Genomic DNA, 72,089 nt, shown 5'->3' on the forward strand with positions numbered 1-72,089 from the left:
GACCAACAGGCTCAAATCCCATTAAGACAGTCAAGAGCCACGGGAGGAAGTAGGCCGAAGTTGGGACCCAATACCCCCATGGGCTCCAACGGACAAAAGCCTTCCCACCACAAAACGGTCTGCAGGTCACGGCTGAGGGCGCCAGGAGGAAGCCCGAGGAGGAGCAGCCGCGAGGGCCGGCTGTTTTATGGAGTGAAATGAAGGGTTTTGGTAAACAGCACGGCAGCGCCAGATGCATCCAGTTAAACACGGGCTGGCACCAGGCGGCCCGGGGGAGAGAGAGCGCTTCCAGCACACGGCTCGGCGAGCGGTCCCCTGCCTGCTACAGAGCATTCCAGCCCCAGATGGGGCAGGCCCCGTCTCCCGGGGCCTGTGGAGAGCAGGAAGCGGCCGCCCAGCGCCCGGGCATGAGGCGCGGCCCTCCGAGAGGACCCCTGAAGGAAAGGCCTGTGAAGGGAGGCTTGGGAATATCAAAAGCAGGTTTCCGAGTGTCTCCCAGCTAGGGCTAGATTATCTCCGGTGGGCCTTTGAATCTGACTTTCTGCTTATAAAATGTAAGCTGACACTCAGCTTTGAAGCTCCGGGATCTGGGAGCAGGGCTGCCCAATTTATCTGAGCTGCCAAAGCAGTGAGGTCTGGACTCTCTGGCTCCATCCGGCTGCTCCCGGCCGGCCGGCCCAGCCCAGCTCCTCCGGAGGGCCCCGGCTGCAGTTTACAATAGCTCCTTGCGAGGCTGTAACTTCACGGCGAAAGGCAGAGAATCCAAAGCGCCCGTTTAACATGCAGAGCCTGCACAGTTTCATCTTTGTACGAAGAGAGCACAAGTGGCTCACTCTGATTTCCATTACTAATTTTTCCTCACAGAATTCCATTACTGAGTTTGTGGGGGATTGGGTTTTTTTCTTTTTTGGTTTTTTTTTTTTTTTTACCTGAAACCCCTTACATGAAATAAGGAATTCTAGAACAAAGAGCAGCAGGATGCACCAGAAGGAATAACAGTGTGACTAGAAGGAGGGAAGGGGGTAGGAGAAAGAGAGAAGGGGGTGTGGGGAAACTGCAGGGGATGGGGGAGAGCCGGAAGCGGGGGGAAGGGGAGGTCAAGGGGCCTTGGGAAGAGGAGAGGAGCGAGGGAGGGCAACTGCAAGGGGTCTAGAAGCCAAGAACTCAGGCACCAACACACATTCCAGGCCCGTAAGGTCACTGGATGAAGTCAGCGCCCCTCTAGGGGCTGTTTACCTCAGAGTCGCCTCTGTGGAAGATTCTGGAAATTTCCTGGAGAGACATTGCTGGAGACAGGTGCCCCGTGCATGGACACTGTGGTTCCCACCATACTTAGAAATGTCAGAGAGCTGTATTTGTCATCGGTGACGTGTAATCACCCTTGCACTTGGGGACTCGTTCCAGCCCACAGCCAAGAGAACCCTGCCCTGCGCCCCGAGCCCCGAGGCCCGGTCTCTCTCAGTGCCCAGGAAGACCCCCCCGGGGCGGAGGCGGCCAGAGCCACCTTTACCATGGCCACCCTTGCTACACAGGAGAACTTTTTTCCACTTAGAGTCTACGGCTGGGCATAAAATTTTGCTCCCAACCACAAAGCGCTGAGACACACCATTGTGGGATCCACGGAATCCACCAGAACGGGGACACGCAATTTGTTCCTACAAATTGCAAATACCAGGTTAAACTAAGAGCCACTTTTATAACTAAAATAGTCAAAGTTCCTCTTTAAATGGTTAGTGAGGAGGGGGGTTTGTTTGGCTCCCCCGAACTGCACAATTAAAAATATGTCGGGAAAAGGAAAAAAAAGAGAACGGAGCTAATTGTGACACTCAGAAAGTCAGGACATTATCAGTGGCACGCATTTCCTAATTTGATTGATAAGGGAAATGATTTCTATTTTGGCATCAGAAGTATTAATCTCCTAGGAGTACTGGCTGTACCTTGTGTCAATTTAATTTATTTGAATGCCAAAATGCAAAAGCCCACACATGTGAAAAGAAACCTTTTTCCCAGAGAACTTTCTTTTCAAATTAGAATTTATTGCACTTTTTCAAATGTTGACCAAAATATTTCAGCTAATACAATGTTATTTTTATCTACTGAGGCCGTCCTTCGGCAGAATAAGGTGACAGTCAAGTAAGTATGCTGATGGTTAGTGTAGGAAGGACTTTAAAGCATAAGTACTTGCTTGCAGTGCTACAGAGCAAATTTAAACGCTTCCTGAAAAGAAACTTTATTTAGAAGTTAGCCATGTTGCTATTGCAGTTCAGCAGCCAAGCGCCCCTGTATGTAATGTTTAAAACATTTCTAACCAGAATTAAGGGTTTTTTTCCTCTCCTACTTGGCAAGCAACTAAAAAGACTAGTGTGGAGGAGGTGAGAAACGCCGTTTCCAGCCCCAAAGCCAAGCAAGCTGGCCGTGGTGACTTTACCACAATCCCTCACCACGGAGGAGCTGGCGGTGCCAAGTTCTGACTTTAGGGTGCAAAATCGGGGATTCAAAGTGTGGGTGATCAGCATCCATTACAGCAGGGTTCCCCCCTGAATTAAGCCCCCGTGCTGTTTCCTCTCTCTCTGCCCAGAGCCGTTCTGGCCTTCGACAGCATTCTCTCCGACACTGCCCCGCCTCACACCCGAACACGGGCTGCCCAGGCCGGTCGGCTTCTGAGCACCAGGAACAAAAGCACTAGATGGGCGTCAGGCGACCAGGCTCTGCTCCCACAGGCCTCCCGTTAGCTCCTGGGGAGAGGCAGAAGGCCATGCACTTCTCTCCAAACCAAGCCCTTCTGGAACGCCAGTCAGCCTTGCCCAGGCCAGAACACAAAGTCCTTGAGTGTCTCGTGCTATGCTCAAGTAACAGGCAAAGTGAGTCAAACCCATAGGACCGGTACAAACTTTTGGTAGGTATCTCCGACCAGCGACCAGCACTGCCAGGGCAGGGCAGGCGACGGCCCTGGGCGCTTTGGCACTGCCTGTCTATAAATTGCTTTTGCTGGAATTTGAATTTCAGGTATTTCATTCCAGTGTAGAGTTCTTTTATATTTGAACCTCCAAATGAGGTATCCTGGCTAAGTTTGTGCCGTGTGTGAAGGTATTAATTGGGGTAGTAAAAGCGTAATTGCAATTCCCAAGTTGAGAAGGTTGGTGAGTGGAGATAAAGCCTTCCTAAAAGCCTCTCTGCAGGGACTCGAGACAGTCACCAGCAGCCCAGTGTATCTGTGTAAGCTAAACCAGCAAATAGAAGTGCACAACAGCTTGAGCTACAGCTCCTAGTTATACACCTTCAGTTACAGATTTTGAAACAACTGTTCTGTTAAAAGCAGCTGAGAAAATGACTCAGACGTTGCACATTTGCTGATAACCCAAAATTTATTCTCTATTATATATCTACTGTATGACATTCCTATAACTCTGTTTAAGAACTCTAGGATGATGGCACATTAAATGATTAACACAAAATCCCTTTTATTCAAGTTTTAAGCTAAGGGTTTGGCCTCACAGCAAACCTACTCTGTTGGTGGGGTCGGTGGTTACACTGCTCAGCCAAGCAAGCAGGCACCCGGTCCCCAAGACACTGCCCTTGTCCCAGAGGGCGGACTCCAAATGCCACGCGTGTGTCCGATTTGCTTTCTCTAATTTCGAGATTCTCTTCACGTTCACGAGTCAGTTGACATGACATTGATCTATAGCAACATGAGTTATAAAGGTATCCATCAGTATAAAGAATTTAGGAGTCCTGAATTAAAAACCTGCTACATGCTATTTTGTTTTTCTGCTAAATATATTTTCAACAACCAGAATTTAACCCCTGGATTCTCAATTTACCATACTTATTCTATAGAACCTCCAAAAAATTACCTACCTTGCAGAATGTCATACTCTGAACTGTCAGTATGAAATCTAGAGATGTACTCCAATTTCCATTTTCCAGTTTTCTCTAAACTATGAGATTTTAGAAGCCAAAGCAATAGTATAACAGGTAAGGCTCTTGCTTTGCATGAAGCCAACCCATGTTCAATCCCCAGAATTCCATTGGACCCTGAGTTTGCCAGAAGAGAACCCCAAGTGCACAGCCCAGAGTAAGCCCTGAGAACAACCAGGTGTTGACCAAAATAATCAGAATCATAATAAAAATAAACCATAATTTAAAATATTTTTTAATTTTTAATTAGTGAATCACCATGAGGGTACAGTAACAGATTTACACATTTTCATGCTTGTGTTTCCCTCATACAATGTTCAAGCACCCATCCCTCCACCAGTGCTCATTCTCCACCACCAATGAACCCAGTATCCCTCCCATCCCCCAATCCCATACCGCCCCCCTCTATGGCAGGGTATTCCCTTTTGTTCTCTCTCTCCTTTTAGGTGTTGTGGTCTGTAATAGGGGTATTGAGTGGCCATTGTGTTCAATCTATAGTCCACTGTCAGCATGCATCTCCCCTCCAGAGCAGGTCCTCCAACCACAGTTTACTTGATATTCCCTTCTCTATCTTTTTTTAATTCTTTAATTAGTGAGTCACCATGAGAGTAAAGATACAGATTTACACATTTTCGAGCTTGTTTTTCCCTCATACAATGTTCACAAACCCATCCCTCCACCAGTGCTCATTCTCCACCACCAATAAACCCAGTATCCCTCCCACCCCCCAATCCCACTTCCCCCCATCCCACCCTGCCTCTGTGGCAGGGTATTCCCTTTTGATCTCTCTCTCCAATTGGGTGTTGTGGTTTGCAATAGGAGTATTGAGTGGCCACTGTGTTCAGTCTCCAGTCTACTTTCAGCACGCATCTCCCTTCCCACTCGGGATCTCCAACCACATTTCACTTGATGTTCCCTTCTCTATCTGAGCTGCCTTTTTCCCCAGCATGTGAAACCAGCTTCCAAGCCATGGAGCCAACCTATTCTTGGATATTAGTCTTCTACTCTGTTATTTTATATTTCACAGATGAGCGCAATCTTTCTATGTCTGTCTCTCTCTTTCTGACTCATTTCACTTAGCATGATACTTTCCATGTTGATCCACTTATATGCAAAGTTCATGACTTCATCTTTTCTAACAGCTGCATAGTATTCCATTGTATAGATATACCAGAGTTTCTTTAACCAGTCATCTGTTCTCGGGCACTCGGGTTTTTTCCAGATTCTGGCTATTGTAAACAGTGCTGCGATGAACATATTAGTGCAGATGTCATTTCGACTATGCTTTTTTGCTTCTCTGGGATATATTCTCAGCAGTGGTATTGCTGGGTCAAATGGAAGCTCAATTTCTAGTTTTTTGAGAAGCATCCATATTGTTTTCCAAAAGGGCTAAACCAGTCAGCATTCCCACCAGCAGTGTAGAAGGGTCCCTTTCTTCCCACATCCCCTTCAACAGCGGTTGCTTTTGTTCTTTTGGATGTGTGCCAGTCTCTGTGGTGTGAGGTGGTATCTCACTGTTATTTTGATCTGCATCTTTGATAATTAGTGATGAAGAGCACTTTTTCATGTGCCTTTTCACCATTTGTATCTCTTCCTTGGGAAAGTTTCTGTTCATTTCTTTGCCCCATTTTCTGATGGGGCTGGATGTTTTCTTCTTGTAGAGTTCAACCAGTGCCTTATATACCCTTGATATCAACCCCTTATCGTATGGATATTGGGTGAAAATCCTTTCCCATTCTGTAGACTGTCTTTGTATTCTGGTCATTGTCTCTTTTGCGGTGCAGAAGCTTCTTAGTTTAATGTAGTCCCATTTGTTTATCTCTGTTTCCACTTCCTTGATCAGTTGCGTGTCATCTTTGGAGATACCTTTAGCTTCAATATCATGGAGGGTTTTGCCGACCTTGTCTTCAATGTACCTTATGGTTTGTGGTCTGATGTTGAGGTCTTTAATCCATTTTGATCTGACTTTTGTGTATGGTGTCAGGTCGAGGTCTAAGCCCATTCTTTTGCATGTGGTTGCCCAGTTGTGCCAGCACCATTTGTTAAAGAGGCTTTCCTTGCTCCACTTCACATTTCTTGCTCCCTTATCGAAGATTAGATGGTCATACATTTGGGGTTGTGTGTAGGGATATTCCACCCTGTTCCATTGGTCTGAGGCTTTACCTTGTTCCAGTACCATGCTATTTTAATTGTTACCGCTTTGTAGTAAAGTTTAAGGTTGGAGAGGGTGATGCCTCCCATCATCTTTATACTGAAAATTGTTTTAGCTATCCATGGGCATTTGTTGTTTCATATGAATTTCAGGATAGCTTGATCCATTTCTTTGAAGAATGTCATGGGTATCCTTATAGGGATCACGTTGAATCTGTATAATGCTTTGGGGAGTATTGCCATTTTGATAATGTTGATTCTCCCTAACCATGAGCAGGGGATATGTTTCCATTTCCTTATGTCCTCTTTTATTTCATGGAGTAGCGTCTTATGGTTTTCTTTGTAGAGGTCTTTTACTTCCTTAGTTAAGCTTATCTCGAGGTACTTGATTTTCTGGGGCATGATTTTGAACGGGATTGCTTTTTTCATGTCCCTTTCCTCTGTCTCATTGTTTGCATATAGGAAGGCCATGGATTTTTGGGTATTAATTTTATAGCCTGCAACTGCACTGTACAAGTCTACTGTTTCTAAGAGTTTCTTAGAAAAGCCTCTTAGTTGAGGCTTTAGGCTTCTCTAGATATAGTAACATATCATCTGTGAATAGTGAGAGTTTGATTTCTTCCTTTCCTATCTGGATGCCCTTGATATCTTTTTCTTGTCTAACAGCTATCGCAAGTACTTCCAGTACTATATTGAAGAGAAGTGGTGAGAGTGGGCATCCTTGTCTTATCCTGATCTTAGAGGAAAGGCCCTTAGTTTTTCCCCGTTGAGGATAATGCTTGCCATGGGTTTGTGGTAAATGGTTTTGACTATCTTGAGGAAAGTTCCTCCAAAACCCATTTTGGTGAGAGTTTTCATCATGAGCGGATGTTGGATCTTGTCAAATGCTTTCTCTGCATCTGTTGATATGATCATATGGTTTTTATCTTTACTTTTGTTGATATGATGGATTATGTTGTTTGATTATCCTTGCATCCCCGGGATAAATCCCACTTGGTCATGGTGTATGATCTTTTTGATGAGTTGTTGGATACTATTTGCTAATATTTTGTTTAGGATCTTCACATCGGTGTTCATCAGGGATATTGGTCTATAATTTTCTTTCTTAGTGGTGTCTTTGTTTGCTTTTGGTATTAGGGAAATATATGCTTCATAGAAACTGTTTGGGAGAGTTCGTGTTTTTTCAATTTCCTGGAAAAGCTTGAGGAGAACTGGCAACAGGTCCTCTTTAAACATTTGGGAGAATTCGCCAGTGAATCCATCTAGACCTGAGCTCTTGTTTTGGGGGAGACTTTTGATTACAGTTTCGATATCCTTGATATTAATGGATCTATTCAAGTATTCCAGGTCTTCTTGGTTCAGTCTTGGGAGATTGTAGGAATCAAGGAATTCATCCATTTCTTTTAGATTCTCTTGTTTCATGGCATACAGACCTTCAAAGTAGTCTCTGATGATCTTTTGAATCTCATTGGTTTCTGTTGTGATGTCCCCCTTTTCATTTCTGATTGGGTTTATTAGGGTTCTCTCTCTCTTTCTTTGTCAGTCTTGCTAGCAGTTTATCAATCTTGTTTATTTTCTCAAAGAACCAGCTCTTGGTTTCATTGACCTTTCAGATTGTTTTCTTAAACCATAAATTTTTAAAATAAAATTTATTTCACCCCAAAGGAGAGTAACCCAACTCAGTATTAAGATGATGCCATCTAAAATATTATTTAAAATAAAAATACTCCTCTTTGCATTTTTAAGCACTTTTTAATTCGATATCTTGGGGTTTCTATAACAAGACTGTTTCACAAAAGATCTTATTTATTTAGGTGGAGACATAAATATATATATATATATATATATATATATATATATATATATATATATATGCACGTGCTCTACAATGCTGGCAGGGTTGAGGGAACCATGCGTGGTGCTGGGGACCAAACATGTCGACTGAACATGCGAGCATGCTCTCCTACCCGTAGTCCTATAGATTTGCCCCTGGATGTTGGTTCCAGTAGACCAGTCCCCATACATTTATACTCGCAGCCTTATTTGCACTTTTTGGAGCCCAGTCATGACCATCCTCTATTATCACTGTATCACTGTCGTCCCATTGTTCATCAATTTGCTCAAGCAGGCACCAGTAACATCTCCATTGTGAGACTTCTTGTTACTGGTTTTGGCATATCGAATACGCCACGGGGAGCTTGCCAGGCTCTGCCGTGCAGGCGAGATACTCTCAGTAGCTTGCTGGGCTCTCCAAGAGGGAGGGAGGAATCAAACCTGGGTCGGCAGCGTGCAAGGCAAACGCCCTACCCGCTGTGCTATCGCTCCAGTCCAGACTGGACAGAAAAAAATACACTGGACAAATACCTCGTGGGACAGGACATGGTCATCATATACCGGAGGGGACGGGGAAAGACATTGGAGGGACTGGCAAGTGCCTCCCACAGGTGAGAGAGAGAGAAGCCTAGAACTCCGTGAACTGTACAAAAAGCTGTGACTTCATACATATCTGAGGTTGTACAGGCAAGTCTTACCTGTGTTACTAAAGGGCCCACTTACTCAAGAGCAAGTCCAGCTCCCCAGTGACAGAAACCTATGCCTGCAATGCAAAAATTAACGAGATACATGAAAGACAACATCTTTTTCTTCTTGACCTCAGAAACTACTTTCGAAGATTCCCAACTCGGTTCTTCTCCCAATAATCCATAACAGGTTAAAGGGCACAGTATCAGCAATATCCTACACAGGATGAAAAACTGCTTTTGTCTTAAATACTGTTGGAATAAAGCTCTAAATATTTTAGGCCTGACTTTGCTTTGTACTTTCTCCCTTGCTATAAAGAGTTCAGGTTTATCTGGTAATAATCTCTAAACATTTTTAGACAACATTGGTATGTCCTGTTCCCCTTGCTACAAAGAGCTTAGGTATATCAGGTCACACTCATCAAAGTGCTCCCGAGTCACTCCCATTCCTTTGTCTATCTGTAACCACTTCTATGCTCTCTTCCCCAATCAGTTAATCAGCTTTCCCCCTAATCAGACTCTGTTAATTTGTAAGGTCAGACCTTTCTAGGACACTGAACTTGTATTGTAAGTTAATATTGCCTTGCTCCTCTCCTCATGTCTTTTGAATAGTTTACTTTAAAGCAATGTCCTTTTTGTGTGGACAAAGAAAGACAGTTGTTAATATGCTTTGGTAACATGGGATTTAGTTGGCTTCAAATATTATTCAATCCCAGGCATCTGCTTTCTCGACTTAAGCCTCAGCTGCCCTTACTTCCTAGCACCCCCAAAAGCAGGGTCCCAATGAGGGATGGGACGGACCCAGGGCAAGCGGTGAGTTATGTGCTACCCTGGCATCAAGATGATCCTGGCCAAAGCGCCTAATGCTTAACTATAAGTTAAGAGCTTGGTCATGGACAAATGCTATCATGATCCAAAAGCAACGACGAGACTAGGACTCTGCTAGGGATAGGAAAGACTAATCTGGCCTGAGCACTATAGTCTGAGATCAAGATGACCCCAGGAGAGCAATTCTATAAGCTTAATGCATCTCTTGCTATGTCCATACAAAATGATTAATATTATGAATACTTATATGTTAGCTGGACGAGGAGAGGAGAAACACACCCATGGGATTCCGCTCTGGGGTGGGTGTCCTGCTGAAAGAGAATCTGTCCTAGAAGCAGCATCCCCTGAGGAAAAGAACTTTACCCATATTGATGGTGACCACACCTATGTGTAAGCCCCAACCCCTCATGCTGGAGGATTTAAGGAGGCTGTATGAGGGGGTTCAGGGAAGAAGCAGAGAGAGAGACGGGAGTGTGTAGAGAGGAGATTGGAATAAACTGCAACTGAGACCAACCAGCCTGGCCCTCATTCTTCCTTCGCCTCCTCATCATCGCTATCAACCTCCCAGGGGTGGGGGAAGCAGCTGGAGACTATGAACGCGGGCGGCGGGAGAGATAGAGCGCCGCTGCCCTGTGCCCGGTGTGCCCTCTCCCTTCTTTTCATGTATTTACACAAAATATCAAAAGTATTCCACATACTGTTTAGTTAGACACCTTCTAGGGCAAATTTCCTCTGAGACAAATAATATAATTAAAATTTGTCATAATACTAAAACATACTCTACTTTAGAGTAAATAAAGTTATTTACTTTAGAGTAAATAGTTATTTTATTTGGAAAGATTTACCCACTTACTTCTGATTAAGAGAATAAAATATTCATAAGATTAGGAACACAGTACTCAGAAGTAATGAGTTAGTCCCAGTAAAAGTGATCTTTGGCTAAGGACCAACTAAAAGTTATGAAACACAAATTATTCATAACAATTGAGACGAGCCTGCTATCCTAAATCTCATTGTACCCAAGCAAATTTCCTAATAGACACCTGATGACATATTATTCAGGAACATAGAGAGAACCAAAGGGAGGGAAGGAAAAAGAGAGGGAGAGAGAAGGAACAGGAAGAAGAAAAGGAAGAAGGGGGAGGGGAGGAGAGGGGAGGAGAAGGAGCAGGAGGAGGAGAAAGAAGAAAGGGGAATAGGAAGATGAAAAGAAGGAGGAGGAGGTCGAGGAGGAGGAAGGAAGGGAGTGGGTGAAAGGAAGATGATTTAGGAGATAAAGATAAAAGGATGGGAAGAGGAAAAAAGTGGACTCTTAATTTTAGGTCAACCAGAGTAAGAGTCGAATGCATTTAAAGAAATCTAGACAGGTAAATTGACTATGGTAACTATCCATATTAGGCTAGTGATTCAAACATGTCACAGTGAGCCACCAAAACACTGCAGTCCTGAAGATATAAGGTTTCCTGTAGATAAATAATCAAAGGAAATCTTTTTTTCTGTGGCATCTTTCTCCAAGAGCACAGCAAGTTCTTCTGACAGAAGAGAGACCCTAAGTCAGTTATTGACATCGTTAGAAAATCAAAATTTAATGGGGTAAATTTGACTATCTGATTAATTTCATAAAGGAGTCATGAATTGAACATCTGTTAAGTAGAGATTATTTCAAAATTTATATAAGGTTTTTACAGGACGGAGGGTGGAACAAGAAATTGTCAGAGGAAAGGACAAAGACTGTTGGGAGAAAAGCATAGTGAAGGTGAAAATAGCTCCTCAGTGGCTGAGCTATACCATTTTAGTTGGTTGGAATTGTTGCTGGGTCAGAAAATATCTTCCTCCTTACTGCTGGGGGGTTAAAGTAGTTGCTCTGCCTATTTGGGCATGAAGGTGCGTCTCCCACTGGAGGGTCTGTGATGGAGCTTCTTCTTGGAAATGAGTTCTTCCTTCTGGGGTGACGGGACAACTGGCCAAGCAGACCTCCCCAGTCCCCGTCTTGGTTGAGGTTTACTCTACTAATTTGTAGCACATTTATTGCTGAAGACAGACACAAGGACAGGACCTGCACCTGTACAGCATATGTGAGGTCCTTGCTTCCCTGAAGCACTCAGTCATGAGTCTAATGAATTATTGCAGGGCTAAGAGCCTGTGAGCCCTTGGAGAAGCCCCTGGGGAAAAGCAAACCAGGGGCAGAGGGAATGGAGGGGGTCAGCTCACTTGCTTGCACCAACCCTGGCTTGATGCCCAGCACTGCATATGGTCATAACGCACCCCCAGGGGTGGCCCCCTGAGCACAGCGGCAGCAACATCCCTTAAGAAGCACATGGTGGGGCCCAAATGCTCCCCAACAAAAAATAGAACGAGGTTCCATCCAAGAGGGTGCCTTTCCTCACTCAGGTACCAGCCCAGCATGACTGTGAGCGTGTGGGGAACCTTAGAGGGAGGAAAAACTTACAGGATAACGCAGCCTGATCATGACAACCAAGACAACAGAGCGGAGCCCCCCCACCCCCCGCATGTGAAGTTTTGAAGATTCTCTGGGAGAGAGAACATGGAGAATTGGAACTTCTGTTGAATCAAATTAGGAGAAAGCAAAGACTTTGATTTATTTGCACATTTCCTACTGCAGGAGTTAAGAGTTGCCCCAAAATCACATTTATAACTATATGGATTTTACTAAATGACTTGAAAATAGTCCATGAGTATTCGCAAGTTGCTTGAGGACTAGAAAAATGCCTTACGATGAGATGATGGGGGCAACTAGTGAAGGCAACCTATACGAGCTAGGGATGAACCAGGAAGAATACTCTCCTTCGCAGTTAGACACACACACAGGTTCAAGGGCTCGTTCAGCAGAGTTCCTCCACCCAAGAGGAGGTTCCTCAACTGTCAAATACAGGAGACGCCCTGGGGCCAGGAAGTTGGGAGGAAACAACGAGTAGATGCTCCATTCAGGTTGCTCAGCCCTCTCCCAGCTGCTGCTGACAGCCGCAGTCGTATGAATGTCCACTACTTCGCGGATTTATCAGGACATGGCCAGATTGTTAGGAAATAAAAGAAGTGTATGTTGAACTTCAGGTATATGGGAAATATTACTGTACTTATTTTAGATTCAAATTCAGTTCAAATTCTGAACTATTTTAAATACATAACCATTAATTTGTAATTGTAGCAATAGTCTAAGACATAATACAATGGACAGATAAATTTTTAATTTTACATTTTCATACCTCCTGTGCAATACCTGGAAATGTGAAAAATGTCAAAACCTGGTTCCCAAACACTGCAAAGTGATCTGCTGATCAGACAAAGCTGAGTCTATGGCTCAGTCTGGTGCAGGCAGCAGCCCTCAAAGCCCTGTCAGTGTTTCCAGGATAGGTAGATGAGATCAGCAAGGGCCGAAAGCTGGGAGCTTGACTCCGCTGGTCTCTGTAATGTCCAAGACAAGAGGAAGAGAGAAGGGATGGCTATGAAATGAAGATTTATTTTGACTCTTAGGGCATCACTTGTATCACTTGTTATCCTGTTGATCTTCAATTTGCTTGAGCGGGCGCCAGTAATGTCTCCATTCGTCCCTGTCCTGTGCTAGTGCAGCCCAATGATATCTGCTGGCTCCAGGAACACGAAGAGCCTCAAACCTTTCGTTCAGGGTTTTGACGAAGAAGTCTGACCATCTCGTAAGTGGGTGGCCACACAGTCTTTTGATGTCCCATGGAAATCCAGTCCGTAACAGCTCTAGTCCAGCAGTCATCTCTGAATCACATTACATGTCCGGCCCATCTGATTTTTTACACCTTGACAAATGAGACAGCATCCCTGATTCTTGACCTTCGACAGAGGTCGGAATTCCAGATTCCTTCTCTCACTTGAGTGAAACAAGATACACCAAGCATAGCTCTTTCGATTCCTCTTTGGGATACCCGAATAGCATTCTCATCCTGTTTTCGTAGGGCCCGGGTCTCTGGGGTATATGTTAGTGCAGGAAGAACAGTGGAGTTGAAAAGATGTGCCCAGAGCCAGAGGTTCTTTGTCCTCTTAACCACTTCTTCGACACTCTTGAAGGCGTTCCATACTGCTCTCTTCCTCCTACTCAGTTCTGGTGCCAAGTCATTCCTCATGTTGAGTTCTCGACCCAGTTACACATGGCTGCTACATTCGAAGATGTTCGTTCCATTGAGAGCAAATGGAACGTTAGGGACTAGTTCGTTTTTCACGAACAGTGTTTTGGTGAGATTCAACTGCAGTCCGACCTTTCCACACTTGTGGTCAAAGTTGGCCAGCATTTGTGCCACTTGGCTAATGTTTGGTGTTATAAGAACGATGTTATCAGTGAAGTGCAGGTGGTGTAGTTGCCGACCGTCTATCTTCACTCCCATTCCTTCCCACTCCAGTTGTCGCATGATGTTCTCAAGGGTGGCACTGAAGAGTTTCGGTGAAATGGTGTCACTCTGCCGAACCCCTCTCTTTACATAAATGTCACTTCCTTGTAGAATGGTGAAATCCTGGTGGTGAATCCACAATACAGCTTGCGGAGGATCTTGATGTACTGAGTTTGAACGCCCTGTTTGGCTAGGGCTTCAGTGGCTGCGTTAGTCTCAACAGAATCGAAGGCCTTCTTTAAGTCGATGAACATTAGATAGAGCGGCATCTTGAACTCTCGCAAAACTTCAATGCGCTTGGTCATTGTGTGGATATGGTCGATCGTGCTGAATCCTTCTCAGAACTCAGCTTGCTCATATGATTGTCCTTCATCTAGTGTTCTGCCTATTCTGTTCAGGATGACTCGAGTGAACAACTTATAGATGATGATAAGAGGAAGATTGGGCGATAGTTGCTGATATCATGGATGTCTCCCTTCTTGTACAACGAAATGGTCCTGCTGGTTTTCCATTGGGACTTAGGGCATAAACTATTAATATTTTTCACTGAAGAGTAAATATGTCTCTCCAGAATTCATAATAATAAAAAATCAAGCTTTGCTTGATCCGAAGAATTCCATAAAAATCAAGCCATACTCTGCAAAGAGAAGAATAAATAAAGTATGTGAATGCACATAAGTGTTATCCTATTTATCAGTGTTTAGGCTGAGTATTGGGGTGTACAGGCTGGAGCGATAGCACAGCCAGTAGGGCATTTGCCTTGCACGTGCCTGACCCAGTTTCGATTCCTCTGCCCCTCTCAGAGAGCCCAGCAAGCTACCAAGAGTATCTAGCCTGCATGGCAAAGCCTGGCAAGCTACCCACAGTGTATTCATATGCCAAAAACAGTAACAACAAGTCTCACAATGGAGACATTACTGGTGTCCGCTCAAGCAAACCGATGAGCAACAGGATGACAGTGACAGTGACAGATTGGGGTGTACAGCTTGCACCTCAGTTTCTTCCCTGGCTATTCTTCAGCCTGAGGACAGATGATTAACATATAAACATGTGCTCGCTGGTTATCGCTACTGCTTTCGGAATGCATAATCATTTGTGAAGACAGAAACACCCTGACCTTCCCCACGCCGATTCCTATTACCTGTAGAAGTGCCTTATTTTCCAGTTTTTTCAGAAGGAACTTTGTTGACTCCTTTAAGAGAAAGGTGCCTGGTACCAGCGTCTACACTGGAGATCACACTGAGGCCTGCTGCAAGACTCCTGCTCAAAGAAGGGTTTGACTAAGCTGTGCCGTCCGTTTCTTACTCGGGAGCCACGGGGGCTTAGATGGAACTAAATGTATAAATTCATTCTCCAACCTGAAGAGTCCACAGGATCAGAACAAAGACCTACTAGCCTAATTACCTCTTCTACGATTCCTAACATTTGCTTCCTGGGTCTTCAGAATACTCAAGATACTAGAGAGACCCACAGGACCGTGAGGATAACAACATTGCCCTGCCCGTCTGCCACCTCAGGGAGCACACGCCTCCTCAGACGGCCCCTGCTCAACCCCGGGCCTGAGGCGAGTCCATCCTGCACTGCTGCCCCCTTCTACAGACATCTGCTGGAGTAGCTCTGCATCCCCACAGACCCTCGGTGGAATAGTGAGGGACTCTGCCTGCCCTCCTCCCAGTCACCGCACCCAGAAGCTACCTAATAGGTATCTCACAAAGCATAGAAGAAATCTCCAATCGAGAAAAGAAAAAAAATTAAAATCAAGTAGGAAGAGGGGAAGAGTGGAGTGATCTCTAGCACTGTCGCACCGTTTGTTGTTCAGCTCATCGATTTGCTCGAGTGGGCACCAGTAATGTCTCCATTGTGAGACTTGTTACTGGTTTTGGCATATCGAATACACCATGGGGAGCTTGCCAGGCTCTGCCGTGCAGGCGGGATACTCTCGGTAGCTTGCTGGGATCTCCGAGAGGGATGGAGGAATCGAACCCAGGTTGGCCGCATGCAAGGCAGACGCCCTACCAGACGCTGGTGCTATCGCTCCAGCCTGGGGGACTAGAAATAAGACAGGGACAGAGGTGGAGATTCTTGTGCACTTTGGTGGTGATGAGGCTGGGAACTGTGTACATCATAAACATTAATTCTCATAAACATGTCACCTAAGCTACAATATTATTTTAAAAATTAAACAAAAATATTTGAGTTCTTAAGTGAAGACCCAGTTTTTCTCATTATCTACTGAATTATATACCCACCTCTTTTCTTCTAGAATATAAACTAATGACCCTGAGTAATATTTGAGACAATACTGCAAGCAGATACTAGTTTACAAAGGTGCCAAATCTCTGCGCAGCTTTCAGGTACTGGTCTATAGCAATCACTTGGTTGTCTGTTTGGGCAGACAGACACCCAGAATCCTCAAATGAGCTGAATATCAAAACATCACAGCTGGAGGAGGGCTTTGAAATAATGAATTCCTTTGCTGTAGGACATAAAATGTTGGGATTTTCAATGAAAGGATTGGGTTTTTCATGAAATTCCAAAAGTGAACAATCAGACTATTCACCTGGGTAAAGAATGATGGAGAAATTAAATTATTCTAATAAAGAGGAAAGATGCCAAGATCATACTTATATGGCTAGAGCGTGACTTAAGTCCTCATTGTAGGGAGAGTTTGGGATAAGGGTTTTCACATAAGAAAGAAAGCATTGTAAAGAATATAATTAGTAATAATGGTAATGAAATCACTATGGTTTAATAGAAATCCACAAATATACTTCTTTGGGGAGTGCAGAGGGGTCAGTGCTGGAGGCAGTCAGGAAGCCATATGTGGTGTCGGGGTGAAACAGGGGTTAGGTGCAGGCATGGCATCTTGACACCCATACTAACTCTTGGGCCACCTCACAAATAAGCTCCTAAAAAAAACCTGTCCTCAACAATTTACTGAGCTTCTGTTGACCCCTTGCTCAGACTAAAGCAATTTCATAAACATTTCCATTTACTCCCCTCATAGTCACAGACTGTCTCGAGTTTGGTCATCCTCATTTCGGAAATCAGACAGCTGAGCGCCCGAGGTTAAGGCATGCCCTGAACACAGACTTAGAAAATGACAGAAACTCCAGTCACACTGCGGGACTTTTGACTCCAAGCCTACAACCTCTTCCTGATGACACTTCCTCAAAAATCAAGGAGACCTGGAGGTGGAGAGCTAGCTACCCTTGGGAGCAAAACACCACACCACAGGAGGCCTCTGACAGTCACCGCTGATCACATTTCAGTTCAGGATTCTTTCTTCTTGTCCCTGATAGGTTTTCCTTCCCTTGGCCAGGAAGCAATCTCGTGAGAGTGTGCCCCTCTGGGAACCAGTGTGCCAAGTGCTAGGCCTGCCCCTGGCCTGACTGCGTTTGCCAAGCTGCAAAAGCAGGTCAGCCCATTAGATGTGAGTCCCTTCTCTTCCCCAGAGTCTGAGGCCACGGCCAACGGCCCACTTTGCACACTTCTCCCATGATTACGTGCAGTTACAGGCCGTCCATTTTCATTCTGCTTTTGCTTTTTGCTCTGTGGGCATTTTATCTTATTTTCAAAACCCTACCATTTCTGATTATTATCCCTTCATTAGATAAGTAAACCAAGATTCAGTAATATTTGAGAAATAATAAATCTCCACCTGGCTTTTGGTCACTGACCATACAGCTCTTGATGAAGGTAGAAATGTTAATAGATGTCATTCTCAACCGATTCAGTTCTTCACTAGGGTTTGTCTTTCTGTACTACTGGGAACTTCCTGAGATTCCATCGTCTTAGATGTGCCTGTGTTTAATTACCAAAAGGAAAGCTGGTTAGCCAACACCTTTATTTATTCCCTTTCACAGGCTAATTCTTGGGTGAGTTTTCAGTGTTTTCATCTTGACACTTAGGATACTTAGAAAGAGATATTACAATCAATACCTTCCTTATGGAAGATGAGAAATTATTACTGGTTCAGCATCCTGGCACTAATTCTCTTTAACTTTGCTATTTTCTGATATGTTATTTCTGATTTTCCCATATTAGGCAGTATTGCTTTAGTAGTTTCCTGGGCTTGAAGATAAGTCTCTATGTATTATTGAAAGAATAATAAAATATTACAAATAATGAAAATTTCAGTGCTAAATGTTAATACTAGAAAACTTCTCAAACCTGGAGATAAAAAATAAATGTAAAAGTTCATTAAATTAATAGTTCATTAAATTAATAGTTCATTAAATTAAATTAACACCTGGCTATTTAATACAGATACATGCATCAAGACATAGTGGTAAAACTCAAGAGTTAAAGACAGAATATTGAAGGTAGCAATAAAAAGAAGGTAACTTATTAGGGTACTATCATATCAGGTCTATCACACTTGTTAGCAGAAATTACACCTTCCAAGAGATAATGAAATAACATATTCAAAATATTGACTGATTAAAAACTTCTGTCAAGACTACTATATCCTAGTCTTTTGTATGTGAGGGGAAATAACAAAATAAAAATAAAACTAAGTTTGTCAACACTTGACCACTTTCCATAAGAAATTTCAAAAGAACCTACTTATCTAAATAAAAATGCAGAAAGACCACCAAAAAATGAAATAAGAAAATTAAGAAGAACTAGACATATGGAAACCAATGCCAAAGGAAAACACGGCGAGTGTTAAGATCTATGTATACAACATGGCAGCCCGGAGACTGCTAACACTAATAGTAGCAGACCTGAAAGGATTCACCAAACTCTGATAACACTGTAATCGAAGGGACATCAATCAACGTCTCCTTAATAATAGTACCAGATCAATACAGGAAATTACCAAAGAAGCACAAAGACTTATGTGGCAAAATAGATCAGACAGACCTAATAGAGCATTCCACCTCCCAAACACTTTACATTATTTTCAAGTGCTCCTGGATTATTTCTCTAGAATAGAAAATATTATGAAATATGAAACAATCATCAATATGTTTATGAAGATTAAAATCATATCAATCACCTCTTCAGATCATCATAATATGAAATTAGAAATCAACCTAAAGAAAAAATGAAAAAATATGGAGAATAAACAACATGCTACTGGAAAATTACCAATTCAGTGAAATAAAAGTGTCAAAGAATATTCAGAGATGAATAAAAATTAAGACACGACCTATCAGAATATATAAAAGTAAGCAAAATCAGTCTTAAGAAGGAAGTTTATAGTAATACTATCCTACCTCAGGCACCAAGAAGAATTACATATAAGTAAAAGCAAAATTAAACTCAGTATATGGGGAGGAAAGGAAAATAAAATAGAATTTAATGACGTGGTGATTAAAGGACAATTCAAAAGATCAACAAAACCAAAATTTGACTCTTTGAAATAATTAAAAAAAAATACATGAACCTTCAACCACAATCAACGAAATAAGGAAAAGCCCACAAACTCAGGAACAAAAGAGAAATTACATCAGATACTACAGAAGTGCAAAGGATCAAAAGATAATTTATTACAAATAATTACATGGTGACAAACAGGCAACATTAGAAGAAATAATTTCTTAGAAATATTCCAAGGCAGAAGAAAGAAGAGAAAACCTGAATAGATTAGTCACTAGTACTAAAATTAAAACAGCAATTAAAAGTTTCTTTAAAAAAGAAAATCTCAGGGCCACATGGCTTCACTAGAAAATTCTATTCAAACTTTCAAAGAAAAATTTATTTGTGTCCTTCTCAATCTCTCATAAAGTTGAAAACAGGAGAATTTCCAAGTACATTCTAGGATAGCAACCAAGAAGGACATATCACATGCGTGCACACACACACACACACACACTCAGATTCACACACACACTCACACTCAAATTCACACACACACTCAGATTCATACACAAGTATATATTAGTATCTTTGATAAACAGATGTAAAAATTCTTACTTTTTGGCTGAATTTAACAATGCATTAGAAATATTAAATATTATGATCAGGAGAGATTTATTTAAGGGATGCAATGTTAAATAGAATACAGGAAAAACAATAAATGTAGTGAAAGTATAAAGATGATAAGTTATCTCAATAGATGAGTAAAAAGCATTTAACACAATTAAACATCGTTTATGAATAAATACTCAATAATATGTGTATAGATTTTTAAAGTCTCAACAGAACAAAAACATGTTTGACAAACTCACATTTATCATACACAAAGACAAAAAAACTGAAAGTTTTTTCTCTAAGGTCTGGAACAAGGTAAAAATGTCTTTTCTCACTACAACTAATCAATATGGTACTAGATACCCCAGTAAGAGTACTTAAATAATGGAAGGATATAAAACAAATCCAGATCAGAATTGATGTCTTGATGCTAACATACAGAGAAAATTCAAAAAACTCTAAAAAACGTTTTTAGAGTAATTTAAATACAGCAAAGTGGCAGTCTAAAAGACTACACAAAATTCTATTGCATTTATAAATGTAAACAGCAAAATAAAAGAGAGGAAAATTAGGAAATCAGTCCAATTTGTAATTGCATAAAAATAATTAAATTTAAGCGACAAAATGAAAGACCTGTACATGGAAAATTATAAGACACTGTTAAAGGGAATAAGTGACAAGAGATCAAAGAATATTTCCTGTTCATGAATTAAGGAACAAGCAAGCATTGTTTAAAAGGTTATCCCACCCAAACAATTTACATATTCAATGCAGTCCCTATCAGAACTCAATGTCGTTCTTCAAAGAAATGAAACAAACGTGAATGGAAAGAGTATAGGAGCATCTATAGCCACATGGTTCCAGCTCCCAAGGCCCCTGAAGAGACAAAGCAACCCTGATGACGCACAAGTATTAAAATAAAAAGTAAGCACTCAGGTCAATGCAACAAAACGGAAAGCCTAGAAATAAATCTACCCAAATAGGGGCACTTAATTTATGGCAAAGGAGCCAAGAACATACAATGGAGAAAAGAAAGTCTCTTTAACCAATAGCTCTGGGAAACTGGATAGAACCCACTTGCAAAACGCTGAAACTAGATCTCTATTACACATTACACACAAAAGTAACTGCTGCTGGGGGAAAGGGGACTTGAATACAAGACCTGAAACCATTTAATACATAGAGGAAAAACAGAAAAAATACTCCAGGTTACTGACTTCAGTGACGCCTCTGTAGACTGCAACAGCCTTAAATAGACAACCAGGACAGCGTCAGATTCAAGCCCTACCACACAGGCTGGAGTGATAGCACAGGGTGAGAAGGGCATTTGCCCTGTGAGCTGCACACCTGAGCTCGATCCCCGGCATCCCATGATTCCCTGTGCACTGCCGGGAGTAATTCCTGAGTGCAGAGTCCAGAGTAAGCCCTGAGCACTTCTGGGCATGAATTCCCTCCTAAATAAATTTAATTAACTTAAAGATTTCTGCACAAGATGAAAAATATCACTGAAACAAAAGACATTCTTTATAAAAGGAGTATATGTACAGGTATTATACATAGTATATAATACAGTAGTATCTGTATAGCATATATCCTGTATACACAAGTAGTATATCCTGTATGTATAGTATATATAACTATATATACAGTACTCATAGCTGTATATACAGTAATATTCATTCGGGAGATATCCTGTATATAAAAGGCATATAAGGAATTCACATAACTCAACAACAATAATAATATCACTATAACCACATCAAAAATGAGCAAACAGCAGAATAGATGCATCTTCAAAGAAGGCATACAGAGGGCCAGAGAAATAGTACAGGGGTAGGGTACTTGCCTTGCATGAGCAGATCTGGTTCAATCTGGTCACGGCATATGGTCTACAAGCCCTGCCAAGAGCAAGCCCTGTGTACAGAGCCAAAAGTAATCCCTGAGAAAAGCCAGGTGTGGCCCAAAATTCAAACAAGCAGAAGAAGAAGACATACACACATGGGAAAAAAAAAACCCAAAAACCAAAGTTACAGACTGTTATAAGATACAACCTCACTCCTGTAAAACTGGCTACATCAAAAAGACCAGAAAAAAATAAGTGTCAGTGAGATTGTGTAGGAGGTGAAACCTTCTTACTCTGGTGGAAATGGAAACTGTTACAACCCCTTGGGAACCAGCATGGAGGAATTACCTCAAGACTCTAAAATTGGATTTATCACAAGATTTAGCAATTCTATTCTTAGGTATTGAGCTGAAAATTATAAAAATAAAAATTATAGGAGGGATAATAATAGTGTGTCCCTGTGTTCATTACAGTCTATTTACAGTGGCGAGAATGTGGAACCCACGTGCCCAGCAGAAGATGGATGGATAAAGATGTGGCATGTGTGCCCGTCACCATCTCCTCTATCACAAAGATGGAAGCTCGTCACCGTGACAACATGGATAGAGATAAACAGCACAATGCTTACTCATAGAGAAAGACACACACCAGATGATCTCGCACCTCGGTGGAATGAAAAAAATAAAACTAGCCCAGGAAACTCCCCTCTGGAGCCTGACCAGAGACCTGGGCTGCCCGAGCAGGAGGAAGAGACGGGACACAGCCAGGACCACCGGCCGCTGAAGACGGAAAAACACCTCTTGGCCCAAAACATGGCGACACTCTAAGTCACCTCAACAAAAATTGGCCCCAGTAACAATAAGTGGAGCCTGCACATTTGCAATGAATTTCAGTGTTTTGTTTGGGGGCACGCCTGGAGGTGCTCCGAGCCTCCTCCCTGCTCCACAACAGGCTCACTCCTGCGCGGCACGTGCACGGTGAGCACTTTAGCCGCCGTCCCGCCTCTCTGAGCCGTCTTTAATTTCGAATAAACTTTTTAAGGAACAAGGAATTAAAATGTGGATTTTTTTTAAAAGATAAAGCTGTGGCAGTTTTTCATAACAGATGATACAAAATATATTATTTCGGTTGTGCTTTGGGACAGGGGTTGGGGTTGGGATGGAAACATCCCAAATATCGTGGTGGGAAGGTGTCATGGTGGTGGGGTGGGTGCTTGAATATTAAATGTAATCAAATATGGTGAACTACTTTATAAAATTTTAAAAGTTTTTTTTTATTCTTTTTGTGTTACACCCAGGGATGCACAGGGGTTACTCCTGGCTCTACACTCAGGAATTACTGCTGGTGGTGCTCAGGGGACCATACGGGATGCTGAATCAAACCCAGGTCGGCCGTGCATGGCAAACGCCCTACACGCTGTGCTATCGCTCCAGCTCCTAAAATAAAAAAAAAAATTAAAAAGAAAGAAAGCTGTAGGCTGGAAAGCCTCCCTCAAGACAGCACAGGGGTGAAGCGTGCACACCTGGCCTGAGCCAGGCTGGGTCTGATGCCTAGTGCAGGACAGCCCTGCCCGCTGCTCCTCTGTATGTGGGTGGCCTCGAAGGACTCGACCCAGGAGATGGGGGAGCCCTGCTGGGACAGAGCCCCACAGCACCCTTCGGCCCTGGACCACCTGGAGGGAGGCTGAATATGACCTGCAGTGCTCTCCGACCCACTGAGACCTACTGACAAGACCATCCCCCGCGGTGTTAGGCGTGGCGCTGAGAGGTCAGTAAGCATTGACCTCATTGACCTCGTACAACCAATTTCTGAAAAGTCCTTCCTCTGTCCCAGAAGCTGCTCCTTGCTCAATGGCGCTCGTGGGAAAACCAAAGAGCGTGGAGACACCTGGCCCGAGGGCAACACCCCCATCTCTCCGGACTCCTGGGGCCGTCACTCTCCTGGCTCACAGAAAATCCCCCAGGAGTCTCCTCTCTCCGCGTTGAACCCCACGCGAGAGCAGCTGGGCTGAGCAGGCCTGCCCAGGCCCTCGGTGGGCTGCCCACACCAGCCCAACTCAGGCCCTCTTAGCCCCACCCTGCAGACCGCTAACCACACTGGGGGAGAGCCAGCGTGCCAAGCTGGGGCCCAGCTCTTGGCTCACTGTCGGGCAAATTCATCCAAGTGCAGCCTGCGGGAGGCAAGCACAGGGACCTACCCAAGTTTACTTCACCGTCTGCGGGTTCCTGAGGTCCCACCACCATTTGGGTCTAACTCCTTGGAACACTTGGGGGAACCTCGGCAAGAAGCTGGGCTACTGAAATATCCCCGCAGCCCTGAACTCCTCCCACGCAGGCCCGGCTCCTGCTGGCCAGCCTCCACCCTCGGACACGCACATGCGGGTCCTCCTGATTTCCATTTGAAAACTGGGCCCTCCTTGAGGCTTCGAGCAAGTCTGCCAAGCCTGAGGCCGATGCCAACCTGTCAGTTGAGATTTTCGGGACACCACTGTTTCAGTGGTTTGTGACTGGGCTGGAAACGCATCAACATTTCATTTTAATTACTGCTGATGACAACACAAACTCTGCCATCATTTTGTATTTTCCCCCTGTATCATCTACTTCAAAATTATTTTGTCATGGTTTCTAGTGAGCCGGTTTCTACTCCATGAGTGGCCCACGCCCTCACTCTGCGCTGCCAGGGGAGGAAAAAGGAGAAGGAACCAACTCTGTTAAAAGCGACCAAGATAAGGGCCAGGTCAGACCCCCGGAGAGCTGGCCCATGAGGAGGGGCGGGACTCGGTCCCGCAGGGATGTTAGTTTCTCCCCTTTCTGAGAACCCAGGAAGGAAATACCATTTCTGACTGGCGTTCCACGCAGAACGCAATGTTCCTGTCTGAAGCAAAGTCTCAGCAACTGGCCCTTTGGCAGGGGGTCGGGGAGATCCAGGGCGAGGGAAGGAGGGTGCTGTCCCACGTGGGACCTCGGCCTGGGGCCCAGAGATGCCTTTGGCACGGGCAGCAGAAACAGCATCTTGGCTCCAAGTTGGCTGAGATGATGACATGAGTGCCCAAATTACCATCAAGTGGAACAAGAGCTGGGCTTGGGGGTGGGGGTGGGGGGTGGCCCTTCGCCCTGCACGTCGGTGGTTGTGGGCTGCCGGAGCCCAGAGCGCCGCCCCGGGCCGGTGGCACCGGGTGGGCGCTGCCCGGGCGCCGGCCCCCCTGCGCCCCGCGGCCCCTGGCGCTGCGCGCTGACTCCATCCAGATGTGCCGCGGCTCCAGCGTGGCTGCGGCGCCCAGTAAATGGGCATCGGAGGCTCGTCAAGCCGGGCCAGCGCCGCCGCCCGCCCCGCGCCGCGCTCCAGCCGGCCGTGCGCCCAGGGCGCGGGGAGGGCGCGCGCGGCCCTCCCGGGAAGCGGGGGGGGGGGGGGGCCCTCGTAACCAGGGAGGGCACGCGGGGGGTGGCTTGCAAACGAGGCTGCCTGTAGATCCCTGCGGGTCTCCCTGGCTTATAGGGCTTGCAACCAGAGCTCGAGAAACAAAATAACAATAATATTAATAAAGAGGGGGGCCCTGGTGCGGGGTGGGGATGGGAGGGTGGGAGCAGGGAACACTGCCAATTAGTCATTACTGGGAGACTGTGAAAACAAGAGGAGGGGGGGAGGGAGCAGAAGGGGAAAAAAAGAAAATGGGCCAGGAGGGGGATGGGGGGGAGGGAAGACAAGCCACTGGCTGCGTTCTTGTGGTGTTCCCGGAGCCGCGCCGGGAGCCGGGCCGCGGGCGGGCTCTCCATCCCCGGCGACCTGCAGGGGAGCGCGTTCCCAGCGCAGCCCCGGGAGGACGCTGCCACCTCCCAAACTCGGCCCTTCTGGCCTTTTCCCTGGAGCGGGGGCGGTGCCAAGCCCGAGCGGGACGTGGCGTCCGAGCGCTGCGCCCGCGCCCGCCGCTGCCGCGCCGCGGCGAGGGGCCGAGACCCCGCGCCCGCGCCCGCAGCCCCCGCTTCCCGCCGCCGGACCCTGCGCCCGCGGACTGGTTTTAATTTAACGGTGAGTCCGCGGGAACGCCGCCCTGCCCGCCCCCGCGCCCTGCCCGCGGCGGAGACGCGGTGACACGTGGTGCCCCGGGACGCAGGGATGCGGCGAGCGGCCGGCTCCCTCCCCAGGACCGCGCTGGTGCTCCGCGGGACCGCAGGGAGGAGGGGTGGGCTCAGGGGCCGGGGTGTCGGCGGCACGCCCAGACAGCGCTAGGCTCCCACCGAGGAAGAGTGTGAGCGGCAGGAAATGGGGTGGGGGGCGCGGGGCCGAGAGGAAGCTGCGAGCCCGCTCCCCGGGGACCCAGGGACACGTGTTTCTGGCTGGACCAGAGCTGCTGAGCTCAGCAGACTGCGGGGCCAGCTTCAGCCGGACCCCTCCAGCCCTCGGGATTCTGGCCACTCCTCCTCAGAGCCATCGGGCCCCACTGTTCCTCCGATAAGGCCTTGGCAGGGGCGAGTCTTGGCTAATCAACTGGGTCCTTCTTGGTGTCTGGCCACGAACCAGCAGATGCAAAACTCGGCGTTAGCAGCGTAAAATATCTTGCATGAGATCTGCTTCAAAAACAATTATGTGAGCAAATTATCTTGGCTTCAAGAAACAGATTTTTCAAAGTCTAGTAGCAAGAACGCAAAAATAAAACGATTAAACCACAAACACTGTTTTAAAATAACATTAAACCAGTCAAGAGAGGAACTATTCTTTTTTTAGGGTATATTTAATTTTTTTACAGCAATTTTCATCTATGAGGGTCTATTCCACCTATCCCCACTCCCCACAAGAGATGAAGAACTCTTACAGAGTCTGAAAAACATGCTGTACGACCTTAAATGCCCCTGGGGGTCCCCAGCAAGTGCTCCCGAAGAATATTATATCCGCGTCTTCTTCATCAGAATTAAAGGCATAAGATTCCCTTACCTGGAAGAACCCTGTTGTTCATAACTCATAGATTTACAATCTCTCAATAGGAAAGTCACTGAATCAAACTAGGTGGAAAATCCTCGTAACCAAGCCACACGGCCAAGCGGCCTGCACTCATCTGCTAATGGCAGGGCCCTTGATGGATTGACTGTGTTTCCTCTGAACTGAGTAACTCAAAAATAATTTTATGTTTTGCCGGCGAGCTCATTCCAGCGAATAGCCCATGTCTGCGGCTTCTCTGTGTCCAGAGTGGCCACCCCACCTCTGTGCTCCTGTCCTGGAGAATGCCTGTCCCCTTCCCTGCGTTTCTGACCTGTCAGTCTCTGGCTGAGACCCATAACAGAGATCTGAGCCTTCTGCTCTTCTCTACATTCTGGAGCCTCCCGCCTTCGTCTTTATCTCATACGAATGGCCCAGTGCCAGTTCCCAAACCCTGCACACGTAGAGATCTGCCTCTTTGTCTCACCCTCCCCCAAGCCCTGTCAATGATCCCTTCGTCATACTCTCTGTGAACTACCCAAGACGAGAATGCTTTCTGCCAGGAAAACTGCCATCCTCGCCGGCAGACAGAGCTGCGAGTCACAGCCTTATGTCCCAGTACCTCCCAAGCCCGGCTACTGACAGCCCTCAGATGACCGCATGCTGAGCAAATACACACAACACCGTGCCCTAGTGTCCCAGTCGTCATCATTAGACTGTGCGAGTCAGAAGACATCACACAGAACATTTGTACCTCACACACACTGACGAAAATAATCACCATGAAAAGTGAATTCAAAGTGTCATTTAAACAAAGGAGCTTTATTAAAGAGCTTATTGAGAAGCAACTCGAGTGGTGAGGTCTAGAAGACGGTTGGTGAATTTATCTGTCACTAAGTTAGGTCTTAGTGTATACACATAAGTAAAATGCACAGAAAGAGTACCTGGCTCATGTTTGTCACAGAAAAGTAAGATCTTCCATTTCTAACATGTTCAGTCAACTGAAAGACATTGATTTTTCACACCTTTGGTTAATGGTAAAAGAGGAACAGTCTAAAAGTAAAGCTGCGACTTATCTCTTAGCCTTCCAGTTACCCCTATCTGTGGACCACGCACCTGCCAGTTTCTCGTTCTGAAACCCACCGCTGCAGCTGTGAGGGTATCTCACAGGAGATAACAGCTGTTACAGTCATCCCATAGTTTTCATTTCCTGCAAATCACAGACACAGCAAGGCAAGGGATGCTTGAGTGGGCACTCAAGCAGGGGCTTGTTTCTTGCCAGGGACTCCTTCACAGAAAAGGAAAACAAACGTTAGCTTTGCCGGTGCCAGTCTCTGAAGATCTCCGCTCTGCCCTATCCTCAGAGCTGAGACATCTCAAACACACAATAGCATTCATTATTTTTGTCCAAAAACATAATATGAGCCCAGTACTTATGTATTAAATCAAGCTCAGCTCTTGAAAATTTGGGTAGAGTCTGTTTTGCAGAAAGACATTTGGAAACAAGAATAAGCTTTCTTTTAGGAGAAAAAAGGAAAGGGAAAGAAGAGAGGGAGGAGGAGTGTGACTAGGAGTAAGATTCAATGTTTCAGCTGACACTGGGAAGCAGGTGGAGGGTCTTGGACACTTTGGTGGTGGTGAGGTGATGTGACCCCAGGAATTTAGCGTCAACACCAGTGCACACACAGTGCCCTACTACATCAGAATCTTTCTACACATTGCATTTTAATGTGCCCTCTTGCCCTCGGAGATCCCTCCTGCCAGTGTAGTCCTCTGGTAGCTTCAGTGTTGGTGTTTTTGCCGTGTCTCTGGTTTATCAGAACACAGGGTTTGTTGTTCGTTTTGTTTGGAGGCATACCTGGCTGTGTTCGGGGCTTACTCCTGGATTTTCACACAGGGATCACTCCTGGTAGAATTTGGGACACCCTACATGGTGCCAGCCATTAAATACGTGTTGGCCACATGCAAAACCAGTGCCCTCTCTGCTCTAGTATCTACACACATACCCCTCAGAATTTTCAAACTGAGATTCTCATGATAAATTAAGAAAATTTTCTCAGTAAAAGAACCTCATCGCATTTACATGTTATTTTCTCCAACAAAACTTTCCTGGCTCACTTATAGAACCAAGCATCAGAAAATGTGTTGAACATAGAGGTAGTTCCTAAGAAGTCAGGTGTTGTCTAGAAGAGCTCATGGTTGAAAATGTGATATTGAGAAGTGAACATATATATAAACAAGGAACAGAAAGAGGTGAACACTGTAATGAATTAACATAAACTGCACCGTAGGGAGTGGAAAATGTGTGGGAAATGTTCTAAAAACTAAAGCCTGCAGACCCAGTTATCCAGGTGGGTCAGGGAGAGTGAAGGCAAAGTGTCCCTGCACTTGTAGAAAGGAAACGAGAAGATCAAGCTCATCAGACATCTAGACCAAGTCCAAACCAGCGTATGGGACAGATTCCTAAGTAGATCTGCCTTCTCTTTGAATTACAAAGTTCAGTCTGCTACTGTATGATCTTAAACATTTATACTTTACGGTTGTTCTAGAACTAAGTAAGGATGTTTTCTCTAATTTGTAAATACTCAGCATAGGGAATCAGAGGAATATCAATTTTTTTTTTTAAAGAAATATTTTATTGAACCACCGTGAAAACAAAAAAAATACAAAGCTTTCAGGTTTAAGTCACAGTCAAATACTGATTAAACCACCATCCCTTCACCAGTGCACCCGTTCCACCACCAAAAACCCCAATACACCCCCCTCCCACCCCACCCCCCATCTAAGTAGCTGATGATATTCCCATTATTCTCTCTATATATTGAGTACATTTCATATTTCCATACAGAACTCACTATCGTTGATTGGAAATTTTCCCCAACAATCAGGCCTGCTGAATAAGCATCATCTAATAATTTCTCTTCCTTGGTAAAGGTGAAGATTTTGAGTCCGCGCGGCCGCTATCGCGGCCGCGCGGTTTTGGGTTTCTAATATTTTAGCTCAGTTCACAGTCAAAATGGATGGCTGCAAGAATCTGCTCTGTTGCCAAAATGGGTTAGGAGACCTCAGGATCACAGTCAGTAGGCGGGAGGCTCTGCTTCTCGTGCCGCGGCTCTTGGTTCATCTCTGGGCGGAAGGCGCGCCGGGAACACCTCCCCTCCCAGGATCACCTACAGGCTACGTCACTAAAGAAAGTCCTACCTCCTGGTGTAGGGGTCTTAGAGGGTGGCTCTCACCGCGTGGTTGCTGCCGCTGCCGCCATTTTCGCTCAGAAAAATGGGGTGGAGAGGGAAAAAAATCCCTCCCCGGGCTGCACGAGGTTGTAGTTCAGTTCGCAGTCAAAATGCATGGCTCCAAGAATCTGCTCTGGTGCCAAAATGGGTTAGGAGACCTCAGGATCACAGTCAGTAGGCGGGAGGCTCTGCTTCTCGTGCCGCGGCTCTTGGTTCATCGGAATATCAATTTTAATGCAATTCCAAGAAAGTGGTACGGTTCGTATATATGGAGTGCAGTGTGTGTGCTGGGCTGGCTAGAAAGACAAAGCCGGAGGCCAGGGATGTACTTGAGTGATAGAACATTTCCTTCAGGAGTGAGCATGAGCGAGAATGGAGGGCGGGCAGGCCACCACACAATCCACCGAGTGCCACAGATGGAGAAGGGGAAGGCACAGGCCAGCAGTGTCCCTCTGCTTCTTTTGTGTTAGACCATCCACAGTTGTCTAAGGCTCAGAGTGCCAGCCCTTCACTGAACGAGCTATAAGTGGAGCCGCCCCTTGGGGCATCACCATGATAATATTTGCTATTAACATCCAATTCTACCACACAGAGAGGAAGAGAATAAATTCTTCAGTCAGAGGAACTGCACAGCTTGAGGGCCACGAAGGTACCTCCCTTTTGGATTGAAAATGGCATTTTAATGCAATGAATCTTAAAACAACAAGCAGGTCGACAAGATTACTGATAAATTCCTGTCCAACCTACCTCATCTTCTGCCCTGGACGACACTGGGGTCTATACAAAAGAAGCAGAGTCCCTTTTTAATCTAAAAATAAATTGGTGACATGAGTGTAAAGAAATAATAGCTCAAATGGCATGCCCTAGGCACAGGGCTGTTACAATGAAAGAGGGGGTGGAGAGAGAGGAGACAGAGGAGAGAGGAAGGGGGGAGAAAGTGAGAGGGGGAGAGAGAGAGAGGAAATAGAGAGAGGGGAGAGGGAGAGGAAATAGAGAGAGGGGAGAGAGAGGAAATAGAGAGAGGGGAGAGGGAGAGGAAACAGAGAGAGGGGAGAGAGAGAAGGGGAGAGAGAAAAGAGAGAGGAAGAGGGGAGAAAGAGAGAGGGGGAGAGAAGAAATAGAGAGGAGAGAGAGAGAGGAGAGGGGAGGGGGGGAGAGAGAGTCTGGCAGTCGTGTGAAGCTCAGTGAGGCACAGCCCTGAAGTCTTGGCTTGCAAAGCCAAGCAGAGCAGAGAAACACTAGGTTGAGTGGGGGAGTTTCCTGAAGCCTTGAGTAAAATCTGGAAGAAAACATTCTGTGCAGCCTTTTTCCTTTTGGTTCCCGTCCACATGACTTCACAATCTATGAATTTTGCCGTGGTTGGATTTGAATGAACTTGTAGATTCAAAACAAGACCCATTTGAAGTAACCACAAAGCGGCTCTATCCTCCTTCCCAGCAGCACTGAAGTGTGTTTCCTGACCATCCTTTTCTCTCGCACAGGGGGTCGGAATTAATCAGGCCAGTCCAAACCACACACATATACAGAGACACACACATACATATGCATGTTAAAAGTACACACACACAAGAAATAATACATACACATCTATAGAAATAGACTCACACGGAAAGACAGACACACTTAGCGGCGGGACAGACACACCCATAACTGGGCACACAGAGATGCACACACATGCACTCAGAGACAGACACGGACACAACACATACATACATGTGCACACAGAGACACATGGACAAACACACACATGAAGAGATAGACATGCTCGTGTGTGTGTATGCACACACCCTGAGACCGTGGCAGGATCAGGGGAGTCGCAGGACACGGGGCTGTCCCTCTTTCCTTTTCCCTCCCAATGCCGTCTGTGACAGCTCTATCAGTGAGAGGTCCGGGAAGACTTGGACTAACCAACCACATGTGCTGTGGGCTTCAGAGAAGAAAACAGGAAGAAAGAAAGAAACTAAAGGCCTAAGAAATAACGCCACACACACTCATGGTTACTGGATTCTTCCCGTTCCAAATATTTCCTCTTCTCCTGTGGAATTTAATTCCCCAGGAGGTAGGGAATATGTGGAAAGATCCAATGTGTTTACAATAAAAGGGCTTTTGGAAAAAGGGAGACACTAAGGCTCCTATATCTATTATTGCATTAGATCACTATAAAAGAGCTAAATTATTTTTTGAATGCCCGGGTCTGCAATAATGTGAGTAATGAAATGGCAGGTATGGCCATCATATTTATTTAGTATCTGTCTTAGTACACAGATGATTATCTCAGCATGATGCTTGGTCCCTCCCTACTTCACGGGTACCCAGACTGGCTCTACCTTCCCTCTGCCCTAAAGAATCAGGCACTCTGAACTTTAACTCTATTTCCTCATGTGTGGGTATTTTGTTCCCCCACCACCCCTCAACACCCTCACCTCTGCCTTTAGCAATGTCTAGGTGTGTTCTGGGGACTTGAGGGGCAGAAACCAGGGGGACCGCTAAACAGGACAATGTAGAAGGCAGTGCCCTCTCTCAGCCAGGAACGCAGCCCAGCCTCCGATGCTCGGGGGTTGAGGAGTACTAGTGTGATGTGCACGCCTCGTCCGTCCTTGTCCAAGAGAGCCTCCACATCCCTGCTGTTCCTTCTCTCCTTCACAGTCATGAAGACAAGAATGGAATCACAACCAGTAGCCCTGGGGATGACCGTAAGTGACTACACACTACCTCAAGCAAGAAGAGTAGCATGAATCCTCACAGGGACGAGGTAAATGCAAATTAGTGTTACTCTCAGGCTACAGCCACCTCCTGCCAAGCAGTCAGTGAGAATTATTAGCGTATGATTTCAAGAAAAATCGTTTAGCCTGGTGAGTTTTATAAAGGAAAAGTTAGGAAAGCACTTTACCTGTTCCATGGTAGCACTGCGGCCGTGTGGTTGCTATTTGATTTGAGTGAGACACTTCAGAACCGATGCCAGAGCAAATGACGACTATTGAACATGGCACCTGCAGGGTTTGCTGCAAGCCAAACCTTTCCCCTGCCCTACGCGTGCAGAAGTCTTGGCACAGAGGAGCTCTCACTCAGAATGCAAATTCTGCCCTCACCTGATGACAGCCGGCTTTCTGCAGGGTCTCCTCCAATACAGACTCTGCGTGTGAACTAACAGGCTTTGAAGTAGGTCACCGCTAGGAGGAAATCAGTGCTCTGACTGCCTATCTGTGTCTTGGAGTAAGTCACCTCACTTCCCGACCTCAGTTCCCTCGCTTGGAAAGTTGGTTCTCAGGGCCTGGAGAAACTGTCCAGGGGTGAAGGGACTTCCCTGCCATATCACTGTCTCCCGGCCAATTCTCGGCATTGCTGATGGTTCCATGGGAATGACCAGGAGTGATCCCTGGAGCCCGCACACAGCAGGGTGTGTCCCAACCACCCCCGACCCCCTACCTAGCGGGGGAGGCTCTCAGACTAATAGTTGCCCCTGAGTAAGTACTTACTCTGTGCTGGGCATTGTTGGTGTGGCTTTCGTGTCAGTCTCCCTGTAACCTCACTACAGTCTGGGATGACAGGTGACATGGAAGCACTGCAGGAAGAGAAACTGAGGCTTAGGATAATAAAGCAATGCTCCAGATGTTCTCTGTCTCTTAGCCACGGGGGTAGCTCATTAAGTAGGTTCTTAGAGGAAGAATAAAAATAATGCTCAAAGTAGCTTTCAAAGAGAGCAGTTCTACTATAAATCAGTAAGTTTACTTGTCTTGTTTTCCCTTTCTGTAATGCTGCTGAGAGGCCACTCAGAGGAAAGCTGGATTCTAACCCACTCCAAATCCACTGTTGAATCCAGATGCTGTGTTCTCTGAAATCACATATTTGACCTAGAGTTATGAAATTCTGATACCGTAAAAACCCTACAAAGAGAACTCCTCAAAACAAGCCTCCTCCTCCTCCTCCTCCTCTTCCTCCTCCTCCTCCTCCTGCCCCCTCTCTCCCTTCCTCCTCCTCCTCTTGCTCCCTCCCCCCTCCTCCCCCTCCTCTCCGTCCTCTTCCTCCTCCTCCTCCTCTGCCTTCACCTTTGCCTTTTCTTTTGTAGAGGAATCTATCATTCTCATTTTAACTGAGAAAGTGTTAATTGTTTCTTTGTAGCATTGCTTATGATAGAAGGATGGACGACAGATACCAGTTTCTAATTCACCTTGGAACTGACAGCCCTTCTCTAGAAAATATGGGTTCCTCATGGGTTAGTCTGACAATTGATTCCGGGCTTAGAACATGCTTTAAATAAAATAATCCAAGAAAAAACATAAATAACTCTCATATGGATGATGCCTAGAGTTCAAACTTCTCTCTCATCCAACATTTCATTTGATTACACGATTGTTTTATGTTAGAGTCACAGAATGCCTTGCTTTCCCAGTTCATGAATATGCAAACAAAATCCCCTACAGAGTCAGAAACTCTCCATGTGGACACAGTGTAACAGCGTAAATTAAACTACTGTACTAAGTAATTAGTAATCCAATCTAAGATGTTATGACCGACATTGTTTCATATATATTTTTCACACATACATTTGTCTCAATAACTACATATAAAATATAATATATGGGCAGATGTGTACATCTACAACATCCTATTTATTGTGTATTTCATATTCTCATACAAAAAGTAGCTGAAATAGCAACATCTGTGTGAGGGCCAGTCTTGTATACAGAACTAATATTTGTCTCTTTGATGAGACAGTCATATTCCTAATGCAGTTGTTAACAGACGAGAAATAATGTACAAAACCTATTTAGTACAAGTCCGAGTATTAGAAAGCCGTCATCCAGTGAGGCGGTGCAGTGGGCTGGGGTGCTTGTCTTCCATGTGGGGGACCCCGGCTGGATACTCTGGACCCAAGAGCCCTGCCAGGAGTGATCTCTGAGCACAGTCAGGAATAAGCCCTGAGCATCCAGCGCAGCATCCGATAGCAATGCACTGGGACACCGAACTGGGCTACAACTCTGTGCTGCCGGGGGTGGATTTTTTTTCCTCCCCACCCTGTATTCCTGCACGGAAATCGGCGGGCTGGCGGCACCCATGTGGCAGGCGCCATCTTCTGTGACTCCAAACCCACAGGTATTCGGTTTTTACTTTTGGGGCTCCCAGGAACTCATGGGAAGGGGGCGTAACTGGCACCTGAGCGCGAATCGGACCCTCTGCGCCTAAAGACTTTGAATTCAGAGACTTCTTACAGCAATGCACTGGGACTGTGAGCTGGGCTATGTAATTTCTGGCAGAATTTTCTCTGGACTTTATACAGAAATCCAAAACATTTATAATTGTCAGCAATGTGAAACGGTTCCATTTGAACAGGTCTGACTTGGTGGGGGGGAAACTCCAAATAATAACAGTAAGTTTTTGTTGAAATATTGAAGGTTTTTAATGTAGCAGCCACCTCTGGACTGTGAACTAAGCAAAAGCCCCACGCTGGCCAACGCAGTGTGGCGTACACCATACTATGAGGCGCAGGAAGGGGGATGAGGGGGAAAAAGAAAAAAAAAAGGGGGGGAAAGGAAAAAGGAAAAAAAAAGAGAGAGAGAGAGTTATGTACTTGTAGCAGTGGGGCTACATATCTCTTCATTTCCAGCAATGAAAAACTAATTATCAAATGTAGTAGGTCTGTCTCTCTTGGTTGGAAACTCCAACAACTATAGTGAGTTTTGTGTTGAATTATGGAATGTAATCAAGGTAAAGAGAAAATGAAGTGAAATTCATTAGTTATACAGTAGGGGATAGGGGGTGGGGGTGGGGGTATACTGGGGTTTCTGGTGGTGGAATATGGGCACTGGTGAAGGGATGGGTGTTTGAATATTGTATAACTGACATATAAACCTGAGAACTTTGTAACTTTCCACATGGTGATTCAATAAAAATTAAAAAAAAAAAGGAATAAGCCCTGAGCACCATCAGGGGTGACTCAACCTCCCCCACTCCCAGAAATCAAATGAAAACTGCAATTTTTTTTTTAAAAAAAAAGAACTATTGAACTAGAACTTTGAAGGCAATACTATTTTTTTTCTCTTCAGAGAAAAATCAAACTTGTCCCTAAGACAATGTCATGATGACAGCTAAATGACCACCAGAGAAACGAACTCACTTTCCATAGGCGTATAAGAAGGTGCACTGACACCCACAGAAGTTGTAAGTCCTGGGGCTGGAGAGGCAGCACAGGGAGCCAGGTTGACTGTCAGGTTCCCTACACGGCTGTTGCTCCCTGACCTGCCGTCGTCAGACGTGATTCCTGAGCACGTAGGAATAACCCCTGAGCACTGCTGGGTATGGACCAAAAACAAACAAAAAAGTTGAAAATGTAGTTTAAATGATGTGTGTTGTGTATTTAGAGTGATCAATACCTGACTTTAAAGGCTGCTGGAATATTCCAGGTGGGGTGGCAGTAAGTCTCAGGTAATTGGGGGACACTCTGGTTGCTTTGCATAAAGAAGTTAGATATCCAGAGGGTTCTGGTAATTCTCTGTGTGTGTGTGTGTGTGTGTGTGTGTGTGTGTGTGTGTCTGTCTGTCTGTCTGTCTGTCTGTCTATCTGTGTCTCTCTCTCTTTCTCCCTGCCCCCCCGCCCCCGCCCCTGCTATGTAAAGGGGCCAGTAGACCAAATAAGTTTGGAGCTTTGGTTTAGTTGAACTGTATTCCCCTTCGTCTTGGGGTATTTACTTTTATAGCGGGTTTCAAGTCGTTCCGCTAAACAAGGGCCTTCACAGGAAGCCTTGCATGTTTCCAGAACTCTCTGCACTCACTCAGCCCTCGGGGGCTCCAGAGTAGGTGCACCCCTGGAAATGGGCGGTTTCTTCTGCCCCCGCACCACTGTGTATGGCCCTCATAAAAAAATAGCGCTCAGTAGAAGGTCACGACAAGGTCACGAGGGCGAGGTGTGCCTTGAGAGCAGAGGCGGAAGTCAAGGGGGAGCAGACTGCAGGGAGGGTCTAGGGCCTCGGCATTTGCCTGGCACGGGCCTGACACACTGCGTGTGTCCTCTGAGCATCCCCTCTCCGCCATCACCTCTCAGGCTTCCCGGAGGACTCCTGCTTCCACGGAACCGGAGGGGACAGCTACCCATGGAGGTCAGGGCAAGCATGGACACGTACAGGCTGGCGGGTGGAGGCCAGCGGTAGGCCGGCTTGGGGAATATCCTGGCAGCTATTTTTTAAAGATAAATGAGTATGACTGTCCAACGCCAGTCACACTGGCACTTTCTACCGATTGTTTGGGGCAGGGGGCAGGGGTCTGCAGAGAATGAGACAAGCAAACATATACAGGGACAAACTCACATGGACGGCCAAGTTTTAGGGTCGCCTGGACAGCCACGGTGGCCCCACAGGCAGGTTATCATTCAATACGCTGTCGCTCCCCACTGCTCCGGGCTCTCAGCAAGAGACCCTGCAGAGCGAGACCAGCAGGACAGCTCGTGCATCAGTGTGCAACACGCACGAGAAGAACAGGGTCTCTCCGCGGGCGTCTGAGAGGGCCTCAGCTGGCTACACTAGTCTTTCCTCTTACCCATTTCATTCTTTCCTTGGTACTCATTTGCAGATCCTTCCTATTCTAAGACCTAAATATTTTACTCAGGAGAATATCGCAATCTTTGGCTTTTTTTGTTATGTGGACAATTTCCCTTATATAGAATGACAGACAACCAAAGGTAGACTTCTTATCAGAACTCTGTGGAAATATACCCTTTCCACTGATTTTTAATTTATTGTTTGGTGGCAAAAGTAAAGAAATCGAGAATACACAGGATAAATTGCAAACATTTGCATTCATGGTCAAACCTTAAACATGCCGTCTACATGAGAAACAAAACAAAATGAGGAATTTTGGCTCTAACTCCACTCACTGAAATTCTCTGTGGCCTTAGATAAATTCTCCTAATCTTTCACAAACTCATCACTACGTTTACAACAAAACCATAATGATGCATTTCAAAAACTGTGAGGTGAACAACTGAAATAAGGTTGAGCAGTCTCCAAAAGCGTGCTTAAGTATCATATTGTCATTATTATCTTGTGGTTCAAAATGGTATCTCTGAGCACTTTAAAATCATGATAAACCAAGACAGCTCCACCGACCCTGGGAGTAATACATTCATCACCGCCCTTGGGGAGAAGAAAGTAATAGTTTTAATGTGTAACAGAAAGCATACGTATTTATAACTAGCTGGATAGAGAACCCATTATTTTCATTATTAATTGAGAGTAATATGTTAAATCTGAAGTCTAGAATTACATTAAAATATGCTTAATTTTTAGACTCCAAAATAAAAGTATTTAATATGGAAGCATTTTCTTAATGTACTACTAACAAAAACTCCCATATCATGTTATAACTTGGTGATCAGCAGAGATGGAGGCACTCAGTTTCTGTAACTGAAATGTTCGATGTTCTTCCGGTCTTAGAGCTGACGTCTGGGCCAGGAAGGTAATACAAGGGTTAGGCACTCGCCGTGCACACAGGGTATATGCCCACATCTCCCACACTCCCGCCAGCACCACCAGCCCTGAGCACCGCCAGGTTGGCCCCCAAATAAAAGCAAAACCTAGACAGCAGCAGCAACCAAGTACTCCTGACTGGGCCAGAGGGACGACGGATACAGGGGCTAACGTGCTTACTTTGTACTCGGCCAATGCCAGCTGGGTCTGCAGCAGCACCTGGGCAGCACGTGAGTGACCCCTAAGCCCAGAGCCGAGGGAAGCCCTGAGCACCGCTGGGCATGACCCAACCCAAGACCAAGAACACACAATGTTGATGTCTGACCGGAATAAAGTACAGGCTAATGACAGCTCCATGTTCCCGTTAATTCTGGTATTTCCCTTCAATGGAATTAAAGTGGAGAGTGTTGATGTGCCGCTAACTTTTCCTAACTATTCCCTGGCTTATCTATCTCTCAGCTTCCTGACTTTCGCTCGTGTGAGAAAGTCATTCACTCATGAGTTTAGGGTCTCTCTTCCTCCCGAGGGCCACAGAATTGGAGGGTGCTATATTTTAAATCTCCAAACAGATGACACAGTCCACATGTTTCTCTCATTTACAAATTAGTAGATACCTAACAAAGACAGTTTGGGAGCTTAGATTACCAAAAGGGCGCATTTTGAGCAGCTTAAAAATGAAAAAAATTCCACAAGTGTATTAAAGAAATTTTATTTTGAAACTTCACTGGATGGGGACTGCATGATTGTACATGCAGTAAGGAGCTTCCCTCGCACACAGCCCACCTGGGCTAGATCCCTGGCATCCCGTCTGGTCCCCTGAGCCCCTACAGGAGGGGTCCCTGAGTGCAGAGCCAGGAGTAAGCTCCGAGCACAGTGAGATGTGGACCAAAAACAAAGAATTCCTTGGACAACTTAACATGTAGGGATGGTGGGAGGGACAGAGAAAGGGAGAAAATGTGATCAAATCTGTCTTCAGAGTTTTTAATTAAGAAAAAACACATCTGCCCCACACCATTAACAGAAGATTTAAATCTTACTTAACGGTATATTTTATCCTCCATCAACATCACCAGGATGGGCCAACGGCTCTCTGGTCAAAATGACTTAAAAGCTGTTTTTCTGTGAATGATCTCAGGGAAAGAATTAAAGAAAGAAGAAAAGCGTGTAGACCAACCTTGACGTCCCCCCAGAAATAAGAATATTTGGAACGTAGGTGCCCCTCCCAGATCTGTACTCTTTAAGAACTGATGTTTTGAGACTTGGTTTTCATCAGGCAGAGAGACTATGGACTCTTATTTATTAGCCTCTACAAATTAACACATCCCACCAAAACGCTTACTGAGCCAGAGAGCACCACTGGGCCAATCACCATCCAGCAAGTATTTGATCCCGGCTCGCTCCCAGTAGGCACCTCACACACAAATGCCGTTCTCTCTCTGGGAAGAAAGGACAGTGTTCATGCATCATCTGGAACTAATGCTCTGAAGCCATGTCACTCTGGGACGCTGGAGGGCACCTTGTAAACAGCGCCGCTGACCACTTAATGCCTGATGGGGAACAGAAGCACGATTCAAGGGAACGCCACGGGAGTCGCGCCTGCTCTGGGGGGGCCGTGTGACCTTCTGGAGAGAGAACAAAGGATGCTCCTCTGAAGACAGAGGAAGCGTCTCTCTGGCAGGCATTCTTCAGAGGCAGCCTGGCCTCCGCCCTGCCCCGCCCGCCCGGGAGGGCTGCTCGCACAGGGCCCCTTCAGGGCAGGAAGCCGTGAGCAGTCAGTCAGGGCCTGCTGGCTAAGGCAAAGCCCTAGGAAACACCGTGACACTTCCTGGGGTGTACTCGGCACTCCTCACACCTCTCCACAGCCCTACTATGAATTTAGAACTTCTTGAATACTTCACAGAAGAAGTGAAAAATAAAGCTATTTGCCAACAGCTCAGCTAGAGAAGGGACCACCAAGTAAAGGGTGCAAGGAGGACCCGCTCGGGATGGGAGAGGCGGGATGAAAGTAGACTGTAGACCGAACACGATGGCCACTCAATACCTCTGCTGCAAACCACAATACCCGAAAGGAGAGAGAGAGCAAAAGGGAATGCCCTGCCACAGAGTCGGGGTGGGGTGGGGGGGACGGGTGGCGTGGTGGGAGGGATGCTGGATTCATCGGTGGTGGAGAATGGGCACTGGTGGAGGGATGGGCACTCGCCCATTGTATGACTAAAATGCAAGCACAGAAATTTATAAGTCTATAACTGTACCTCACGGTGATTCACTAATAAAATTAAAAATAAAATAAAAGTTAAGCTATTTGCCAAGTTTCTCCAAGGGAACAAGAACTTTAAGGTGTTTGTTATAAAGGATTTGTGGGGACTGCCAAGTAGACCTCGGGCTAGATCTGCTGACCCCCACCCCACCGGCTGGCTTCTCTGCAGTGAGGGCAAAGCTCACAAATGAAATACTCCCTTCCTTTTTTTCCAAACTATTATGATAAGCCTTAAGAATCACCTCATATTTCAGTAACTTGATGAATTTACAAGGACTAGAAGATAGAAGCTACCTGAAATTTAGAATAAGTCTTTAAAAAAATATTTTTAGCAGTGCTCAGGGATTACTCCTGGCTCTGTGCTCAGGGATCACCTCAGGTGGGCTCAGGAGACGAAGGGTGCTGGGGACAGACTCAGGCCAGCAGCTTCCCCACTATACACTCTCTCACCTCTCTGAAAAACATTCTTCCTCCCTCCCTCTCTCCTTTCCTCCCCCTCTCCGTTTCCCCTTCAGTCCCTCTTTCACTCTAAGGTTATTTCATACATTCTTCTAACATAAGCTACAAAATCTGGTCGACAAACACTTCTTTCAGCAAGACAAACCATACCAAGCAACAGAACCCAGGAAGGCACGAATGAAAAGCTGCTTTTTTATAAGGAGATTTAAGTCAGATATGACAAATAAATAAATCCTACATAAGTTTTATATAAAAACTAAAAGGAGAAAAGCATAACATGAGGCTGACACCCAAGGACAGTAGATAGAAGGGTCAGGAAGATTGCTCCATAGCTGGAAGCCTGCCTCATGAGCTGGGGGAGAAGGCAGATGGGATGGAGAGGGGATCACTAATAAAATGATGGCTGGAGGAATCGGTCGGGATGGGAGATGTGTGTTGAAAGTAGGTAATGGACCAAACATGATGACCTCTCAGTGTCTGTGTTGCAAATCACAATGTCCAAAAGCAGAGAGAGAATACGGGGAATATTGTCTGCTATAGAGGCAGGGGGAGAGTGGGTATGGGGGGCTATACCCGGGATATTGGTGGTGGGGAATGTGCACTGGTGGAGGGATGGGTGTTTGATCATTGTGTGATTGTAACCCAGACATGAAAGCTTGTAACTGTCTCATGGTGATTCGATAAAATTTAAAAAATAATAATAATAAATTTAAAAATTAAAAGAAAAATAGTCTCCTTTCTGTAAAAATAAACCAAAAAACTAAAAAGCATCCTGAGGGGTGTGATGGGGAGTCCCTGATGAAGCTGAGTGGTCTCCTACGGGAAGACAGGAGGCCTGGTAGTGGGCCTGCATCATACATGTTGGTGTGTCAGGCTGTTGCCCACCCCGATGGCGGTGGATGAGCGGAGGAAACGGGCCCACGCTGGTCGGTAATCAGCCTCCGCTCATTCCAACCTTGGCACCGCTGCTCTCCTTGCAAGCTAATGCTGACCTCCTCCACCCTCCAACACATGAACAAGGACAGGAGCAAACGTTTCTGGAGCCGTCCACAGGCCTGCACTCTGCTCCTCACACACCCTCCCACAGATGCAGGAATAACCGGCAAGCAAGCCCAGCGCGGCTCCCAGCCCAGCTAACACCCTCTCACACACATTCCTCGCAGCACTTCTGGAAACCACTGGACTCTGTGTGCAATAAATGGCTTTCTTACTGAAATTTCCAGAAGTCGCCAACTCAGCGGTCTTTATTATTTGTGTTTGTTTCCTTAAATGGTATTTCCTGTGTGTCCCTCCAACTCATTGCCCAACTGCTATCCCTTCCCCGTAGATCATGTTCATTTATTAATAGTGTCCGCTACTTTGTCTTTTCATTGTGTTTTTTCTATTCATTACATTATTGTCCATATATAGGAAACATTTGTGAAATCGTTCCAAAAATCTCACCTCAAACTTGTATTCATTTTCCTCTGTACTCTTTCCACATGTGCAGCTTTTGACAAGGGCACTTACAGGTGTGAGGTGATAATCTCGTTGTGGTCTTAGTTTGCATTTCCGTGGTGATTCTCATGACCAACAGTTTGTCATATGCCCGTCAGTCATCCGTGTGACCTCTTCAGAGCAGTGGTTATCCACACCTTCTTCCAGTGCCCTGACTGAGTTGTTTGTTTCCTGGTTGTTAAGTTGTCTGAGTTCTTTGTGTGCCCTTATCAGATGCCTGAGGAGCAAATGCCTTCACCTATCCAGTGGACTGTCTTTTGGGTTTTTAATTTGGGGGCCCGCCTCCAGTGATGCTTCTAGGCGTCTCCTAACTCGGTGCTCAGGAGGTGTTCCTGGTAGCACCTGAGGCAGTGCTGAGGCTGGAACCAAGGTCACCTGCACACATGCAAGCCCGAAGCCTGTTGAACACCTCTCTCTCTCTCTCTCTGCCTCTCTCTCTCTCTCTGCCTATCTCTCTCCCTCTCTCCCCCCTCTCTTTCTCTCCCTCTTTCTCCCTCTCTTCTCTCCCTCTCCCCCTCTCCCTCTTCCTCACTCTCTCTTCTTCGATTCTATTTTTATTGCTATCATTTTTATTTCTGCAGTTTCTCTGATTAATTGCAGCCCAATTGCTTATCTTTAAATTATTTTCATTGCTGTTGAGGCTGAGGCAGTAAGAAAATATTAGTTCTAATATCGTGAAACTTTTCATGTTTTATCTGTGTACTTTATAGTTTGGAGTCTAAAGTTGGTATCTTTAACCCATTTTGAATTTGTTTTTATATATGGGTCAGATATATATAGGTCCAGTTTTATTCTTTTGCATGTGGCTGTTACGTTGTCCCAATATCATTTGTCAAAAAAAAAGAGACTCTCAATTTTCCCCATTATATAGTTTTAGACCTTTTTTATAAATTAAGTATAGATAAATTTGTTATGGGTTAATTTATGGGCTTCCAACTATATTTTATTGATCTTTGTGTCTATTTTTATTTTATTTGGGGGGTTGGGCCCACACCCAGCAGTGCTCAAGCTCCCTCCTACTTCTGTGCTCGACTACTTGGAAGTGCAGGGGGACCAAATGCATCTCCAAGGGTGGGGAGTGCAACTTCCTGTGTCACGACCCCAGACTCCTCTCCCTCTCCCTCTCTCTCTCCCTCTCTCTCTCTCCCTTCCCTGTTCCTCTCCCTCTCTCTCTCCCTCCCTCTTTCTCCCCCTCTCTCTTTCTCCCCCTCTCTCTCTCCCTCTCTCTCCCTCTCCCTTCCCTCTTCCTCTCCCTTCCCTCTCCCTCTCCCTCTCTCTCTCTCCCTTCCCTCTCCTTCTCCCTCTCCCTTCCCTCTTCCTCTCCCTCTCTCTCTCCCTCCCTCTTTCTCCTCCTCTCTCTCTCTCCCTCTCTCTCCCTCTCCCTTCCCTCTCCCTCTCCCTTCCCTCTCCCTCTCCCTCTCTTTCTCTCTCTCCCCCTCCCCCCCCCCCGCCTCTGTGTGTCTATTTCCATTCCAATAAATTACTATTTTAGTTACTCTCTATACAGTACAACTTGCTTTCTTGCTACTAAAAACCTTTATAGTGGTTTAGGTTTTGTGCTTGAAATCGTGTTGCTCTTCTGTCTTGATGCAGTTACCACACCTCAGCATCACCAAAGTGGCGCCATCCACCCACCATACGCCTGAGTCAGCTCTGATTTGGTTTGAAGTCTCCAGTTCTGTTCTGTTTTTCTCCTCCTCAGGATTGTTGTAGGCAGATGAGGTCTTGTATGATTTCCTCTAAACCTTACTAATTTTTATTAAGTGCCATTCAGTGGAATGTAGCAGAGGAATATTAACAGTTGGAGATGGGATGTGCTAACACTAGACTCTTTAAACATACACGCATTGACATTCTGTGAGCCAGTCTCCTAAACAACAAATTTAAGTCACTAGAATTTTGACTGGGACTACATTAAATATGTGTATAGTTTTGATAGAATAGACATTTTGAGTATATTAATTCTTCCCCATTCATCAACATGGAATGTCTTTTGATTCTTAATATCTTGTCTTGTATCTTGTAGCTTTACCTATACAGAACGCTGCCTTCTGCATTATTCTTAGGTACTTGCTTAGGTACTTGTTTATTCTTAGGTACTTGCTTCATTTAGATGCAATTGTAAATGAATTATTTTCCTAATTTCTTCTTCTCATTCATTATTTGTATATGGAAATACAGAAAATTTTTATATTGACTTTATAATCATCCTTTCTTCTCATCTCATTGCTTCTAATGTTTTTAAACAAAATTTTAAGATTTTCTAAATATAAATCATCATATCATTTGCAAATATTGATAGCTTCACTACTTTTCTGATCCGGGATCCTCTTATGTATGTTCTAATTTCCCTAATTATAATCTCTAATTCTAAATCACTGTCACTGTATCACTGTCATCCCTTTGCTCATTGATTTGCTTGAGTGGGCACCAGTAACATCTCCCTTGTGAGACTTGTTGTGACTCTTTTTGGCATATCCAATATGCCACGGGAGCTTGCCAATAAAAGAAATAAAAGAGAATTGGTAATAATGAACTGCCTTGTGTTTTTCCTAATTTTAAAACCTGTTCAGTTTTTTTCACTATTCAGTATAGTAGCTATGGGTTTACAATATGTGGCCTCTATAATGCTGACTTCCTTTTATCTTCACCTACTGAGAATATTTATCATAGATAGTTTCTTAATTTTTATCAAATTTTTTCATCATCTAGTCATAGTCTCATATTAATACTTAGTTCTATTTGTATTCAAAATGTTCACTTTGTTTCATTATGTCTGCTCTAAATTTCAACCTCTATTTCTTCCAATTTTTATTTTATTGGTTTTGTCATTTAATTATTTATTTGTGATTTTTTTTTTCTTGAAGGCTTGTATAACTACTAACTTTCCTCTTACTACTTTTTATATACAACCTATAGGTTTAGATCATTCGTGTTTTCATTTCCACTTGTTTATGGGGATTTTCCAGTTTCTGCTCGAATTTCCTCTTTGACCCAGTGGCCTCGAGAAGCCTACTTAATTTCATATCCAATATCGGTAGCCCTCATGGGCCTCTCGTCATCCTTACAGAAAGGTTTCTTATTCTCCAGGTGCTTGAGCTTCTTCTGCTTTGACCAAAATCCTGTGTTCTCTGCTTTTTCTGCTTCCCTCCCTTCCTTTGTGTCAGTTCTCTTTCTCTCCCTCTTCCCTACCCATTCTGACCAGCCTCTTCTTTTCTATTCTTACTGTTCCCCTCCCCCCACTATTCCTTCTACCCTTATAGAATCCTTCTATTCCTGAGGGCTGGAGCAATAGAACAGCCTTGCATGCAGCCGACTGGGGTTAGATGCCCGACATCCCATATGGTTTCCGGCTGCCATAACTAATTCCTGAGTGCAGAGCCAGGGGTAACCCCTGTGTCTTGCTTTGGATGTTCCCAAAACAAAAAGCAAACAGAATGTTTCTATTCATTTCCCAGAATTGAGTCCACTCAAGTTATTCAGTATGCCAACATGGTCCTCAGATGTCCATCATTTTTATTTTAACTTTAGTATTCCAACTGTCTATTGAATGTTCCATGAGCACTCAAATCAATCATGTTTAAAATGCAATAAAAATTTTTAATTCCTTTTTATTAATAATTTGTTAAGATGCCCTCATGGTTGCTGAACTAATGATCCATTAAAATTCTATCTTTCAAGATCTAACCCAAGTTTCATTTCTTTGTGAAGCCTTTGCTCCAAGCCATTCCACATCTTATCCATTCCTTAGAGCCCTGAGCGTGCACTATTGCATTATACTCATTTATCTATATCTCTCCACCCTTGAGAACGAATGCTATCTCTCCTCTTCGCCCACAAGCCCAGCACAGTGCCTTGTACATAGTGGACCTTAAGAAGTATTTAATGAGGGCAACATATTTTTGGAAACCATGGAAAGGAAATGAATGAAATTTGTGTCATTTTTATTTCCCAGCATGAATTATTACTTATGTTTCCAAACTCACAGTGTGCAAATCTAGCACAAAAATCTGTCACAAATTATGTAGGTGCCTGTCGCCCTGAGTTTAAGGACCAAATAAAGTAAACCCACTGCGGTTTTAGCTTTTCATTTCTGACTCTAACTTTAATCCTGGTGTGTCTGAATAAAGCAGAATTACCATGGCATTTCTCTCTCTGAGTCTCCCGATCTCTGTACCAAGTTGAGAACTGTGCTTCAATTACTCCAAAACTCTCATCCCTTGCAAAACTTAGGCATCAAAATTCAAATACTGTGTGTAAAGAGAGACAAATGGGAACATTAACCCCACCCCCAAGTACAGGGGTCAGGGGGCCAGAGTGATGGGACATAGGGCATTTGCCTTGCACGTGGCCGACCCTGATTCCATCCCCAGGACCTTCTATGGTCCCTGGAGTGTGCCAGGAGTGATCCCTGAGACCAAGAGTAAGTCCTGAGCAGCTCCATGTGGCCCAAAACCAAAATAAATAAATAAACTTTTAAGAGCTAGGAACAAAAGAATTTCAAATCATTCTGATATTACCTAGACTTTAAGTATGCCAAGAGAAAATACTATGATGAAGTCTCCTGTGGTCTGACACACCACACAAAAACCCCAGAGGGTCTGGAGACAAAAGCAAGAAGCATCAGGGACATTCTTCCAGTCAAGATCACACAGAATGGCAGGAGAAAAGGAAATCTCACAAAAGAACCTCATAATAAAATCAGTTATAACACATAAGAAAGTGCTCTTCACAAATAAGACAGCAGGCTTAGCCAAACCAGGAATTTGAAGTAATAGAACTTTCTCCACCGAATATACTTGAATATATATAAGTAAAACTATAGTATGAATACTTTTAAAGTACTAAAATAAATAGTAATAGCTATACAAAAATAGTAAGATACTCTAAAATAATATGTAACTTTAAAAACAATAGAATTTAAAATTAGATATTTGCACTACTTAAATACAGGTTAAGAAGAATTGACGAACTAGAGCATGTATCTAAGGAAGTCATCCAAAACCTAGAGACAGAAGGTCAAAGGGAGAATAGCAAAATAGTATTGACAGATACGAGGTGGAGTTCAGAAGCCAATGCATTACAGGGAAAATATGATTCATGCATAGACAGCTTACATTTTGTTCTCTTTAATCATAGAGTGCTGGTTTTTTTGGTACGATGATTATCCTGGCTGAAAAAAAAAAATTTATCTCCCACTAGCCCCAAGAGCAAATGGATAAAAGCCGTTCAGTTCTAGCCATTAAACTAGAAGCCAATGTTTACAAATGAAAAGTCTGAAAATCTTCAAAACCTGACCCTTTCTCCTCCCAACTCCAGCAGTATGAATGCAGATACTGTTCTAGATGCAGAACAGTTATTTTGCAAATATGCAAAGCCTGATAAAGTATGCGCACAAAGGCTTCCAGTCTCACCATCTCCAAACATCTAGTCCTATGCAGAAAAATAACTTCTAATAGATCCAGCCAACCATAAGATTATATATTCTATCTGGATGCAATTTCTTAAGTTAATAAATTAAAATGAGTCTAGACAAAAATAATGGAGTGACATTTGACAATGATCAAAAGTCTGATAAATTTCACATCTGAAGAAAAACACTATAATGAAGAGTCACATATTTAACAGATATGTTAAAAACATCCAGACACATTAAAAATATTGAAGACAGACAAGAAATGTTCAAAGTAACCACAGACAAAATATATTTATATTAAGAGCATTTTCCTTAAAAGAATGATTCCATAAGACAAAGGAATATCTAAGTGTAATGAGAACAGTGAATGATATGAATTATATATTTAATCAAACTATTACTCAAGAGCAGGAGAAAAATTAGATAAAGCCAAATATGTTAGTCATAAACCTCTGAAATTACTGGGAAAGAATATTTACTAAAGTGGTATATCAGGCGGGAAAGGACAGTGAGGCAGGTCCCAGAAGCAGCCGTGAGCACCGCTAGGTATGCCTCTAACACTAGGGGAGGAGGAGGAACATAAAGCCAGAGGAAAGATGCAAGCAGCATTTGGCTCAGGCAAAACACCGGCAAACACTCTTGTAAACTTCAATAATTCGCCTGTAAAATGGCATTCAGACCTATGTGGAGGGCTGGAGAGAGAAGCAGCTGACGAGGCACTGTCCTCGAAGGCAGGGACCAAGCTATGATCCCTGGCACTGCAGAAGGACCCATGTCCTGACAGAGATAATTCCTGAGCATAAATCCACCCCCCCACACACAAAAAAAAGAAAAAAGAAACAAAAGCACACCTATGTAACATTTAATAAAATCTCATTTTACTACATGTGTTAAAGAAGCACAAGACATTTCCTTTCTGAGAAAAGAACATATTAATATATTCAGCTACTCTGCTGTTTCCTTGTCTTTAGTGATTTTTTTCAAGAAGCAAATTATGAACTACCTGCCCCAAGAAATACTTTCAGAACCAAAATACCAAAAAAATTTTTCTCATAATTTGGGATGAAATCTAGAAATCTTTGAAACTGACATGATTTAATTTTACAGATTTCAGTCAAGAATGAAAGGAATCTTATTTGTATTCATATGAGATACTAAATAATCAGATCAAATCCATGTATTAAAAAATAAACCCTGGACTATATCTGACCATCGAGTATGATTTCTTTTTAATATTATTACTCCCATCATCTAAAATGCCATTTTATCAAAACCCTCCCTTACATACCTTTTTGATTAGGTAAAGACAAGAGAGGGACACCAAAGGGCCAAGCTCTGAAGCTGATCTCCATGTGGTAAAGAAGTTTATTATGACCAAGTATTTCCATGGCAGCCTTTGTTGGTGCTGTGGGAGGTATGGAATAATGGGTTGGGTCTGCTTAGTGTTGAGATGCGCTTCACGGTGGTGTAAATAAATACAGCAAATCTCTCATGCAAGATCATACAAGATTCAAATTTCCTCCTCATTTTTCAGACACTGATTATTCTTTTTCTTTGCTCTCCCGATCCCCCACTCACTTTAAACAAGGCACCACCATCTCACCCTGATTCTTTCCGTTTATTTCCTTGGGTCTGATCATTTTCAAAGGAAGTTACAAGAAACTACCAGTAATATTTTTCTGTACTTCTCTGACACTTGTCAAATGCCTCTTGACCTAAACTTTAGGCTTACGCTAGTCAATTTGAGACAGAACTTGATATCACTGTCATCTCCCGTTCTGTTCCCGTCCAGTCCCAGATTACAGGCTTTGAGTTCTTTGATTCATTAGAGACTTTGAATCCTTTGAAATATTCTGGGGGTTGATGAAATACTCTCAAGAGAAAAAAAATCAGTCCTTCCCTTTCTTACTCACAAACCCTAACTAGACCCTAACGCGCACAGCCCCCGGTGGCCACATTCCATTCCCAGGCAGGCTGATGAGGTGGTCTGGGAAGTATTCTGGCGTGGGGAGATCACATTGCTAAATGGGGACGTGAAAAGGAATGCGGTTTCCTGAAAGTTTCCAGCAAGTACATGGGAATGGAGCTCTTGAAAGAGCCTAATGCTGAAAGCACTTCCCTTCTGAGAAACACTTCCAATTCCCCCGTGGAGCCAAGTGTAATAACAGTCCTGACATTATTATTACAAAGAGGAAAAATCATTCATGCAAACTTGCTGCTGTAATTTGGGCATGTAGAAGCCACACCCACCCTGAGCTTGCAGCCATGTGGTTTAACATGGAGCCACGCAAAGCACGGGCTATTTCTGCCCGGTCTCTCGGAGGGTGTCAGGGAGAGCTATTTTGTAAGTGACTTGAGACACTTTTAAAAATTGACTCCTTTCTCTCTACATGAAATATATGTCCTCAAAGTTTTAACAAAGCTCCCCCCTCCGCCTTGACCACAAGATAGAGTTCCAGACATGGGCAAAGAAGTTATGTAATAAGAGCTCATGGTTCAGGGGAATTTAATACAATAATCGTGTGTTCAGGAAAATTTTCTGCAATTGCAGCTCATTTTTTTCCTTTAGAGAATCTGCTTTATTTAGAACGAACCAATGGCTCCCAGAAGTCCCCCTGGCCTCCCACCACGCACATGTGTCATCTGCTACACTTGGACCAATTTCCTCAGTGGACTTGGGCAGAGCTACTTGCAGAAACGCTGCTTACACTTCGACCTGCAGTTCCTGCATACTAACAAGATGGTTTCCTTTCAACTGTGGACACACATGCATAAATGCGTATGTATATAGTACAATTCCCTGTAGGTATGTGCTATGTCTATAATATATAGATATCTCACAAAAAACAGTTAACTGTAAATGCACAATTCTACGGCATTCACATACTCCGTATCATCCCTGGCCAGGCCATTTGCATCAGCCCATGTGGAACAGCAACTCTTCCCTCCAGCACCTGGTAACCAACATTCTATTTTTGTCTCTCCAAATTTTTCTGTTCTACTATTCCATGTAAGTGAAAACATTTTGTGTCTGGCTTACTTCACTTAACATTCTGCTTTCAAAGTTTATCTGTACTGTAGCATATAAGATTTTCATTCCTTTAGAAGGCTGAATGATGTTCTACTGAATGCATATAGTATATTAGATTTATTCAATCCTCAAAGTCAAAGTGGTATTTCTAGAGAATTGCTTTTATGCTTTGTATAGAACTAACATCTTATATTCACCCTATTAACAACTTGTTATTGTAGTAACATTAAGTATTCTTATTCATGAATATGGCATGTGTTTTCAATCATTTTTAATTTTTTATTCTATTTATTCTATTTCACTCATATTTTTTAGTTTCTATATATCATTCTCCTTAGCTATTTCTAAGCAAGTTTATTCTTTTTGATGCTGTTATAAATGAGTTTTTTTCATGTTTCCTTTTTATGTTGTTTGTTTCTAGCATATAGGCTCACAACTGACTTTTTTGTAGTGTGGAATGGAATGAAATAATTTTTTAAGTGTTAAGAGGTTAGGAATGACCAGGAAATAACCCTAAAAAGGAACAGAATAAAATAACATTGTCCTACTCCTCTTGGCAAGTGTTTATATTTTGGTTCCCTAAGAGCCTGATCAAAGACCTTTTGGAAGACAAAGAAAGACAGACAGAAAACTGCCCTACGCGGGAAGTTAAACTCAGGGAAATGGTGTAGCAACAGGTCTTGTTTGCTCACTTTGTTTTTTCAAAAATGGACAGAGGACTTGGTCCCTTGTTGGGAGAAGTTCCCATGATAAATTAGCATCTATTCAATGAGCAATGAAGACCTATCATATATCATGCATCGTGTCAACACCGGGAATCTAGCAGTGAGTCCATACCTTCACTTAGCTCCAGTCTAAAAGTTTCACAGTGAAAATATTGAATGATGCAAGTTCTGACATAGCAAACAGCAGGACAGGGCTCATCTCCTGGGAGACATGGCAGAGCTCTGCGGGAGCGGGTGGGCTCCATCCCGGGAACCAGTGGGGGTCAGCAGGGGGAAAGACCCCCATGCACTGCACATCGACAACGGTGGCTTCAGAGTTCTGAGCAGGTGGTCACTTGCTTTGTATAATAGTGCTCCTAGGTCTATATCAGTCAGAATTCTCCAAAGGAACAACCCAGGGCAATCCAGTGGGAGCTGCTCGCCTTGGCGATTACAGAGGCCATCATGTACAAATCTGGAGAATGGGCCTGCAGGAAGGACACTCAACAGAATCGACTTGCAGTTCGAACCTGAAGGCTGTAGATACCTTTGGAGAAGACTGGCAGAAATTTAGAAGTTTACCCTGGAGGGGGTGGCAGCAGTGGGGAGGGTGGGGGGTCGGTCCCAATCATCCTCACGATGATTGGCAGTTCTTGCCCACCTGGGCTGTTCAGGTGGGCTGGATGTTCCATGTAAGGCAGGATGCAGTGCTGCTGTGATTCCGGGGAGTTCTGGGCCCTTCCTTGAGCGCGACTACTCTGACTGGGCTCAGTGATCATTCCTGGTGGTGCTCGGTGGGCCACAGGTAGTGCCTTGCATACAGTTGGGCTCAGCCCCGCGAGTTTAAGTTTTTCTGTTTGGATGCCTGATGTTCCCAGTGCAGGGTCTGACGTAAAGAAATGAGAGGCCATAGCTCGTCAGTGGTGTTGGGGTCCCCTCGAATTCATTCATCACTGTTACGGAAGGAGTGCTGTTCCATGTAGGTTTTAAGTGAAAAGGCCACTCAAGCATTCTAGTGTCTCTCTGTGTTTGAACCCTTTCCTCGTCCAAGTCTAGGCAAACCTAACATTTCCAGTTCTCTCACCATGGCAGTTTCTTGGTCCATGTTTAAGCCAACCAACCAAGCTGTTAGAGCCCTTTCAAACTTCTGAGTGTGTCATGAAACACACGTCTCTGTCTAATTGGCCTCTGGTGATCAGATCCAACGGCTTGTTTGTCCATAATTATCCCAAGTTCTTAATATTTAATTTGTCCACATTCTTTCCTTCTCTCTAGGAGGAAGAGTTTCTTACTGAATACATTGAGACTAATATTTTATGGATCTTATTCTTCAGTTTGGTAGCTCCCATTTGGCACCTATGAGTGCCAGATGCTGAAGTTATATGTACATACAGCCCTGGCAGGCTGGTGCTTATTTTCTTCATGTTACCAAAGAGAACACTGGGATTGGAAAGGAACTTCTCATTGGCACAATTAGGAGACAGCAAAAAGTAAGGTTCAATTTCAAGTCTATCTGACTCTAAAATGTTTTAAAATAACCTGAGGGAGTGTAATCTGGAACTTTTAGATGCTAAATACTTAATAATGTCTCCTGGATTTTCTTTTGTCCTAGATATTTTGCATTTTGGCAGACTCTCCACTGTGCCAATTCTGTGTCTAAAATGTTAAGGAAATAAGATGAGGAGGAAATAAATTCCAATTCCATTTTGGAGCTCAGAAAATGGCCATTTTGTAGGTCACGGCAGCCAGAATCAACAATACTAAATTAAACCATGGCTTTTGAAAAATGACTGATTCAAGTGGACAACCCATGTTTTCAGGGAGAGTGTTTCAGGGGCAGCAGCCCTCCCGACAGGACACTGTGCAAGGCCTGATCCAACGCACTTGGAAGTGCTGTAATGCGGGGGATCAGAGCAGCCACAGTTTTGGTTCCAAAAAGTGTGATGCATTATTTCCTATAAACTAATAGAATTCCCAAATCAGAATGTGAACAGCTAGGAAAGATCTAGAATTGAAAGCAAGGGGACGGCTCGAAGGCTGGTGTGTGCTTTGCATGTTCGAAGCTCCGGTGAGACTTCAGCACCTGCATGTTCTTCTGGGAAGTGACCCCTGTGCACCAAACCAGGCAGGGAAGAGCCCTTGACTACATTGGGTGTTGTCACTTTTCTTTTTCCTCTTAAAAAGATACCTAGGTTTAAGTTTTCCCGGAGAAATTAAAGGACCTGGAAGGTCTGAGTCAATATTTTATCCAGAAACTCGTAAGAACGTACATGTTGAGAGGGACTCCGAATGCCTTGTGCAATGAGCTGCTTCCCAAAACAAAGAAAAAGCTGTAGTAGTTAAAGGGAATTCAATGATAAGAAGCAGATGGGGTATTTTGACTATAAAGACATCAGGCTTGAGAAACACTGAAAACGGAAGGATGAATGGGAAACCATGAGATATGACATCAGGCAATGCAAGTGAAGAAGCAAGTCAATGAGTCAACATTTGAATAACACCCATAGGAGACTTTCCCAAGAAAATCTTAGTGGAGTGGGTTATATAGAATATTCTTCCTGGAGAAAGTATATTTGAGAGACATACAGACAAATAAATCAGCACACTGGGTCAAACATGTGATTGGGAGTTCCAGATTCAAAACTTTCCTTGCAGAATGGAGACTCATTTTTTATGTAGTCCTTTTATTCATCATAGTGTTCTGCAAAATCTAAAAGCAAAACCAAGCTTAATCATGCTATAGCTTCTTAACATATTTATCTCATAGTGTTTAAGTGAGAAAAATATGTCAAAAACAAACTAGTCCCTGACATTCCATTTGCTCCCAACAGACGAACATCTCCGAATGCAGTTGCTAGGTGTACCTGGGTCGAGAACTCAACATGAGGAACAACTTGGCACCAGAACTGCACAGGAGGAAGAGAGCAGCATGGAACACCTTCAAGAACATTGAAGAAGTGGTTAAGAGGATGAATAACCTCTGGCATCGGACACATCTTTTCGACTCCACCGTTCTTCCTGCACTAACATGCCCCTCAGAGACCTGGGCCCTACGCAAACAGGATGAGAACGCCATCGGGTATCTCAAAGAGGAATCGAAAGAGCTATGCTAGGAGTATCACGTCTCACTCAAGTGAGAGAAGGAATCTGGAGTTCTGACCTCCATCGACGGTCAAGAATCAGGGACGCTGTCTCATTTGCCAAGACATCAAAAATCAGATGGGCCAACATGTAATGTGATTCAGAGACCACCACTGGACTAGAGCTGTTACCGACTGGATTCCACGGGATGTCAAAAGATCGCTTGGCCACCCACCAGTGAAATGATCAGACTTCTTTGTCAAAACCCTGAATGAATGGTTTGAGAGTCTTGTAGCAAGCAGATGTCATTGGGCTATACTAGAACTCGACAGGGATGAATGAAGACGCTACTGGTGCCCGCTCGAGCAACTCAAAGATCAACGGGATGACAAGTGATACAAGTGATACAAGTGTTTGAGGAAGAATACCCTCTGTTCAGAGCATTTATAGAGTAACTGGGGTTAATTCTTCCCAGGAGCATTTCCTCTGCTCCTAAGAGGAGTTCTTCCCCTCCACGGAGCAGGCTGGTGCAGGAGAATGAGCACAGTTCCTCAAGACAGTCCCAGGGCAGGGAAAACCACTCCTCAGCACCCCAGTGGTTCAGCCCTTGTCGCTACCCCCTAACTCTCAGCCTCCCCACTCCAGACCTGGGAAACTCCAGAGGAATAATATTCCTCCCAAAGGATGGTTCATGCCTCTGAGACATAGGTCCCAGACGGGCTGGGTGGGTCCGTTTGGTGTTTCAGAATTCTGAAAACTGCGTGAGCTCTTACACGCACTCACAGCCCAGAGTACATTCGTGGGCGTCCCTCTGCACCATGTGTCTCCCTGTCTTTCGGCCAGTCGCGTCCTGTCCTCCGTGGCCATCCTTCCCGAGTCCCTGCTGTGAACTGCATCAGCCCTCAGGTGCACATTTCTGAAAACCAGCTGCTCTGGGTGTGGCAAAGCCAGAGGGAAGGAGAGAAGAGCCAAGCCCAGGCAATCAGGGACTTGGAAGGTGGGGGGTCCAGGCAGCGGATATTTGGGGCAGGGGGGGGTGAAGAGAGGAGCGTGTCATTGATTTCTCAGCCTTTGATCTTTCCTTCATATATCCCCAAATGTCCGTATCATTCACAATTCTCCACAGTTAGGCGTGGTCCCCCGGCCCCTTCACAGCCTGGACTATCGTGAGCAAGTGTCCCCTCAGGACCTGAGCAAGACCTTGGGCTCTGCACCGAAGAACATGAGATCTGCTCAGCCTTGCCAAACCCGCCAGATTTCCCCCAAACACTAGATTGTGTGCGTTTGTGTGTTTGTGTGTGCATGCACACACACGTGCAGTGGGTGGGAAAAGTAGCAAAACATCTTTTCCGAATTGCTTGACACTTCATTGAAGTGATGACTAGAACAGGATACTGAGGAAGTACGGAAAGTCACTGGAAGGCTTGCTTGCCAGTCTTTGGTTTTGAAAGTCAGCTGTATCTTCAACAGAATCGTTGATTAGAAAGTTAATTGCAGCGGTATTTTGCGTTTATCACTGAGGCACAAATTATCCCTGTTATCTCCGAGAAAGTATGCCCTCAGCACCTTCAAGCTAGTCCTTGCTACCTGGAGGGTCCTGGCTGCCTGCAGTCTTGTACCCAATCGAAGGACTGTTTCGGGAAGGAGGCGTACCACACAGAGAGAGAACCTCCAGGGTTGCTGCCAGGGCAGCTGTTCGGTTTACTTACTTCTGCTGCAAGAAAAAGTCTGACTCCGTTCACGTACAGCCTCCAAAGTGGTGGCAGTCTAGAGGGGGCGGTCTGCTGGGCCCCTGAAGACCCCCAGCGAGGCTGCTAGCAGAGAGCGTTCACTCCCCATGCCCCGGGGCCTCTGACTCTCCAGGACTCAGCTCGCCGGTCTGCACCGTCATTCCACGAGCTGGACACTGGAGTACCTGGCACAAGTCTAGGTCTGCCGTGTGACTCCTCCACGTCCCCCTTGGCTCCGACTGAGCACGACCATTAGAGATAAGCAGCTGTCGGAGGGCAAACCGTCTAAGCGGAGTGGAGCTCGTGGCCAGCACTCTTCCATCCGACTCCCCAAACCAAACAGGAGCCTAAATGTCTGAACTTCTCTACTACTTCATCTCTGTCTAAAACACTCAGGACCGTCAACTAGGTAGTCGCTTTACATGAAACGATAGAAAGTGAGAAGGCTGCTTCATTACTGACACGGAAAGGCTATTCTAGGCTGATCTACAGGAAGTAGCACAGTTCTCAGGAGGAATGAAGTTCCTGCGAGATCTCCGGCTCCGTCGAACAGGCTGTTTGAGACGTTTCAGACAGGTTCCTGCCGCAGATCAAAACATGTGGGTGCTTATCTGAACTGAACCCAAAGCCTTGGAATTTTACACCTCACTCCCGAGAGCCTGGCGCATGCCGCAGCCTGCAGCTCCCGAGGCACCGTCTCCAGGAGGAAGGACCACCTCCCCATACACCTGTTCTGCCCAGGGTGGCTGAGGGGCCAGCAGCAGACACGGTGCTCCCCTGCTTTGTGGTTCTCCCAGTCCCCCTCCATGGTCTGTGTGACCCCGAGCTCTAACACCCAGTCTACTGGAATGCTTCATAGTTGGGTGATCATAGGAGAGCTTTATAATAAATCCACTCGGAGCAACTCAGAACAGGTATCAGCTAGAAGGACAATTAGAGTACGCGCTGTGCCAGAAAACGCTGCCAGGTTTTACCTGCTAAAGCAATCAGGTATTAGCCCCACACTTGCTGAGGCCTCTGCGTGTCCATGCATGCGCGGTGAGGGAGGGCGAGCAGGTGTTTGTTAACCAGGGCGATATTCTAAACAATGCTCCCGGTCTCATTAAAAAAGAATGCTTGCTGCACAGACTCCGGCAGGGAGAAAATGTCTCGTGAAGTTTAAAGCCTCACGGGGCGCCAGGATCTCAGTGTGGGTAAGAGTTTACCACTGAGCATGAATTTACATAGACAACCTATGGGAGAGGGGGTTCCTTTGTTTGAAAGTAACCAGCTTTGGGTTTGGGGGGGGGGGGTTTCCTAGCGAGTCTTTTGCTACCAACAAGAAGGAAAAGAAACAGACTTGATGGCGGGACCCAGGGATAGTGCAAGTCCTTACACCCGAGTTGAGATTTGCCCAGAGGCTGCATTTCCCCAGGGATGGCATAAGAGGACACCACTAGGGAAGAACAAAGGGACAGTAAAGTAATTGACTGAGAAATCCTGCTGGGAAGTGAATGAAATGTCAGGCCTAATCTAATTGAACGGAGCACTGGGGCACTGCCTCCTCCCAGGTGACAGATAAGAATTGTTCCCTTATTCCATAAGGATGAGCGAGCCCCTTCTGAGGGCTGTGCACAGGACCCTGACATTATGTATGCAGAGAGTCAGTACTCTGCTCGCTCATTTACATTTAGGGCAGGGTGTAGATAAGACATGTTTTCATGACAAAGGAGAAATAACCTAAGGTTTCCTTTTATCTCCTCTGCTTGCCTCTTGTTCGCCAGGAGGGAAGCTAGGGAGTGGGGGTGAGATGAGGTGCGGGGCCTCTTTCCTTATTTCCTGCCATCTATCAAAAGCTGTTTTCAGGAGAAACCTGAAACAGGGTGTCAGTAACCTCTGGATCCTGGGTTCTCAGCATCTGCAAAAGCAAACCCCAGTGAGTGTTACTGATAGCTGGCCCTCCAACGCCGAGCAGACGAAGCCGCTGGACTTAGGGAAGAGTCATCTGTCTGTTCTTGGTCTCTGGTCTGTGGTCCAGCCTGTTTGGTCAATATTGTAGTTTCCCCTGGATGTTCATGTTTTGAAGGTACCACCTTTAATGGCGCTAACTTATATTATCTGTTGTAAATCCCCCACACATTGTTTATTTTTTAACTTCACATTCCTAACATTAGACCACTTACAGGTAAGAGAACATTTTCATTCTACTGGGGCATTTAAAAACCCAAGACCCACTTCACCTTGTGTTGCAAAAAAAAAAAGACCCCCTGTTGGAAGGATTTTATTTAGCCTGGCCAGTAATATTCAGTTTTAACAGAAAATAGTAGGGAGAGTGTTTTAGTTTTTTTCTAGAAATCTCAGATGGACTAAGTCCACAGAGCACTGGCTAAAATGAACAGACAGTGTCTGTTTATAAACAGAGATGGGTGGTCCAGAGAAGCAAATAGCCAAGACAGTTGACCAGGTTTCACCTGCTTTGTTTTGCCACTCTTGTGCCTTTAAAGCTGATTAGGGGCTGGAGCAATAGCACAGCGGGGAGGGCATTTGCCTTGCACACGGCAGACCCGGGTTTGATTCCCAGCATCCCATAGGGTCCCCTGAGCACCGCCAGGAGTAATTCCTGAGTGCAGAGGCAGGAGTAACCCCTGTGCATCGCCAGGTGTGACCCAAAAAGAAAAAAAAAGCTGATTAATGATTAACCGTAGCCCTTGCTCATTGTCTAACTCCCAGGCCTGACGTTGATGAACACAGGTGAATATGTTGAAACACCGGCGAGAGCCCCACAGTGGGACCGTGCCTGGGCTCGGGTCTGTCTGCAGATGGCTCCAGAATCAAACCGCGTTGTCGAGTGTCAGCTTCTGAACATGGCTACTGCCATGGGGGCATGACGGCCAGAGCCAGGCCCTCGGGGCACGACCATCTCAACCTAACCCCGCCCTGAAGAACTTGTGCCCACCACTCCAACTGTCTTTCCGAGCAGGCGGCCACCGGAGCAGACAAAGGGTACCCATTCATTTTCTAGGCCTCATACCCCCACCCTCTTTATCTCCATGTTCCTGCTTTTTTTTTTTCTTTTTAAAATTTTATTTAGTCACCGTGAGATAGTTATAAGCTTTCATGTTTGGGTTACAATCACACAATGATCAGACACCCATCCCTCCACCAGTGCACATTCCCCACCACTAATATCCCCGGTACACTCCCCCCCTTTCCCCCCTCCCCCTGCCTCCATGGCAGACAATAATCCCCATACTCTCTCTCTACTTTTGGGCAATACGGCTTGCACCATGTTCCTGCTGACATGTAAAACAACCCTTCCCAAGTGAGCTAAAGTGTTTAGGGTTATTCAAAACCATTAGAATTGCTGGCTTTCTTTCAAGTAAGCATGATAAATAAACTCCTGCTGGAGAGAAAAATGCTTTCAGAATCAGCTTTTCTAACTCCTCAAAGCCCGGCTCCAGGCCGGGCTATTTCACAGGGGCTTTCTCGGTCTTTCCACTGTTTTCCTTCCAGAATGCAGCCTAAATCCAGAATCTTTCATGTTTCTGCTTCTAACAGGTCATTTGCAAACGGTCGTAATATTTCAGTCGTTCTTGAATGGCTTTAAATTGTTCCATCTTTGGGAACATTCAAGGACTTGAGACAGATCCATTCATTGCAAGCCGACTTCCTGCTGTTCAGCTAGCAGACAAACATTTCTTGAGAGCACATCCATCTTTGACTTGTTGCTGGAATCTGTTGAAGTTCTTACAATTACATCCCTCGGAAATTAGCAGGCATTGCCTCCTTTAACGTTCTCAAACACTTAGCAACTAGTGCGACATCACCACCCCAGATATTACCTCTTAGGAGACTGAAACAGAGCAGTCAAGTCCCTGGAAGGGATTCTTGCAAGGAAAGACTAAATGTTAAACTTCAGCCAGGTCACCCAGCTTAATAGTTTAAGTGCTAACCCACATCTGGGACCGAATTTTCAAACAACATCAGATTTCAATCGCTCCCCCATCTATGTTACAAAGGAGAATTGTACCAAAATTAAACAAATACACATAACATTTTAAAAATTGTGGGAGGAATAGAAATTATAGCTTCCTATAAAAACATTTTAGAGGGGCCCCTTTCAACCTCTGTGGCTTCCTGATAATAAAGTCCTCACTCACTAAGAAAAAAAGGGAAGACTAGAACAGACCCATCTTCTTTTCTCTACGTTTGGATCCCTGCTGACACTGGGTAAGTTTTCAAAAACCAGCAGAAGGAATGTCAAAAACACCTAAAACATTTCACTGCTCATTTACCCTCATCTAAATTTAACCTAATAAAATCTGAGGCTTTTCCCAGTGTCCTGTGTGTGCCACCAAGCGCGCCCATATCTCCCAGGGTGAGCGTCGGATGCCCACACAAAGACCACACATACCGAGCCACGATCTTGCCCAGCTCCCCAAAAACAGAAAATTTTTGTGGGTTTTCCAGAATCATGTGTCTGCTAATGCAGCCATGCAATACTTCCCTCTATATATCCCACAAGGAACACATGTTGGACTTATACCGAAATAAAATCACTCTGGAATGACTTTGGCTCCCCAAATCACTTTGTGCTAATATTAATTCGATCCTAACTCCAATAGCCTATTCCCACAAAAATTCACAAAGGTAGCTATGGAATTACAGAGTCCTAAATAACAAACAGAGTGGTATCAGAGCCAATGTCATTGAAAGCCTTCCCGGAACCACCACATGAAACTCTAAACAAGTAGTAACAACAAATTTGGTTTGAATAGTTTTGACAAGGAAGAAAGAGACCAACACCCAGCTATTCCCCTGAAAATTCACTGGCAGTGAGGATGCAAAAACTGAATTGGAAAGAACCACCCCCCCCTACTAAACAGACACAGTGTGAAGTAGTATAGAAACCCACCACACCCAGTAAGTGAAGACAGTATCCAGAAACCCTCAACCAGTACCAACCAGCTCTATATGCTATCTGATAAGAACTTGAGACAGAACACATTGAGGATGTTTAACGGCTTCAAAGAAATAATGGTACAGGCAGTCAGTAATGTATTGAAAGCATGAGAGCATCAAGGAAAACTCAGACTTCGAATCAAGAAATGGAAAGCAATATTTCAAGCAAGAAATCCTTACAAAGGCCAGGAGGCTGTACTTACTTTTGACAACATAGACTTCAAGCTGAAAATATTATGAGACTGAGATGGTCATTTTTTCATGATCAAAATATATGCACAAGAGGAAGAACTCTCAGTTCTAAGCATTTATGCACCCAATGTTGGGTCATCAAAATATTTAAAACAACTGCTAATAGATCTGAAGAAAGATTGACAGGAGCACGGTAGTAATTGTTGACTTTAACAACATTTTTATCACCTCTGAAAAGACCCAACTAGACAAAAATTCAACAGAGAAATCCTGGGTTTGAAAGAAGAAATGGAAGAAATGAACTTATCAGTTATACATTGGTAATTTTATACCCAAAATGTCAAATACTCTACCGCAGTGCACATGGGACATTCTATAAGGTTGATCATATACTGGATCACGAAACATACCCTCATAAACTCAAGAGGGTAGAAATTTTATCAACTATCCTCTCAGACCATGATGCATTAAAAATGAAAGTTTATCATTAAAAGAAATAATAACAAAAATTAAATACTTGCAAATTTAAAAAATCTCACCACTGAACAACAAGTGGATCTTAGAGGGAATCAAAGATGAAATAAAAAACATTCATGGAAACAAATGAAAATGATGATATGAGCTACCAGAACACGTGGAACACAGCAAAAGTGGTATTAAGAGGAACGCTCATAACAATGCAAGACTAATATTTTGGCCCCACATAAATAACCTAACTATACAGCTTAAACATCTAGTAAAGACCAACAGACAGAGCTCCAAAAAAGCAAAAGGAAGTAAAATTTAAAACAGAACTTAATAAAATTAAATTTTAAAAAACTATCCAAAAGATCAAAGAAAATGATCTTTGGGATAAATTATTTTACTGAAAAATAAAAAAAGATTGACAAACCATTAGCAAAACTCACAAGGACAGGGGGAGAGAGAGAGAGAGAGAGAGAGAGAGAGAGAGAGAGAGAGAGAGAGAGAGAGAGAGAGAGAGAAAGAACGTTAGCAAACCAAATCAGAAATTAAAGAAAGATGTCACAACAGATTGCACAGAAAGCATAATCAGGGAATACTTTGAAAATCATTATTTTGAAAATCAAATGGAAAAATTTAGAAGAAATGGATGAATTTTTGGACTCATATCTTCCAGGGTTATAGCTTTTGGACTCCTCTACCTTCCAAAAAGAAAAGGAGCACATTAGTGGGCCAACTACTTTTGACAAAATCAAAATTAAGGAGAGAGGGTTCTGGGACCATATAAAGAGAAGAGTCACTCTCCTGGCAGGTGTCGAGCTGGAATATATATCGTGAGTGAAACCTGTCAGTAACAGTATTGCAAATCATGGTGTCTAAAATAAAATGTAAAAAGAAAAGCAGACCCCACAAACAATTCAATTGTTTGAAGAAGTGTGCAAAATGACATCTTTTACATTTTCTCCAACACAGGAAGACTCTAACTCTGGTTCTCCTTAACAGTAAGCATTTGCCCAAGATTTAGAAAATAAGGTAGAAAGAAATAAATACTGCTTTCATGTACAATTTTTTTTTATTAGAACTTCATTTTCGGGGAAAAGACACCCAGCTTTTAGAAAATGCTTTCTCTCCTATGAAGAAGGCGTGGTAGAAGCGGTATTGGTAGTGAAGTCGAAAATTAACCCGAGAGGAAACAGCTGAGTTGCTCTTTTACACTCATTGCTTTTTAATGCCGTCATGGAGAGGAATATCAGACTTACTGACCATATTAATATATTTTAATTTCCCAACAACTTTATCTATTTTTATTTATCCTTTTCTCATAACATGAATTAGCCATGTTTATTATGTTTCAGTACTGACCTTGATCATATACATGAACATACATGTGTGGGCCATTTCAGGCAGGCCTTGTCACAATAATTTTTGGAAAATAAAACTGAATGATTGAAACTTTGAGCTCCCATGAGTGTCTGCAAGGCGTCTCCACACTTAGGGGTGACAGCGGGAATCTCCCACTAAGCAGTGGCTCCGCTTCTGTGTCCCCCCATCTCTCACTATGGGCAGGTGAGTCCCATGCATCCCGTCACGGACTCTGGTGTCTGTCATTCTGCCCTTCCAGGGGCGGCTGGATCCAAAGACAAAGACTCCCTCCCAGCCAAACTTCTGAGTTTCCCCGAGGCAGCAGTAAAACTGAGTTTGTGAACAATAGACTTCCAGTCCTGCCTCAGCGTCAGTCACCAGGGTGAGACGTCTTTGGTTCCTACTCATTTTCTAAGCCTGTTTCTCCAAACATACCCATCTCATCTTAGGCTTGCCCTCTGAGTAACTTAGCCAGAAGTCAGCTTTGCTGCTCGAGAGTCAGAATCCTAGTTAAGACGGAGTTAAAGTGCAGGCATGGGGCGGTAGGAGGTTAGCACATGCCCTTGCTCTGTCCCCAGCACGGCGCCAGAGCAACTCCCAGGTGGTCCAGTGGCACTCCAGGAGCTTGAACCCCCCTGGTCCTCAGCCCAGCACTGACCACTCAGCTGGACGGGATAAATGGCACAGGGTGTGGTCTCCTGAGCACCGCTTGGAGGGCACAGCCACCCACCACCACCCACGCCCCAGAAAAATTCATTTTCTGTTCTCACGAGACGAGAACCAAACGAGGTAGCCATGTTCCGCCTAACTGTCCCACAGGCAAGAGAGTCGCCAGCAGAGGAAGCTCCCTGGTTCCCTTCAGACGGCGCAGCTGGTAACAGCGTGAGACTGAAGGGCCTGACTCCAAACTCGGCCCAGCAGTGCAGAGACACCTAATAACTCACTGTCACCGCTCTGGGCTAGGACACTCTCTGGCTCCGGTACCCCGGGCCGCTCTTCTCTGGGTTAAGTCCGGCTGAGACTCTGGGGAGACTCAGAGATACAGGGCAAAGATTCCAGAGATTGTTGCATTCCGGAACACACTCGGCTTGTCCCGAGTATTCCGGGACCTTTACGGGTTCCGTACCCCAGCTCCGTGTCTGGAGGAAAAGCCTGCTCTTCCCGAGTGGGTGCCACCACGCCTCTGCTTTGGGTGGCACGCAAAGGGCCTGACGCAGTTCTTGCAGGATCTGGGCAGTGCCGGTGGCCGGGGGACAGCCCCGGTTTGGCCGCGGAGGAGAATCTCCTGGTCCCTTATTCCTACTCCTGCACCTGCACTCAGGAAAGGGAACTTTTCTTCTTCTGAAAAATGCCTCGTTTCCATAAGTCTCCACCCTTTTAACCTCCCTCACTCGTGCATAAAGGGGCACTGTTTCCCCTCCACAAATCCCACACTGTCCCCTCCCCCATGGCGAGGCAAGGGTGACCAGGCCTCTGCAAACAGGCCTGCCTTTGAGGAGTGTTTGTTTTGCCCACTTTCCCTGGAGTCCGGAGTCTTCTTTCCTTGTCCATTCACTCCTGCAGTGAAGGTGCTGCATTGATAACAGCTTGAAACCTCGCCTGTGTCCAGGGCAAGGGAAGGCCGCAGGGATTAACTCGGTGGCCCTGGGGGGGTGCTGGGAGTGGGGTGGGCCCCTGGGGGCACCGTGGAAAGCCCGATTGAGCTGCTCTGTGGGCAGGCAGCCCTTGATGGGCGCGTTAACACTTTGAATGGTTTGCTTCTTTAGAGGGAAATGAAAGGGCTTCCCAGAGGTGTTTTTCTTTCCTAGTTCTGAAATGGTTCCTTCTGCTTTCCTGCCAGTTACTCCTTCCTTGCTGGAGAAAAATTGCCGATTGTTTCAGACGATATTTAATACAAAGGAGGAGGAGGAGGAGGAAGAGGCGGTGGGGGGAGGCAAACGCTCACTTTGGGTGGGTTTCCATGTAGGGGCTACTGAGCGACCACACTGAAAACACAGTTGTCAGGACAATGTTTGATTTGGAAGCTGAGCTAGTAGTTTTGTGCGTGGTCGTCCCGTCTGGCTCCTTGGTGCTCCTGGGCCTTTCAGACGAACCCAAACAGATAAAAGGGGAACTTCTTCTGCCTTAAATTTTAAAAACATAATAAGTCATTTGCGTCTTTTTCTTATTAAGAGTTTCTTGATGAGTAGGCTTGTGTACATTATAAAAGTTATGAAATGTTCAGAGTGTTAGAATTGATATGCAAACACATACGTACACTAGAATGTTTCATTCCTTTCATTTTTGCCATATAAAAATCGTCTTAGGTACCTTGAAGTAGGCCGTTTGAAATTTGCCTTTGGCAAGTGGAAGTGTGAAGAGTAAGAATAACAAAACTCCCTGCATCTTAAACGGGTTTTGACATCAGCCCGGGTAATCTCTGGAGCCCACTCGTACCAAAGCATCACCTTGGCTCGAAGGAAAGGTAGCCTGCCTACAGGGCCAGCCCACGACTTGACTGCTAGAAAGTTCCAGGAAAGCTTTTCTCCCCCGTAGTTCAGGGGACTAAACATGAGCCCATCCCAAGGAACCAGCGCGTGTCCTGCACCCTCTAAACACACAGCAGGGACTCTGGGGAGAGCAGTGAGGCAGAGTCCGGGTGAGAGCTCCAGGGAGAGGATGCGAGGGTGTTATTGGCTCCCACATACCCCAGGGACTCGACTTGCCACAGAGCCTAATCCCTCTTGTTTTACTTTTTTTTTTTTAATCTACAGATTTATCTGACATATAAGATACAAAATGATTTGGGCTGGACGATAGTACAGCGGGTAGGGCGTTTACCTTGCATGCGGCTGCCCAGGGTTCGATCTCTGGCATCCCATATGGTTCCCTGAGTACCACCAGGAGAAATTCCTGAGTGCAGAGCCAGGAGTAACCCCTGAGCATCGTTGGGTGTGACCCCCCAAAAAATAAATATAGATACAAAATTATTTAACCTTTGATACTTATAGTTTAAATTATAGCATTAAATACAAAAGCTTAGTCAAAGGGATATTAATATAAAAATACACATGTACAAATATACATTTATATACCCATTATTCTCTTTTGCAAAGATAGTAAGAAAAAGTTGGAATCTAATGTAAAGGTCATTAATTTTCCTATTAGATAGGTAGTGTCAGTTATCAATAAATTTCTTTTTCTTTATTTTTTTACTGAATCAGTGTGAGCTGGACCCTTACTAAACTGTTGGTGATCAAGCTCAGTCATGCCGGGCGAGGGCCCTGCCCTCCTCGGTGAGCACCTCCCAGCTCCAGACCCTATCGACCCACTTCTTACCTTTGGCCTTTCCCCACTGCAGTAACCAATTCTATACCGCCTATTCCTTTCCGACTGTTTTATTGCATCGCGGAGAGACCCTCACAAAGCTGCTCGTGTTCGGGTTTCAGTCGCACAGTGTCCCAGCACCCGTGTCCCCAGGGTCCCTCCCGTCACCCCACCCCCACTTGTACATCTATTATTTTTTAAGTGCAGCCCCTGGAGCGGGAGACTGAGGCCTTGGGGACCCAGCGGCTGAGTGGCAGTTTCCCTCCCCAGCTGAGACCCCGAGTCAGAGATGCCAAGAGCGTCTGTCTGCCTGTCCCTCCCTGCTGCAGCCTGGTCAGCTCACGTCATGCACGTGACGACATAGCGCTGATGTCGCTCCTTCTAATAAAGAACTGTTGTATGATTCTTATTTCCCAAGGTTAGGGGAACTTAACACAAGTGCTGGCTCCTGTCTGCTGGGTGGAAGAGCTGTGATTTACAACGCTCCCGAGAGTGAACTGTGGCATGTGCCTCACCGACCCCTCCAGCCATGTCATTCCCGCCTCGGTTTCCACATTCTCCCACCCCACCCGCCGTCCCCGCTGCCACCTCGACAGGCACCTCCCAGAGTCGGGAGCAAGCTGGGTCTCCGGTCTCCAGGGTCACGGAGGCTGTTTCCGGGGTCTAAGGAGCAGCTAGGGGGACACTGGGCCCATACCCGGCTTAGGCGTCTCTAAAAGGGAAAATTAAGTCAGACTCTGTGACAGTGAGGCTCCTTGTCTTCCTCCGGGCTCCACACGGGCAGAGCAACTGTGCTGTCCCGGGGCCTCTACCCTCTCCCAGACACAGATGAAATCCAGCGCAAGAGGGGTGTGTGTGTGAGGGTCTGTGAGTGTATGTGAGTGCGTGTGACTGTGTGTGACTGTGCGAATGTGTGTGAGTGTGTTATATGCATATGTGTGTGAGTGTGTGTATATGTGTGTATGTGTATGCATGTATATGTCTATATGTGTGTGTGCATGTGTGTGAGTGTAAATGTGTGCTGGTGTGTGTCGGGAGGGATCGAGTTTAAGCACTCAGAAACACTCAAATATTTGCGTGGGTAGCCCCCAGCCGGCCACTAAGCACCCAGCACCCACAGCACAGCCCCTCCCCCTGCCAGCCACTGAGCACCCAGCACCCACAGCACAGCCCCTCCCCCCGCCAGCCACTGAGCACCCAGCACCCACAGCACAGCCCCTCCCCCCGCCAGCCACTGAGCACCCAGCACCCACAGCACAGCCCCTCCCCCCGCCAGCCACTGAGCACCCAGCACCCACAGCACAGGCCACCCCCCCAGCCAGCCACTGAGCACCCAGCACCCAGAGCACAGGCTGCCTTTCCCCAGCCGGCCACTGTGCACCCAGCACCCACAGAACAGCCCCCCCCCCACCAGCCACTGAGCACCCAGCACCCACAGCACAGGCCACCCTCCCCCAGCCGGCCACTGTGCACCCAGCACCCAGAGCACAGGCCGCCCACTCAGGGTCCCTGCAGGCCGGCTGCTGCCCTGTCCCCTCGGTCTCTCTGGCCTGATGTGCTGGGCTCGCCGCAGAAGGGGCCAGCCTGGGGGTGGCCGGTGCCGGGCTGCTGGCCAGGCCAGGCTGCTGTGCGCAGGTCACTGCCCCACCGCACTCTGCCCCACTGGGCTGGGAAGGGGACGGCACGGCCTCAGTTCCTCCTCCAGAACCTGGGAATGGGCACACCAGCCTTGACGGGGCCTCCACTGTTTCTAGAACTTCTACAGTATGGGCGTCTGACGTCACCTGCACCACCAGCGTGGCGGTGATAGTGGGGCAGGAGCTGATGTCGAGAGTAGCTACGGGGAGATGCCTGAAGCTTCCCAGTATCTGTGTCGCAAACCACATGCCCAAAGGGAAAGAAGGTGAGAGAGAGAGAGACAGACAAGAGAGAGAGGCAGAGAGAGAGAGAAGGAAAGCACTTGCCCTCGAGGTGGGCAGTGGGTGGGGGTGGGGAATGATGGCATTGGCGGTGGGAAGTGTGCACAGGTAAAGGGACAGGTGTTGGGGCTTTAGATGACTGAAACCCAATCATGAACAAGATTAAACAATTTACCCAGAATCACATAGCTAATGAGTAATTAATGAGTCAATTTTTAAAATTATATTTGTATATATGTGTACATGTATATGTATATGTATGTCTATGTATATGTGTATATGTATATGTGTATATGTAGGTATATGTATGCGTGTCTATGTATATGTGTATATGTATGTATATGTGTACCTTCATTGCTTCTCAGACGCTCTGTGCAACCACGCCTAGGGCCAGAATTTTCTCTGGCATTTGCCATTTGGCCCAGGAGAAATTTGCACAGACCTTTCACAGTCACTCAAATCTGATGGGAAGTGTTGAAACTTGCCTCCCCAAGATCAAATATTCCTAAACTCATCTGCTCTGCTTTCCAGGCATAGGTTTGTATGCTCTAATGAAAAAAAAGAGAGAAAGAAAGAAAAAAGGAACTTGAACGAACTGCATTCATCTATACTGATTATTAAAGTGCTGAAATCCCATTCATACTTTATTGAGAGTAGAATTTATGGTAGCCAAGGAAAACAAAAGATATTACTTCTTGTGAAAATAGGTTTAAATAAAAAACGGAATTAGCAAATCTTTCTTGATTTGACAGAAACTCAATTTATGAGTCTAATTTCCTTTAAAAGATTCAAAATACACAAAGACTCTAAATCTATGACCCAACGGTTGAGAAAAATCTTCGAGGACAAATGCATTTCTGAGCTACAAGGATTTCAAATAGTCCATCTGACTTTTGCATACTTTCATTTGGTTTCTATCCATGAAGAATTTAATAGGGAAAAGGAAATCTGAACAAGAAAATATTTCAGAGTATTTTAGTTGAACCTCTAATATTGATAAATATCATAAAACTATAGTTATTTTCAAACAGCCCTTTACAGTTGCAATTAGTTTATAAGTAAGATTTAAAGTAGATGCAAGTAGAAATATTTTTCTTTCCACATCCTTTTCTCTCCCAGAAAACCATCAGTTTAACGCTACCAAGGATGTTGATCAGTACTGACTTAGAGACCATGAGGATGGTTTTTATGGTAAGATCAGAACTGATTCCTAATAACATTATTGCAATAGCAATTGCTGCAAGCACTGGCATGTTATTTTCAAAGTACTTTCATATATTTTTACAGTGATCTGTCTACTAAGTATTTTATCTCCACTTAAGAAAGAAAAGATCAGGTGAATTAAATAATTTGCCCAGAATCACATAGCTAATGAGTAATTAACGAGTCACTGAACCGAGTCTCAAATGTGGAATCCGATTCTAACTTGGGGCTCTTTCCGTGACTCATGATTTATCCTCAGGAGTCATAGCATGACACTGACTAGAGTCTCCAGGTCAACTGAGACCAGCGCCTCCGAGAGCCAGAGCTGCACCCCAGGTCCCAGCTGACTCTAGAGAGCAGCCTGGTGGGTGGGGATTGGAATCCGTGTCTAAGGTGAGTAAGAATGACTGTTCTGTAGCACTCAGCACCTGTTGTAAATGAGCATCGAGAGTAGGTACGCGGCGGGACTGGAGCGATAGCACAGCGGGTAGGGCATTTGCCTTGCACGCAGCCGACCCGGGTTTGATTCCCAGCATCCCATATGGTCCCCCAGCACCGCCAGGAGTAATTCCTGAGTGTAGAGCCAGGAGTAACCCCTGCGCATCTCTGGTTGTGACCTGAAAAGCAAAAAAAAAAAAAAAAGAATAGGTACTCGTTGTCTTTACCTATCACATACCTGTGTATTGCCTAACATATGCCATGTAAAAAAATATTAAAAGCCACAGTCAAATTCTTAAAATTAACAACAAAAAATACATGTGTTTATCTTCTATTAAGTAATACAAACGCAGTGTTTGCATTCTTCCCCGGCAGCTTCATATATTGAGGCCCTAACCACAGTGTAGCTGTATTTGGAGACAGTATCTTCAGAGGGTAAAGAACAGTAATAGTTGTGAAAATTATTGTGAGTGGCTGGAGCGATAGCAAAGTGGGTAGGGCATTTGCCTTGCACGTGGGTGACGTGGGTTCGATTCCCAGCATCCCATATGGTCCCCCAAGCACCACCAGGAGTGATTCCTGAGTGGAGACCAGGAGTAACCCCTGAGCATCGCCGAGTGTGACCCAAAAAAGAAAAGAAAAAAAAGAAAAGAATCGTGTTGATCCAATAAGACTAGCCACCTTATAAGAAGAGACATCGGAAAGCTCCCTCTCTCCTTCCGTGGCCTGATGTCTGAGCGCCCGGCCATTAGCAGACAGGAGGAGGCTCTCCCCAGGCGGCTGCAGGATTGTGTTCTGGGAGCTCAAACTGCTTGGAGAAGTTCTGATTATCTAGGCCAGAAGTTGTCAGACCATGACTCATGACTGAAGTATCCTAAACATTCGTATACATATCACTTTGGTCTTGCAGCAGGCTACATCAAAGACGGCATGCAAACAAAGCTAAAAACAGCCACTTCCGGGGCCTTTGCAGAAAATGTGTCTATGCACTAACCTGGGAGAAAAGCTCCCAGTGCAGCTTGTCTTCGTGATCACCTGAGAGATTTCTACAGCGCAATCTCGGGGGCCTCCTGGAGGCAGCACAGAGCCACCTGCCAGCAGAAATCTGCACCACCTCGGGCCACCCCATGCCCAGACCTCTCCTCCCGTCTCCCGTCAACTAAGCAATCTCAGGGAACTACGGCCACAGACACTGGTTTCACGCCGAGGTGGTGGCTGGGCTGTCCCACCAAGCTGCCGCGGTGCTGCGTATCCGGTGAGGACCTGGTGAGGGTCTCTTTCTGGCTAACCTTCCCACTTTGTCCTCCGTGGTGGAAAGTTCTAGTCTCTTTCCCCCATTGTGGAAGCCCAGTCTTTGGCCGTCTTGACACCTAAGCATCTCCCAGAGGTCCCTCCCAAGCTGGGAGTTGGTGTGTCAACATAGGGACTTGCTAGAGGGGGTTAAGTGTGTTCGGGGCATCGGGGGTGTTGAGGAGTGGGGAGGTACAGCTCAGTCCGTATCACTCACCTCAGGGAGAGAAAAAGAATGTGTGCTCGTCCTTGGTTTGGAGGTGTTCCTTGTCCCTGAGCTCTGACGGGCCCCAGTAAGAGCCTGAAACTGATTATAGGAGAATCTGAAGAGGGAGCAGCCTTCCTGCAGGCAAGGTACTTCCTTCACCATGCAAGGTACTTCCTTCACCATACAAGGCACTTCTTTCACCATGCAAGGTACTTCTTTCACCATGCAAGGCACTTCCTTCACCATGCAAGGTATTTCCTTCACCATGCAAGGCACTTCCTTCACCATGCAAGGCACTTCCTTCACCATGCAAGGTATTTCCTTCACCATACAAGGCACTTCTTTCACCATGCAAGGTACTTCTTTCACCATGCAAGGCACTTCCTTCACCATGCAAGGCACTTCCTCCACCATGCAAGGTATTTCCTTCACCATGA

General features: G+C 45.2%; 1 long non-coding RNA gene across 1 annotated transcript; it reads left to right on the top strand.

Moving 5' to 3' along the window:
- The first annotated feature begins 25,314 nt into the window (after positions 1–25,314).
- Positions 25,315–50,652, top strand: LOC129402325 (uncharacterized). Its single transcript, XR_008628627.1, has 3 exons — positions 25,315–25,580; positions 32,345–32,450; positions 50,355–50,652. It is a non-coding gene; the product is annotated as an uncharacterized LOC129402325 (long non-coding RNA).
- The last annotated feature ends 21,437 nt before the right edge of the window (positions 50,653–72,089 follow it).

The sequence above is a fragment of the Sorex araneus genome, chromosome 2 (genome assembly GCF_027595985.1).
Source record: "Sorex araneus isolate mSorAra2 chromosome 2, mSorAra2.pri, whole genome shotgun sequence".
NCBI classification, from domain to species: domain Eukaryota; kingdom Metazoa; phylum Chordata; class Mammalia; order Eulipotyphla; family Soricidae; genus Sorex; species Sorex araneus.